The sequence below is a fragment of the Papaver somniferum genome, chromosome 5 (assembly GCF_003573695.1).
Source record: "Papaver somniferum cultivar HN1 chromosome 5, ASM357369v1, whole genome shotgun sequence".
Classification (NCBI taxonomy): domain Eukaryota; kingdom Viridiplantae; phylum Streptophyta; class Magnoliopsida; order Ranunculales; family Papaveraceae; genus Papaver; species Papaver somniferum.
The window spans coordinates 71,715,943-71,788,031 of record NC_039362.1 but is presented as its reverse complement, the minus strand read 5'-3'; the positions used below and the strand labels follow the sequence as shown (position 1 = coordinate 71,788,031).

At 37.3% G+C, this 72,089-nt stretch overlaps 3 protein-coding genes, 1 long non-coding RNA gene and 1 other non-coding gene across 20 annotated transcripts; 2 read left to right on the top strand and 3 right to left on the bottom strand.

The window, feature by feature from the left end:
• Positions 1–37,123: 37,123 nt before the first annotated feature.
• Positions 37,124–39,015, top strand: LOC113281876 (DNA-3-methyladenine glycosylase-like). Its single transcript, XM_026530779.1, has 5 exons — positions 37,124–37,613; positions 37,767–37,824; positions 37,935–38,018; positions 38,161–38,302; positions 38,395–39,015. Exons 1-5 carry the CDS (start codon positions 37,226–37,228, stop codon positions 38,683–38,685), a joined length of 963 nt encoding a protein of 320 aa, XP_026386564.1. The 5' UTR covers positions 37,124–37,225; the 3' UTR covers positions 38,686–39,015.
• Positions 39,016–39,517: 502 nt separating this feature from the next.
• Positions 39,518–43,724, top strand: LOC113281875 (calcium/calmodulin-regulated receptor-like kinase 2). Of its 4 annotated transcripts, XM_026530776.1 has the most exons (10): positions 39,519–39,696; positions 39,819–39,884; positions 40,670–40,821; positions 41,149–41,535; positions 41,749–41,902; positions 42,072–42,198; positions 42,372–42,457; positions 42,556–42,627; positions 42,816–43,019; positions 43,135–43,724. In XM_026530776.1, exons 4-10 carry the CDS (start codon positions 41,207–41,209, stop codon positions 43,435–43,437), a joined length of 1,275 nt encoding a protein of 424 aa, XP_026386561.1. In that variant the 5' UTR covers positions 39,519–39,696; positions 39,819–39,884; positions 40,670–40,821; positions 41,149–41,206; the 3' UTR covers positions 43,438–43,724. The 4 variants fall into 4 exon arrangements, with proteins under 4 accessions (XP_026386563.1, XP_026386561.1, XP_026386560.1 ...); XM_026530778.1 differs by lacking the exon at positions 40,670–40,821 and having other exon boundaries at positions 39,518–39,696; XM_026530775.1 differs by lacking the exon at positions 39,519–39,696 and having other exon boundaries at positions 39,728–39,884.
• TRNAT-CGU lies at positions 39,565–39,636 on the bottom strand. The gene has a single exon. It is a non-coding gene; the product is annotated as a tRNA-Thr (tRNA).
• Positions 43,725–44,203: 479 nt separating the features above from the next.
• Positions 44,204–47,572, bottom strand: LOC113281874 (phosphatidylinositol 4-kinase gamma 7-like). The gene is made up of 2 exons (XM_026530773.1): positions 47,332–47,572; positions 44,204–46,832 (listed from the first exon to the last, which is right to left on the bottom strand). The coding sequence occupies exon 2, from the start codon at positions 46,542–46,544 to the stop codon at positions 44,607–44,609; it is 1,938 nt and encodes a 645-aa protein (XP_026386558.1). The 5' UTR covers positions 46,545–46,832; positions 47,332–47,572; the 3' UTR covers positions 44,204–44,606.
• A 16,261-nt stretch (positions 47,573–63,833) lies between these two features.
• Positions 63,834–67,967, bottom strand: LOC113281873. 13 transcript variants are annotated; one of them, XR_003326386.1, is made up of 9 exons: positions 67,830–67,967; positions 67,300–67,600; positions 66,934–67,020; positions 66,096–66,571; positions 65,936–66,018; positions 65,549–65,645; positions 65,313–65,406; positions 64,292–64,430; positions 63,834–64,176 (listed from the first exon to the last, which is right to left on the bottom strand). It is a non-coding gene; the product is annotated as an uncharacterized LOC113281873 (long non-coding RNA). The 13 variants fall into 13 exon arrangements; XR_003326388.1 differs by having other exon boundaries at positions 65,549–66,018; positions 66,096–66,164; positions 66,511–66,571; XR_003326381.1 differs by having other exon boundaries at positions 66,511–66,571.
• Positions 67,968–72,089: the final 4,122 nt, after the last annotated feature.

The following is a 72,089-nucleotide window of genomic DNA, read 5'->3' as shown; positions in this document are numbered from 1 at the left end:
ACAACACCACCCAATATTTCGCTTAGCAATCTGTATGAACTAACTCTGAAAAAACTTTGCTAGCGAATCAACTAGACAGTCAGACTCAATCTAGATAAAAGTATCTCAAGGAGTTAATATCTCTCTCTTGATTTGATTTTTACTCAAGCTAAAAACAATAGCGAGTCTTTATCAAATACAAGGGATACTTGGACGGTACCAAAGACCAATGTCCAAGGATCAATCAATATCAATCAACAACCAAAGGTTGGATTTCCAATTGATGATCACGAACGCATAACCTGTATTATTTCAATTATATAAAATATAATGCGGAAAAGAAATAACACAGACACCAGAAATTTTGTTAACGAGGAAACCGCAAATGCAGAAAAACCCCGGGACCTAGTCCAGATTGAATACACACTAATTAAGCCGCTACAGACACTAGCCTACTGCAAACTAACTTCGGACTGGACTATAGTTGAACCCCAATCAGTCTCCCACTGATACAAGGTACAATTGTACTCCTACGCCTCTGATCCCAGCAGGATACTGCGCACTTGATTCTCTTAGCTGATCTCACCCACAACCAAGAGTTGTTGTAACCCGAAATCACAGACTTGATAATAAACAGATCTGTCTCACACAGAAAAGTCTATCAAAGGATAAATCTGTCTCCCACAGATAAACCCTAGGTTTTGTTCTGTCTTTTGATATAAGATGAAGGTGAACAGGAACCAATTGATAACCCGGTTTTATATTCCCGAAGAACAACCTAGATTAATCAATCACCTCTCTACAATCCTTCCTGACTACACAGGCGGTTTGTCGAGGAATCACAAACAGTGAGACGAAGATGTTTGTGACTTCTTTATCTTGCCTATCGGAGAACTCTCACGATCTCAAGACAATCAATCGATTGTACTCGTACGATAGAAGATGCAAGATCAGATCACACAACTACGATAAAGTAATATCGGTCTGGCTTCACAATCCCAATGAAGTCTTTAAGTCGTTAACCTGATTTTAGAGAAGAAAATCAAAGGCTAATTGAGATCGACTCTAGCGGGCGCACTAGTAGCACACAGACGTGTGGGTATTAGTTTTTCACAATGCTAGATGTCTCCTTTATATAGCCTTCAAATCAGGGTTTTACTTAGTTACAAAGAAATCCTTATTCACCGTTAGATGAAAACCTGATTTAGATTCAAGCTAATATTTCTCAACCGTTAGATCGAAAACTGAGCTTGTCACACACACTTGGGTAGACGTTTACTGGGTTTGTGAAAACCATGCCCAAACGTGTACGTGTATGTTGGTTCAACATAGTAACCCAAAAAGGTTAACCATATGAGCATTTCATATTAACCTTGTTCTTCTTCACCATAACTAGTCAATTGACTCAAATGAACTAGTTAAAGAGTTGTTCAATTGCTATGAGATCTTTTGTAACTACACAAGACACAATTGAAACAAAGATGATTCGATTCAATTGAATCGGCTCATGAACATTATAGCCACGGTTTTCATAAAGCATTCCTTAGTAATTTAATGTTTCATTTTTAGAGCACATCTTTAGATCATAACCTCTTAAGTTCACAAAAAAGTTCGCGGACTTAAGTTAATCGGTTGAGTTTCCCAAACTCAGCAGAAATTATCGGAAAGAGAACTTCCGCCAGTTCGCGGACTTAGCACACAAACGAGTTTTGGAAAATCCAGCAAAAATTCTCGGTCGAGAACTTCCGACAGTTCGCGGACTTGGCAAGCCAATTCCAAAATCCTCCCGATTTCTCTTGATCAACAAAGTTCGAAAATTTCGATTCAAGGAATACATGGTTATGTAATCTAAACTCTCATTTCAATCATTGAGACATTCTCAGAGGACGCTACGTAGCCGTTATTCACAGACCGATTCACGTCAGAGCAATTCTCAAAGTGATTGAAACTTTTCATGACTTTCGTCACTAGGTGAAGATAAACTTGATCAAAGAGAAACGCTTTTCCAACACAGGATTTCGAGATAAAAGATAAGCAATGAATGCTCAACTCGAAATGTCAAATGTGTATGATCTAGTCTATATAGCATACGACTTTTGTCTCATAAGAAGTAGGAGATAGAAGAGATATACTTTTGAGTGATAGATAATTCAAGTCTCCACATACCTTTTTTTTTTGATGAAGTTCCACGGTTCCTTGTATAGATCTTCTTAGTTGTATGATGAATCGCCATGAAGTCCATGAGCTCAACTACACTTTTCTATCCTAGTCCGAGACTTAGCTATGTAGGCTAGAAATCAAGACTTATAGTTTTGATCACTAACATTGACAAACATGCTTGAGATAGCAACGCATGCGAGGTTGACCGAGCTATTCTCTAACAATCTCCCCCTTTGTCAATTTTAGTGACAAAACTATTAATACATATGGAATACAAAAAAGATAAACTTTAGTGGCTCCTATTCCATAGTCTAATCTTCAACGTTCCTTGAAATCTTCGTCCTTCCAAGTACTCCAATGATCCCAAAGGTTGTAAGTTTAGCACCATCGTTGTTGAAGATCCGTATCTATAACAATGAGAGAAATCGAGATTCTCGATCATTATTATACAATGTCATAGTATTATTATATAACATCAATGTCCAATTGTATCACGACTTTATCAATAATACTACGGTGATATGTATCACTCCCCCTTAGTCAATACTCCATCTCGATCATGGAAACCACTCCCCCTTACACAATGATCCGAAAACCATATGTATTTTTAGTGTGAACTACATTATTTCTCCCCCTTTTTGTCAATAAAATTGGCAAAGGTACAAGAATGAGACCATAATGAAATTTCTACAAGAGACATTTTATGACCAAAAGAAAAATACATACCAACTTAATTTAGATCCAATCTAATAGCCTAAGCTAACAACATTCATCAAGGAGTTTTAAGATACAAGATAACCCCTATAAAATTCTACAGTCGCACTCCCCGCAAGATATTACCATTAAGCACAAGTTCAAAAGAACTCTCCCCCATTTGATGTCATTCCCGAGAGAACAACAAGAGTGACCTTAATTTCGAAAGAAAAGAAGGATTTTTTATTGGACACCAAAAACCATAGGAATGATTTTCTATATCCAAAGCTCAACCAAATTAACCACAAGTAAGCCCATGATTAATTCAATTGGAATATGCAGCTAAATCAAACCACAAAAGTGATCAATTTAATTGAAAGTGCTCAACATAAGTAAACTCACGGAGCTACGACTAAGTCAATCACACGGAGATGACTAACTTAACCGTTCAAATAATCAACATTAGGAAAACCTTACGGAATATATGACTACATTAACCAAAGAACATGATAGTGTAGCCCTTCATATACTCAACACAAGAACTTATGGAATATATGAAAACTCAACTAGATTAATTACAAGAGAACCTATAATTAATCTAATTGGAATACAAACAACCAAACTAATCACCGAAGTAATCAATTTAATTATTTTGGGCTCAACATAAAAGAGCTTATGGAACCCCGACTAAGTTCATCATAGAATATGACAACCTTAACCGTACATGTACTCAACATAAGAAAGAAGACTTATGGAGTACTAACTAAATAACCAAACTAGTTGATTAATTTAGTTCTTAATGCTCGACATATAGCATCTTATGGAACAACCAACAAAGCCAAGGTAAATTGACTTAGTTGTAAGGTGCTCAACATAAGACACATAATGGAGCCTTCACGGTAAAACATAATAAAATGGATCAATGAAGATCAATACCGTGGATAACATACAAGGATATATTCTATTTTCCATCATTACGACATAATAGACTTTATCCTTGTTGAACAGAAGATTTTATCCTATTTTCCATCAAATACATGACTGCATAGGCATAACTTTTGTATATGTCATAAGTTCATTCGTCCTTTCATCAATACGAATACCGATTCATTAACGACTTTACTTTTGACTGCAATATGGGACCTTCAAGTTCACGGACGTACACAATACATATCCCATAAAAATAGTGCAATATCACAAACCAATAAAATACTGCAATAAACATCATCCTCCAAATATTTTTAGAATTTAATACCAATAAACCTAAAAAATAACATAAGAAGATGAAAACAAAAATAGCTATGTGTAGTCACAATCATCGCTATTCAAAGCACTAGTTATTCTTCCAACTAATCCAAAAAGAAGACATACTAGGTATCTATACCTCTTATCAATCATTTCACTTACCTTGAATATTCTTCTCGTATTCCCTATATTCTTCAAGCTCATCTTCGATTAGGTCAATCCTTGATTCAAGACTATCCATTTTCTCCTCAAGTTTTTTGGAAGACACTTCAAGTTCATTTTTCAGAGCACGAACTTGTTCCAAAACGAGATTCATGGTTAGAGAGATCTTATCAAACTGAAAGACAGAAGGGTTCTCATCATAAGAAGAGAAATGTTTGTCATAGCACATCTCATTGTTAGAAGAATCGAAACGAATCTTCTTTGAGGGAAATAGAACTGTCCATACATCACTTTCTTTACTTGAAAGACTAGAGGAGGACATGATAGAGAGGATGAAATGAGAGTGCTGAAGAGCTAGAGCCTTTTAAAAGGAATACAGGTGTAGAATTCCCAGAAACACCCTTTTTACCAAATCCTAACAGAAGTTGGTTATCAAAAAAGCTGAAGCCGTTCACGAACAAGACCTGAAAAAGCACAAAAAAGAATGTTACAGTCCCCTTGTATATTATGATTCTTGTATAATAGGAAGAGAACACAAGAATCATTTTTCAACAAGATTACTGAGCATAAGGCCTCCAATCCAATATTGGACTGGGATAATCTTTGCAAAGAGAGAAACCACCCATTTCACTAGGCTTCTGCTTATCCATTATGATCAGAGTTTTAGAAAACTTGACTGCAGATCTTTGCAAATTCTGCACCGTTTTTGAAAACACCTTTTGATGAAAGGTAAACTTCCTTTTTGTTTTCAGCATACTACGGTTAGCCAGGAAGGACTGTTTTTGATTTGACGTACTAAGATGATCCTGAGGTGAACTCAACTGAACAGAGCGATTTGGTAGACTCTTTTACGATAAACTCCTAGAGTTCAACACAAAATTAGGAGAGGTTTACTGATCCAACACATGCGGACATGTCATGAAGGAATCATGAGAATGATTTTCAGCAAAAAGACTGAGAGAGCAATCATAGATTTCCTCAGGACAGTAATCAAGAGTATTCATCCATGCTTTAGTTATCTCTCTTATCTTCGTTTCAGGATTTTTTGAAGAGGCTTGAACACACATAAGACCAGTTTCATTAGTACGGCTCTTCTTGGTATTCTTATCCTTTATATTGACTAACGAAGTTTCCTTTTGAGACTTTCTTTTACTACGTCTGAGGATCTTCTTAAGTTTTTGTATAAACAAAGACAACGTAGAAATAAAGCAATTCTCACTTTTCTCTTTCGTCAATTTTGGATGACAAGATTTATGATCAGGAGAGGTGACATGGTTTCCAAGCAAATGATGATCGTCTCTTGTCATATATTCGTGATCGAAAATTCTAATTTTTCCGACCAGTGTATTTTGTGAAAGAGTATTAAGGTTATTTCCTTCAACGATGGCATGTCTTTTAGATTCTTACCTGGATGGCAGCCATCGAAGGATTTTCATCACAATTTCCTTTTCAGGAATTGTCCTACCCAATGCACATGATGTATTAAAAATTTCAGACAGTTTGTGATAAAAATCGTCGAACAAATCTTCTTCTGCCATAGAAAGGTCTTCCCATTCGGAATTAAGGTTTTGAAGCCTAGCTTCCTTTTCACAGGGGTTACCTTCAAATACGATTTCTAAAGTATCCCAAGCTTCTTTAGACGTAGTGCATGAGATCACATGATGTCTAAGGTTTGGGGAAACAGCATGTAGGATGGCGTTCAACCCGTCGGAGTTTTGCTTTGCAGCAACTAACTCGGCAGTATTGTACATACATAAATATTTTGGTACAACAACATCTCTTTCCATAACAACGGGAGTCTCATAGCCATTTACAACACATATCAATGATTGGAAGTCACGCTACTGAAGAAAAGTGCGCATAACAACTTTCCACTATAGATAGTTTGAGCCATCGAGGACTGGTGGTACGTTAATAGAGATAACACTTCTGTGCATAGAGTCAGATCGCTACAAACACATACTTGTTAGGTCTTGAACGTGTTTGCCTGCTCTGATACCAATTGAAAAAGTGGGGGTTTAACAACACCACCCAATATTTCGCTTAGCAATCTGTATGGACTAATTCCGAAATACTTTGCTAGAGAATCAACTAGACAGTCAGACTCAATCTAGATAAAAGTATCTCAAGGAGTTAATATCTCTCTCTTGATTTGATTTTTACTCAAGCTAAAAACAATAGCGAGTCTTTATCAAATACAAGGGATACTTGGACGGTACCAAAGACCAATGTCCAAGGATCAATCAATATCAATCAACAACCAAAGGTTGGATTTCCAATTGATGATCACGAACGCACAACCTGTATTATTTCAATTATATAAAATATAATGCGGAAAAGAAATAACACAGACACCAGAAATTTTGTTAACGAGGAAACCGCAAATGCAGAAAAACCCCGGGACCTAGTCCAGACTGAATACATACTGTATTAAGCCGCTACAGACACTAGTCTACTGCAAACTAACTTCGGACTGGACTATAGTTGAACCCCAATCAGTCTCCCACTGATACAAGGTACAGTTGTACTCCTACACCTCTGATCCCAGCAGGATACTGCGCAGTTGATTCTCTTAGCTGATCTCACCCACAACCAAGAGTTGTTGTAACCCAAAATCACAGACTTGATAATAAACAGATCAGTCTCACACAGAATAGTCTATCAAAGGATAAATCTGTCTCCCACAGATAAGCCCTAGGTTTTGTTCCGTCTTTTGATATAAAATCAAGGTGAACATGAACCAATTGATAATCCAGTCTTATATTCCCGAAGAACAGCCTAGATTAATCTATCACCTCTCTACAATCCTTCCTGACTATACAGGCGGTTTGTTGAGGAATCACAAACAGTGAGACGATGATGTTTGTGACTTATTTATCTTTCCTATCGGAGAACTCTCACGATCTCAATCCAATCAATCGATTGTACTCGTACGATAGAAGATGCAAGACCAGATCACACAACTACGATAAAGTAGTATCGGTCTGGCTTCACAATCCCAATGAAGTCTTTAAGTCGTTAACCTGATTTTAGAGAAGAAAATCAAAAGTTAATAGATATTGATTCTAGCGGGCGCACTAGTAGCACACAGACGTGTGGGTATTAGTTTTGCACAATGCTAGATGTCTCCTTTATATAGCCTTCAAATCAGGGTTTTGCCTTAGTTACAAAGCAATCCTTATTCACCATTAGATGAAAACCTGATTTAGATTAAAGCTAATATTTCTCAACCGTTAGATCGAAAACTTAGCTTGTCACACACATTTGGGTAGACGTTTACTGGGTTCGTGAAAACCATGCCCAAACGTGTACGTGTATGTTGGTTCAACATAATAACCCAAAAAGGTTAACCATATGAGCATTTTATATCAACCTTGTTCTTCTTCACCATAACTAGTTCAATTGACTCAAATGAACTAGTTAAAGAGTTGTTCAATTGCTATGAGATCTTATTTAACTACACAAGACACAATTGAAACAAAGATGATTCGATTCGATTGAATCGGCTCATGAACATTATAGCCACGGTTTGCATAAAGCATTCCTTAGTAATTTAATATTTCATGTTCAGAGCATATCTTTAGATCATAACCTCTTAAGTTCACAAACAAGTTCGCGGACTTAAGTTAATCGGTTGAGTTTTCCAAACTCAGCAGAAAAATCGGAAAGAGAACTTCCGCCAGTTCGCGGACTGGGTTCGCGGATTGAGTTTGCGTACTTAGCACACAAATGAGTTTTGGAAAATCCATCAAAAATTCTCGGTCGAGAACTTCCGACAGTTCGCGGACTGAGTTCCCAGACTTGGCAAACCAATTCCACAATCCTCCCGATTTCTTTTGATCAACAAAGTTCTAAAACTTCGGTTCAAGGAATACATGGTTATGTAATCTAAACTCTCATTTCAATCTTTGAGACATTCTCAGAGGACGCTATGTAGCTGTTATTCACGGACCGATTCAGGTCAGAGCGATTCTCAAAGTGATTGAAACTTTTCATGACTTTCGTCACTAGGTAAAGATAAGCTTGATCAAAGCGAAACACTTTACCAACACACGATTTCGAGATAAAATATAAGCAATGAATGCTCAGCTCGAAATGTCAAATGTGTATGATCTAGTCTATATAACATACAAATCTTGTCTCATAAGAAGTAGGAGATAGAAGAGATATACTTTTGAGTGATAGATAAGTTCAAGTCTCCACATACCTTTTTGTTAGTGAAGTTCCACGGTTCCTTGTATAGATCTTCGTCGTTGTATGATGAATCTCCATGAAGTCCTTGAGCTCAACTACACTTTTTTATCCTAGTCCGAGACTTAGCTATGTAGGCTAGAAATCAAGACTTATAGTTTTGATCACTAACATTGACAAACATGATTGAGATAGCAACGCATGCGAGGTTAACAGAGCTATGCTCTAACAAGTATATCAAAGAGTTTATATCTCAACCTCTCGATTTGATATGTACTCAAGCAAATAGAAATCTGTGAGTCTTTATCAAATACTAGAGAGATAACTTGGATGGTACCAAAGACCAATATCCAAGTGTCAATCAATTTAAATCAACAACCAAAAGGTCGGATATTCTAATTGATTGAACAACGCACAACCTGTGATATTTCAATTATATAACAAAATATAATGCGGAAAAGAAATAACACAGACACTAGAATTTTGTTAACGAGGAAACCGCAAATGCAGAAAAACCCTGGGACCTAGTCCAGATTGAACACACACTATATTAAGCCGCTACAGACACTAGACTACTCCAAATTAACTTCGATCTGGACTGTAGTTGAACCTCAATCAATCTCACACTGATCCAAGTTACAGTTATGCTCCTACGCCTCTGATCCCAGCAGGATGCTACGTACTTGATTCCCTTAGCTGATCTCACCCACAACTAAGAGTTGCTACGACCCAAAGTCGAAGACTTTAATAAACAAATCTGTATCACACAGAAAAGTCTACGGTAATAGATAAATCCGTCTCCCACGAATATACCTACGAGTTTTGTTCCGTCTTTTGATAAATCAAGGTGAACAGGAAACAATCAATAAACCGGTCTTATATTCCCGAAGAACATCCTAATATTATTGATCACCTCACAATAATCTTAATCGACGCAGCGAAAAAAGATATTGTGGAATCACAAACGATGAGACGAAGTTTTTGTGATTACTTTTCTATCTTGCCTATCAGAGATATAAAATCTCGAGTCAATTATTACAATCGTACTCGTAACGATAGAAGATGCAAGATCAGATCACACAACTACAAGAAATAGTATCGCTCTGGCTTCACAATCCCAATGAAGTCTTTAAGTCGTTAACCTGGTTTTAGAAGAAAAAACCAAAGGTTAAAGGATAATCGACTCTAGCTATGCAACTAGTATCACACGTAAGGTGTGGGGATTAGGATTCCAGTTGCTAGAGTTCTCCCTTATATAGTTTTCAAATCAGGGTTTGCAATAAATGTTAGCTTGGTAACAAAGCATTCAATATTCACCGTTAGATGAAAACCTGATTAGATTCAAGCTAATATTTCTCAACCGTTGGATCGAAAACTTATCTTGTTACACACATATGAAATGTCCAATTTTGGGTTTAAGAACCGTTCCCAAACATTAACATTTGTTGGTTCAACAATAGTTAACCAAATGGTTAGCCATATGATTACTTTCATATCAACCATATTCTTCTTCACCGTAACTAGTTCAAATGACTCAAATGAACTAGTTAGAGAGTTGTTCAATTGCTTAGATCTTATGTAACTATACAAGACACAATCGAAGCAAAAACGGTTTGATTCACTCGAATCGGTTCATGAACTTTATAGCCACGGTTTGCAAAAGCATTCCTTAGTTTAAATAAACATGAGTTCAAGAACAACCGGTTTTAGATATAACCTGCTCAAGTTCGCGAACTGAAGCTCATGGAAGGAGTTCACAAACTCCAGCAGAAATTCTCGGGTCGAGAACTTCCGCCAGTTCGCGGACTTGGATCACGCCACTTCCATTTCTCTTGATCAAAAAAGTTCGCAAACTTTGGTTCAAGGAATAAAGACTTATACATATATGTGTTCCCACAAAAATGCTTATATCCTACCAATGGTTATGTAATATAAACTCTCATTTCAATCATTGAAACATTCTCAGTGGAGGATATAGCCGTTATTCACATACCATTTTTCGTCAGAGCAATTTTTAAAGTGATTGAAACATAACATGACTTTCGTCACTAGGTAAAGATGAATTCGGCTAAAGTGAAAGCTTACCAACACATATTTCGAGAAATAGATAGGTGAGATAAACTCGGCTCGAAATAGTAAATGTGCATAATGAAAGTCTATATATCAAAACGACTTTTGTCTCAAGAGTATGGGATATAATAGATAGACTTTTGAGTGACAGATAAGTTCAAGTCTCCACATACCTTTAAGTCGATGAGATCCACTATTTCCTTGAGTAGTCCTTCGTCTTGTATGATGATTTCCATGGAGTTCTTGTGCTCAACTACGAGACCTTTAGCTATGTAGGCTAGAAATCAAGACTTATAGTTTTGATCACTAACATTGACATACATGCTTGAGATATCAACGCATGCGAGTTCGACCGACCAATGCTCTAACAATCTCCCCCTTTGTCAATTTTAGTGGAAAAACTATTAATACATATGGAATACAAAAAAATAAATTAATTAACTTTTGTAGCTCCTATTCCACATGCCTAATCTTCATCATTACTTGAAATCTTCGTCACTTCCAAGTACTCCAATGATCCCAAAGGTTGTAAGTTTAGCATCATCGTTGTTGAAAATCCGTAGCTATAACAATAAGAAAACAATAGTTCTCAATCATTGTTATACAGTGTCATAGTATCATTACACAACGTCAAAGTTCAATTGTATCACAACTTCAACAACAATACTATAGTGATATGTATCACTCCCCCTTAGTCAATACTTCATCTCACATGGAAACCACTCCCCCTTACATAATAATCCGAAAACCATATGTATTTGTAGTGTGAACTACATATTAATTCTCCCCCTTTTTGTCAATAAAATTGGCAAATGTACAAGAACGGGATCCTAATGAAATTTCGAAAGAGACATTTCTTGACCAAAAGAAAGCAAAAATATCAACTTGTTCTTTAGATGCAATCATAAAGCCGAAGCTAAATGCATTCATCAAGGAGTTTATAAAGATACAAGATAACCCCTATAATATTCCACAACCATACTCCCCACAAAGATATGGCAATTATGCACAAGTTCAAAAGAACTCTCCCCCATTAAATATCATTCCCGAAAGAACAACAAAAGCGACCTTAATTTCGAAAGAAAAGAAGGATTTCTTTGGACATAACAAATTACATACAAGTATGAATTTGAATCCAAAAAGTTCAATTAAATTAACCACAAGAGAACCCATGATTAATTTAATCGACAAATGCTCAAACATAAGTGAACTTATGGAGACTTAAAAAATACAATTAGATTAATCACAAGAGAACCCATAATTAATCTAATTGAAATACACACCCAAATTAATCACAAAAGTAATCAATTTAATTGGTCATGCTTGACATAAGAAAACTTACGGAGCAACAACTAAATAACCAAACAAGATGATTAACTTAGTTGAAAAATGCTCGACATAAAGTATCTTACGGAACAACAACATAGCTAATCAAAAATAATCAACTTGGTTGTTTAATGATCAACATAAGACACTTTACGGAGCCTTACAGTAGTACAGTAATACATAAAATATGGATCAGGGAAGATCAATTACTGCGGAATACATAAGGATTCATTCTATTTTCCATCACTATTTGCACAATGATATACAATAGACATAATCCTCGCAAACAAAAGATTTTAACCTATCTTCCATCAATAATTGACAATATAGGATTAACTTTTGTATTTGTCAAAAGTCCATTCATTCTTTTATCAATACATGCATATCGACATACGAAAGACTTTACTTTTGACAAGATATGGGACAGTCAAGTTCACGGACGTAAACACACACATCCCATAACAATATTGCAATATATAAAACCATAAAGATTAATACTGCAAAAATCATCTTCCAAACAAGTTTAGAATTTAAACCAATAAATCTAAAACCATGAAGATGAAAACGTTGGACATAGCTATGTGAAATCACAATAATGGCTATTCCAAACTCTAGTTATTCTTCTAAACAAAAACAAGAAGAAATAGAAGATTTAATAGGCAAACAGAACACAAATTACTCATCTTCATCCTCATCGGAGATACTCCAAGATGCTTTAATTGTGTTCAATTCTTCCTTGAGCTCTGGAAACTTCGTTGCAACCAAAGACAATTGTTCTTGGACACACTTTACCCTTGAATCGACCTTACGCACACCCTTATGAATTTTTTGAAGAAGACTCAAAGTGGTAGGGTCACAATCGTTAAGTGAAGCATCTCTTTGTCTTTTGCACACATTTTCCCTTATGCGTCTAAAGGTACACGGACGAACCAGTTTGGGAACCCCGAGAGAGTTGCCAATCGAAACAAGACCACGATCATGGAAATTTTTTCCAATCAATCAAGGATAGCCTAACATCTTGATGGGTGAAGTCATCGAAATCATTTGATAAATGATAAAACCACAAATATCGAGACTTTGAATACCCGATTCAAGGAAATAAACTAATTCCGCAAACTCATGATTCCACCAAGAATTTTCAATTGTGGAGGGACAAAGATTGGGGATACCAAGTTTTCCAAATGCCAACAACGGGATACTAAGATCATTAGTAGGAAACTTCCCTTGATTCCAAATTACCTTCTTGCCACAAAGCCCAAAGAGAGATTTCATCACATGATGTACGTTCTTCACTTGGTCTAGGAGGACGCACGTTTCCCAACGGAATGTTGGTAATCTTTGAAATTAATTCTCTATCAACAAGAAATCTTTCTTTATTTATCATGGATTTGAATTCCATCTTATTAATATCAACATCATGAATATTGGCATAGAAAATTCTTGTGAGAGAATCAAAACCTTGACCATTACCATCAAAGATATTTCCAAGCTTGAATTTTTTGAAGCAAGCTAAATCCTCTTCATGCCCACTAGAGAAATCCAATTTCTTTTCTACGACAAAACCTTTAGATGAAATCTTTTCAAATATTCTAGCACAAGAATCATTCACAAACCTAATCCTAAGAGAGTTTTGGTCACAAGGAACATCTATGCTAGAGGTATTTGAGTTTTTGGAGCTCCTTTTTGAGCCCTTAGAATTCATCATGAGATCTAAGAAATTGAAAGAGACAAGAGGAATTTACTTACTTGGAGTGAAACTTGAATACCCTTTCTTTCAATTTCTCCAAGATGGATTCAATGGAGAAAAACACACAAAACCCTAGAGGTTCACGTACGCGGACGGGTGATGAAGAAGAGGGTGCGCGAACTTCTTCTTTATAATACCAAAGATGGGATTGGACCCGTTTGTGAACCGTGACCCACACAAGGAAAATGGAATTTTCTTAGCCATTTGCACATTAAAGGTTATGCATCCCGTGACAACACACTTTTGAGAGAGACGATTGATGCAATAGAGAGCTTTATTTGGTATTCTAAAAGAGAATAGCAAAACTGTACACAACTCAAACATTTTTTGCCCCATTTCAAGATATATACAAATGGGGTGGTGCCAGGCTTGTTACCAAGAGGCATAATGTGCAGAGGAATTCTTATGCAACATTTCTGGTTGATATGTGTGAACAGTCCCCGTGACATAATCAACGTAATGATGATAATCCGGGCAGTCAGGGCTTTCTATCCTTCGTTTAATCTAGCTAGAAGGAAAAAATTTCTGAATTCTAGGTTGTATAATATTATTCGATGGTTTATCATGTACAGAACCTTTTTCGGAAGGATTCTTAGACTTAAGAGAATATAATTTTTCTAAGAGATTAAAAACGCCTTCGAACGCTCTAAATAGATATTTATCAATTGATTCATTATGATAGTATTCCTCAAAGAGATCAAGAGTTAATCGAGTGAGAGTCCATATCCTTGAGCGTAACGAACGTTTCCTCAATCTTTCCTTCTTTCTATTTTTTCCTTTAGATTGGATCCCATCATCTAAATTTTCCTTTTTAGATGAAATGAGATTATCATGTAAACCTGGAGGTTTTAACAACAATAATCCTTGAGCAATCTTTAAGGACTTCTGGCGTGCGTTACAGATGCCAAAAGAAAGTTTTCCAAAGAAATTTCCCATGGGACAATTTATAAGGAACGAACAAACACAAACTTATTAGGTTTAGAGTGTTTGCATGCTTTGATACCAATTAAAAAAGCGGAGGTCTAACAACCACACCCAATATTTCGCTTAGCAATCTGTATGGACAAACTCCAATATACTTTCTAGAGAATCAACTAGACAGTCAGACTCAACTAGATAAAAAGTATATCAAAGAGTTTATATCTCACTCTCTCGATTGGATATATACTCAAGCAAATAGAAATCTATGAATCTTTATCATATACTAGAAAGATAACTTGGATGGTACCAAAGACCAATATCCAAGTGTCAATAAATTTAAATCAACAACCAAAAGGTCGGATATTCTAACTGATTGAACAACGCACAACTTGTGATATTTCAATTATATAATAAAATATAATGCGGAAAAGAAATAACACAGACACCAGAATTTTGTTGACGAGGAAACCGCAAATGCAGAAAAACCCCGGGACCTAGTCCAGATTGAACACACACTGTATTAAGCCGCTACATACACTAGCCTACTCCAAATTAACTTCGGTATGGACTGTAGTTGAAACCCAATCAATCTCACACTGATCCAAGGTATAGTTATGCTCCTACGCCTCTGATCCCAGCAGGATGCTACGTACTTGATTCCCTTAGCTGATCTCACCCACAACTAAGAGTTGCTACGACCCAAAGTCGAAGACTTTAGTAAACAAATCTGTATCACACAGAAAAGTCTACGGTAATAGATAAATCCGTCTCCCACGAATATACCTACGAGTTTTGTTCCGTCTTTTGATGAATCAAGGTGAACAGGAACCAATCAATAAACCGGTCTTATATTCCCGAAGAACATCCTAGTATTATTGATCACCTCATAATAATCTTAATCAACGCAGCGAAAAAAGATATTGTGGAATCACAAATGATGAGACGAAGTGTTTGTGATTACTTTTCTATCTTGCCTATCAGAGATGTAAAATCTCGAGCAAGATCAGATCACACAGCTACAATCGTACTCGTAACGATAGAAGATGCAAGATCATATCAAAAAACTACAAGAAAAGTATTATCGGTCTGGCTTCACAATCCTAATGAAGTCTTTAATTCGTTAACCTGGTTTTAGAAGAAGAAACCAAAGGTTAAAGGAGAATCGACTCTAGCTATGCAACTAGTATCACACGTAAGGTGTGGGGATTAGGTTTCCCAGTTGCTAGAGTTCTCCCTTATATAGTTTTCAAATCAGGGTTTGCAATCAATGTTAGCTTGGTAACAAAGCATTCAATATTCACCGTTAGATGAAAACCTCATTAGATTCAAGCTAGTATTTCTCAATCGTTGGATCGAAAACTTAGCTTGTTACACACAAATGAAATGTCCAATTTTGGGTTTACGAACCGTTCCCAGACATTAACATTTGTTGGTTCAACAATAGTTAACCAAATGGTTCGCCATATGATTACTTTCATATCAACCATATTCTTCTTCACCATAACTAGTTCAAATGACTCAAATGAACTAGTTAGAGAGTTGTTCAATTTCTAGATCTTATGTAACTACATAAGACACAATCGAAGCAAAAACGGTTTGATTCACTAGAATCAGTTCATGAACTTTATAGCCACGGTTTGCAAAAGCATTCCTTAGTTTAAATAAACATGAGTTCAAGAATAACCGGTTTTAGATAAAACCTGCTCAAGTTCGCGGACTGGGTTCGCGGACTTAAGCTCATGGAAGGAGTTCACAAACTCCAGCAGAAATTCTCGGGTCGAGAACTTCCGCAAGTTCGCGGACTTGGCTCATGCCACTTCCATTTCTCTTGATCAAAAAAGTTCGCAAACTTTGGTTCAAGGAATAAGGACTTATACATATATGTGTTCCCACAAAAATGCTTATATCCTACCAATGGTTATGTAATATAAACTCTCATTTCAATCATTGAAACATTCTCAGTGGACGGATATAGCTGTTATTCACATACCATTTTTCGTCAGAGCAATTTTCAAAGTGATTGAAACATAACATGACTTTCGTCACTAGGTAAAGATGAATTCGGCTAAAGTGAAAGCTTACCAACACATATTTCGAGAAATAGACAGGCGAGATAAACTCGGCTCGAAATAGCAAATGTACATAATGAAAGTTTATATATCAAAACGACTTTTGTCTCAAGAGTATGGGATAGAATATATAGACTTTTGAGTGACATATAAGTTCAAGTCTCCACATAACTTTTAGTCGATGAAGATCCACCAGTTCCTTTAGTAGTCCTTCGTCTTGTATGATGATTTCCATGGAGTTCTTGAGCTCAACTACACTTTATATCATAGTCCGAGACCTTTAGCTATGTAGGCTAGAAATCAAGACTTATAGTTTTGATCACTAACATTGACAAACATGCTTGAGATAGCAACGCATGCGAGTTCGACCGATCAATGCTCTAATAGTATCGGTCGCAGAGGCATGGCCGGCCGGTCGGCCGGTGGGTTCGGTCCCGTGCGCGCCTCTTTATTTTTTTTAAATTATTCTCCTTCTCTGATTTTCACAGGTTTCCTCGTTCGTCCATATTTTTGAATTCTCGTTTATGCATTTGGGTGCTCGTTCGTGCATTATTGTTAAGTACACTCGCACCATTTTCTCGGGGCTTACTCGGTGGTGGCTTAGATTTCCGAACAGTGAATATTTATTACTAATTCATGGAGTTCAGCTGAGAATAATCCACGAAATAGAGTAATAAAATATATTGATTATTATCTATTACTAATTCATCGAATTCAGCCGGGAATAAGCCACGAAACGTAGTAATGAGATAGACTAATTATCTATTACTAATTCATCGAATTCAGTCGGGAATAAGCCATGAAACAGAGTAATGAGATAAATATATTATTTTTCTTGGAATTCAGTTGATGAATGTCACGCTAGAGCTAATCTATGAATTTCTCTATACTAGCATGTAATATGTCCAGAAGCAGGTTTATTCGAGAATCGAGGTATGAGATGATGGAAGCATCATACTCGTTCTGAATATTTGTCATGTATAGTCAGGGAACAATTTGACATCCTGAAGACGTTAGCGCTCTATACTAGCATGGAATATGTCTAGGAGTCGTCCAATCATTAAGAGATGTTATACACATTCTCTCTACATAGTCAGGGAACAAACAATGTGACGTCTTGAAGACGTTAACGCTCTATACTAGCATGCAATATGTCTAGGAGCCGTCCAATCATTTCGATTCTACGTAGAGGTGCTGCTGAAATATGCCAAGTGTCGAAAAGCTCAGCTGAGAGGCTTTACAAATAACATATTCATCATAGATCTGAGAGGATGTTCGCTCAGTCAGAGATCATGAAATGGTTCATGAATCATAAAATATGAGTTTCACATACATTTTTGAAGACGTATCAGAAACATGAAGTATCATGATTTTATGATTTTAGCCTTTGTTGAAAATCCACCATCAACATTAAGTTCCCTGGTTAGTGAGAGACAGTCATGTTCCGCAGTAAGCACTGGATGGTGATTTTCCCGTAGACGAGATAAGTAGTTGAACTTAGTCGTAAAAGGCATTTCTAGAATCCCTAATTTGCTCCAATGATATCATGTACAAGTAAATGTCTGGATAAGGACTTTGGCGGTATGATAAAGTGTCATCCCATGAGTACGGAGAGATGAGGCACCACTGATTCGGGCGGTCGGACGCCCAATTTTGGTCGGTTTAGCGTTTATGGGCCCGGTCTCAAAAAGGAAATCCTTGTGTAGGAACAAATGTCCAAGGATCAATCAATATCAATCAACAACCAAAGGTTGGATTTCCAATTGATGATCACGAACGCATAACCTGTATTATTTCAATTATATAAAATATAATGCGGAAAAGAAATAACACAGACACCAGAAATTTTGTTAACGAGGAAACCGCAAATGCAGAAAAACCCCGGGACCTAGTCCAGATTGAATACACACTATATTAAGCCGCTACAGACACTATCCTACTGCAAACTAACTTCGGACTGGACTATAGTTGAACCCCAATCAGTCTCCCACTGATACAAGGTACAGTTGTACTCCTACGCCTCTGATCCCAGCAGGATACTGCGCACTTGATTCTCTTAGCTGATCTCACCCACAACCAAGAGTTGTTGTAACCCGAAATCACAGACTTGATAATAAACAGATCTGTCTCACACAGAAAAGTCTATCAAAGGATAAATCTGTCTCCCACAGATAAACCCTAGGTTTTGTTCCGTCTTTTGATATAAAATCAAGGTGAACAGGAACCAATTGATAATCCGGTTTTATATTCCCGAAGAACAACCTAGATTAATCAATCACCTCTCTACAATCCTTCCTGACTACACAGGCGGTTTGTCGAGGAATCACAAACAGTGAGACGAAGATGTTTGTGACTTCTTTATCCTTCCTGACTACACAGGCGGTTTGTCGAGGAATCACAAACATTGAAGTTGAGATTTTTTGAAACAACAATGAAGTGATTGAATATTTGATAGAGGGGAACTAGGGCTTGAGAATTCACCACTCAACCCACACTAACATGTTAGCTATTGCACTACTCTAGCTTCTTAGATGGACAGTTTAACTTCAATCACTATATCAAGGAAAAGTATTAGTTGTCTGCTCAAAGAACAACTAATCAAAGCTAACTAACATGAAATTGAATGCAAGTGAAACATACATAGGATGCATCTAACTACCTAGGATGCTTGACATTCTAGGTGAAAGTAATATGTCATCCACATGCTTAAACTATCCTGAACAGTGAGCATGGCATGAGTAAGAGCAATTTGCTTAACATCATAGCATTAAGGCTAAGGGTTTCATCTAAACCCTAGCTAGGATGTTTAGAACATGAAGAACATCTCTAGCATATTACTAACAGTGATGTTAAACATGGAAATTTTCAAGTGACAGGGCATACAAAAAATTGAAAGTAAGCTTCTGATTTTTACTCCAAAATGAGCTTGGGTATCCCAGACTAGCTCAACATCGTACACAGTGTCTCAATTTATACCTATTACAAACCCTAATTGAAAATCCCCAAAACAGAGAAAAATAGGGTTTTGAAAATTAATAAAATTACTCACCAAAAAAAACTGAAATAACAACAACCCATGCTTAACCCATGCCTTCTCTGCTCTCCCCATGCTCCAATTGACGCCTATGATGCTCTAATTGTTCCCTAGCTCGAGTTTTTTTATTCACCCCAAACCTAGGGTTCAGTGGTTGTGAGATGAGTAAAAGAACTAGGCTAGGGAGATGATGGAGATGTTTGGAATGATTTGATGGATATGGTGGCAGTGAACATCGGGGTCTGGTGGTGGCAGGATATGGTGGTGAAGGAGTTGCAGGTGATGGAAGAGAGGAATTTGGGGAGAAGAGGAGAAGAACCCGATGGAGAATGGGTTAGGGAGTGTTTGGGTGAAGTCGATAGGTATTTGGCGATTGGGTGTTGAGCGGGTGTATCAAAATTTGATGTCTCGATGATGAAGGGCGTACGATGAGAAGGTGATGGAATGATCCAACGGAGCGATGGAGATGGGTGTGGAGCGACCGTTGGATGTGAGATACATCAAAACTGACGGTCCAAGATGGAGTTAGGTTCTATAGTGTTAGACAGGAACATCAAAGCTCGATGCACTCTGATGAAGCGACCGTTGGATGATGGAATGGATCCAATCTGACGGCTAAGAAGAGAAACGGGTTTGGGTTTGGATTTTGGGTTTAGGATATGGGTTTGGGTTTAGGAAATGGATTTGGGCTTAGGTAATCTTGAGCCCACTTCTTCTTTAAGAACAATTTCTTCCTTGTTAAGCCCATTTTCATCCTTGAGTCTTTCATACCGCATTCTTCACTTCTTTTCCGCTAGAGTTTCCTTCGGCTTTTTCCCGTGTCTTTGTTCTTTTCGCTCCGCAACTCATCTAGACTTTATTTATCACCTAAAAATGCAAAATTAAGTAAAATAAAATATTTATCCTTGAGGAGAGTAAAATACAGAATTCATTACAAAAGGGGAAATTATGGTATGCAAAAAGGGATAAGTGCCAATAAAATGATGATAAATAATGCAATATTTGGCACCTATCAAATACCCCTAAACCTGAATTTTACTTGTCCTCAAGTAAAAAAAAACTAAGGAAATCCTACCTATACCACTGTCGCTGGTCTCTCGATTGCATTTAGCGAATGCAATAAGCCTTTTAAACCACTAAGTGTCCCTAGTGGACGAGTTGAAGTCTCGTGAAGGTTTGCTTAGAACGTACCTACAAAGTTCTAGGACAAAATATAAGCTCAGATTCCATGAAATGTGACATGTGCAAGACAGTAGAAGCTCACAGCAAAATGGAGATGTCAATCTAGCTATCAAAGGCACAATCCTAGCACTGATAACAAATAAAGACATGTGATAAGAGTGTAAAGTGTATCTACACATGTGTAAAGAAAGATCGGATGTTATGACTACTAATCACCAAGAGATAGTTTCTCAGGCTAAGAACCGAGGTCGAAATCTAGCTAGCTGTCCGGACTTTACGAGAATTGTGAATGAGTTGGAGGTATTTCACAATTACTCGCGTTGTACATCAATGGCATACACCCTTCCTTGCTTATAACACAAAAACACAAAACATGACTCTTTACATGACTCTTATTTACATTGACTACTCTCTTTTATTTTTGGAACAAGAGAGGATGGAATTGATAAATACTTGATTTTTTTTTTGAAAAAAAATATGTACAACATGGTAACTTTTTTGATACATAAGCAAAAAGAAACAAAAAATTACATGACACTTTGCAAGAGGTAGCCCTTTTTGATGCACCCAGTTAAATTCGATGGTTGTCTTTCTTAATGTAACCTCCACCTTCTATCCCAACCAACCAAAGAACAAGCTAGTCAAGTTTCGTTCAGTATTCTAAAGTGATTGGCAATCGTGACTTCCGATAGAACACCTCAAGGATGAGGCTATACATGTATTGGTAGATCGTGCGCGTGCAAGTTTCTTATCACTATGTGAATTGTGCTAGAATCAGGGTGCCTAAATATCTATACTAAGAATCCTTATGTTTACATACATGCACAAGAGTCAACATTTCAAGGTAAATGAGCTCCATTTTTATGTTTTTTTTATTTTAATTTTGATTTTTTCATTTTTTTTTCTTTAAGAAAGAGTTCTGTTTTCAATTATAGCATGTTATAAGGGTATGTAGTGATCATCACCCCTAAAACTAAATTAAACAGTGTCCTCAATGTCTAAAAAGTGCAGAAGAAAGAACTGTACAGAAAATGAAAAATAAAATGGAATGTTCAACCTGGTTTATGTACAAGGGTGGACCAATCAGGCCACATAGACGGGATCCTCCAGATCGGTCGTCTCAATGTCAGGGGGAAGTGGTTCAAGGAACGGTTTCAATCGCTGCCCGTTCACTTTGAAAATGTTCTTGTTGGGGACATCTTCAAGTTCCACAACTCCATGAGGGAATACCGTGCGTACTAGGAACGGGCCGGTCCATCTGGACCGCAATTTTCCTGGAAAAAGATGCAACCGAAAGTCGTATAACAAAACTTTCTGACCCGGCGTGAATGACTTGCGCAGAATACGCTTATCATGAAACAACTTCATCTTTTGCTTATACAGCTTGGCACTGTCATAAGCCTCATTCCTCAATTCTTCTAACTCAATGAGTTGAAGTTTCCGTTGAGCGCCCGCCTTGTCGAGAGAAAAGTTAAGTTTCTTGATAGCCCAGTAAGCTCGATGTTCTAATTCCACAAGAAGATGACATGGCTTTCCATACACCAGATGATAAGGGGACATGCCAATTGGTGTCTTATAAGCTGTTCTATAGGCCCACAAAGCATCATTCAATCTCAATGACCAATCTTTACTTGACGGGTTGACCGTCTTCTCCAGAATGTGCTTAATCTCCCTATTAAAAACTTCTACTTGTCCACTTGTCTGAGGGTGGTACGGAGTTGCAACCTTGTGGGTTATACCATACTTGCGTACTAAAGACTCAAAGTACTTGTTACAGAAATGCGAACCACCGTCACTAATTATAGCTCTAGGGGTACCAAAACGTGAAAATATGTTCTCCTTCAGAAATGAGAGTACCACCTTGTGGTCATTTGTCTTGGTTGCAACAGCTTCAACCCACTTCGAAACGTAATCAACAGCAACTAGGATGTATAATTTGCCTTCCGAAGTAGGAAATGGACCCATGAAGTCAATCCCCCATACATCAAATAGCTCAACGATCAAAATCGGATTCAACGACATCATGTTTCTCCTCGAGATACTTCCTAGCTTCTGACAGCGCTCACAAGCAATACAATACTCATGGCAGTCTCTAAACAGCGATGGCCAGTAAACCCACACTGCAAGATCTTTGCAGCGGTTTTCTTGGCACTGAAATGCCCTCCACATGCTTGGTCATGACAGAATGATATCACATCTTTCTGTTCCATGTCGGGTACACATCTCCTAATGATTTGGTCTCGGCAGTACTTAAACAAATATGGGTCGTCCCAAAGGAAATGTTTAACTTAAGCCAAGAACTTGGAGCGGTCTTGTCTCGACCAATGTGAGGGCATTCTACCTGTAGCAAGGTAGTTAACAATGTAGGCAAACCAAGTAAGGTTTGACACAGACATCAATTGTTCATCAGGGAACGATTCTCTAATCAGCGCAGATTCATCACTAGACTCACTAGTTAATCGGGACAAGTGATCAGCAACCATATTCTCACAACCTTTCTTATCACGGATTTCGATGTCGAATTCCTGTAATAAGAGTATCCATCGAATAAGGCGAGCTTTAGCATCCTTCTTAGAAAGAAGGAACCTCAAAGCCGCATGGTCAGTGTATATGATGATCTTAGATCCTATCAAATAAGATCTAAACTTGTCTAATGCAAATACCACGGCAAGTAACTCCTTCTCGGTAGTCGTATAATTGAGTTGGGCATCATTAAGAGTTTTACTAGCATAGTATATCACATATGGTAGTCTATCAACACGCTGTCCTAAAACAACGTCAACGGAATAATCAGAGGCATCACACATGAGTTCGAACGGTAGTTTCCAGTCGGGTGGTTGGACAATAGGAGCTGAGGTAAGGAGAGTCTTGATTTCTTCCCAAGCCTTCACACAAGCAGCATCGAAGTTAAATACAACATCTTTGGCAAGTAGATTACACAAAGGTCTTGAGATTTGGCTAAAGTTTTTGATGAATCGCCGGTAGAAACCAACGTGACCTAAAAATGATCGAATCCCCTTCACAGAGTGGGGTTGTGGTAAATGTTGAATGAGGTCTACTTTAGCTTTATCTACTTCAATTCCTTTTTATGAGACGATGTGTCCTAGAACTATGCCGGAGTTCACCATAAAGTGGCATTTTTCCCAGTTTAAAATCAGATTTTTTTTCTTACATCTAGATAGCACAAGGACCAGATGGTCCAAACATTCGTCAAAAGAGGAACCAAACACAGAGAAATCATCCATAAAGATCTCGAGAAAACTATCTATCATGTCTGAAAAAATGTTCATCATGCAACACTGAAAAGTAGCAGGTGCATTACACAACCCGAAGGGCATACGTCTAAAAGCAAATGTCCCAAATGGACACGTGAATGTAGTTTTTTCCTGATCTTCCGGTGCAATGTGAATTTGGTTATAACCGGAAAAGCCATCTAGAAAATAGTAGTGACTGTGTCCAGACACACGTTCTAGCATTTGGTCTATGAAGGGAATGGGGAAGTGATCTTTTCTTGTTACTGTGTTCAACTTCCTGTAGTCGATACATACTCGCCATCCTGTGGTTGTACGTGAATGGACTAACTCATTCTTTTCGTTCCGAACTACAGTAATGCCTGACTTCTTAGGCACAACTTGAATGGGACTAACCCATTTACTATCTGAAATTGGATATATGATACCCGCATCAAGTAGCTTCAATATCTCACTCTTAACAACGTCTCTCATGTTAGGATTAAGTCTCCTTTGCATTTTCCTAGATGGTTTGGAATTCTCTTCAAGATTAATGTGGTGCATGCAAATGGTGGGACTTATTCCTTTGAGATCTGAGATGGTCCATCCTAAGGCTTCTTTCTGCTCCTCAAGTACTTCTAAAAGCTTGTTTTCCTGTTCTATGTTTAATCGTGAAGAAATGATAACAGGTAAAGTATCAGAAGGACCTAGAAATGCATACTTCAAAGTATCAGGTAATGGTTTCAATTCCTGCTTGGCCTTAGGAGACTCATCCTAAGATATAACAGACTTCTCAGAAAGTGGGAGTTGTTCCACTTTAGTCTGCCATTCAGTGATGTCCATATGAGGTACAGATTCGAGCAAAGATTGGACTTCACCAATGTATTCATCATCATACAACTCCAAGTCAACTTCTTCCAGACATGCTTGCAAGGGATCTACTGATAAAATGCTAGTCAGTGAATCTTGGATCAAACTCTCCATCATATTAATCTCATGTACATCTTCATCATCAAGACTCACATGCTGTTGACTAACATTAAACGCATTCAATTCTACAGTCATGTTTCCAAAAGATAGTTTCAACACTCCATTCCGACAGTTAATGATCGCATTGGACGTCGCCAAGAAAGGACGTCCTAAAATGACAGGAATGTGACAGTCTGGGTTTTGTACAGGTTGAGTGTCTAAGACAATGAAGTCTACAGGGAAATAGAATTTTTCAACCTTAATCAAAACATCTTCTACCACTCCACGAGGAACTTTGACGGATCGGTCCGCCAATTGGAGAGTTATGGGTGTTGGTTTCAACTCTCCAAGACCTAACTGCACATAAACAGAATATGGCAGGAGGTTCACACTTGCACCTAGATCTAATAAAGCTCTATTGATCGTGTGTTCTCCGATAGTGCAAGAGATTGTTGGACAGCCTGAGTCCTTAAACTTGGGTGGAGTTTTGTTCAGAATGATGGAACTCACCTGTTCAGCTAAGAAATCATGTTTGTGCACATTAAGCTTGCGCTTTTGAGTACACAAGTCTTTGAGGAATTTGGCATATGCAGGGATTTGCTTGATTGCCTCAAGAAAAGGAATGTTGATGTTGACTCTTTTGAACATTTCTAACATCTCATTGTAGTGGGTGCTTATCTGTTGGCGAACTAACCTCTGAGGATATGGAGCAACATGAGAATTAGGAGGTAGAGGGACATTCACAACAGTGGGATTGTCGGCTTCACTAATGTGCTCGGACTCTTTTTCTAAACTGGAGGTTTCTTTGGTGGTGTAGGCAGTGTTAGGTTTGGCTCAGATTCACTTGTTTGTGGTATGCCCACATTGTTCTCAACAATCTTACCACTTCGGAGAGTGGTGATGGAATGTACTTGATCGGGTGAGGTTTCTTCGCAAGATGATGTGCCTGCTTGAAATATCCTCTTTGGATTTTGTTGGGGTTGGCTAGGAAGTTTACCCTTTTCTCTTGTATTCAGTGCATCAAAAATTTGACCCATCTGTAGTTCTAGAGCGGAGACTCGCTGATCAGTCGCTTTCTCATTTTTCATCAGATGTTGGGTCAACTGATTGATACTCTCTTCAATGCTAGACAATTTCTTTTCAGCAGTGTATTGAGGGTGCGAATGCTGCTGAGGATTTCTAGGGTATTGATAGCCTTGATTGTTTTAATAGCTTTGATTGGGTTGAGATGGTCCTCCTTGAACAAGGCCTTTGGACCATGAAAAGTTTGGGTGGTTTCTCCATCCTGGATTGTAGGTCTGAGAATAGGGGTTGTGCTCTTGTTTTTGAAACATAGTGTGTGCCTGTTCTAGCCTAGATTCTTGGAATGCATGCATTTCTGGACAATCACTGACTTGATGGTCAGAACCGTTACATATAACACAGATAGCCATTTCGACATGTTCACAGAAAGCAGCGGTGGAAGGTTTTACGTTTTTCTGTAGTTCTAACGCTTCTATTCTTCTTGCTAGCGCTGCCATTTTTGCATTTCCCTCAAAATCTGACTCAATCCTATGAACCTTAGCTACAGGTGTAGTCTTTATTGGTTCACGAATGGATTCCCACTGTTGAGTCTTTTCAGCTACTTCAATTAAGAAGTCCCAATACGCATCAACAGTTTTGTTTACAAATAGATCATTGCACATTGACTCTACAGTTGTTCGGGTGGACACATCTAGACCCTCATACAAAATTTGCACAAGTCTCCATTTTTCAAAACCGTGGTGGGGACATTGGAGCAATAACTCATTGAATCTCTCCAGGTATCTAGCTAAGGTTTCACCCTCCAATTGCACAAAGCTATTCAGACTTTGACGAATTGTCGCAGTCTTGTGGTTTGGGAAGAATTTTTTGAAAAACTCCTTTGTGAGGTCATCCCATGTCATGATGGATTGTGGCTGTAAAGCATACAGCCATGCCTTAGCTTTTTCCTTCAAAGATAAAGGAAATAGCCTTAACTTTAGGGTCTCGTCGGACATTTGAGTGAAACGTGTAGTTCCACATATCTCCTCAAATTCTCTCACATGATGGTAAGGGTTTTCATTGTCGATTCCTCTAAACACAAGAAGCATCTGTATTATGCTCGATTTTAGCTCATAATGACCATTAGCTTCTGGAAAAACAATACAGGAAGGCTGGCTTGCCCTTGTGGGGTACATGTAATCCTTGAGAGTACGGGGTTCTCCCATTGTCTCATGTTGGTCTGGTGTGTTTTCCTCAGAAGTTGCGGGTATGTCAATTGGGTCTATCGGATTGACTCTAATTAGTCTATTTGATTGGTCTCTAAAGGTTACAATCATATCCCAATTTAATCATGAAATAACAAGCCCACAGATAATGGAGAAAACAAGGCCCACAATTTGGTTTTAAAAGGGTTTTTTGAAAATTTGGTTTGTTTAATGGGTTATAAAATTTTTGGTTATAATGGGTAATTTGTGAAAATCAATTTGGTTTTGTTTGGTTTAATTGGGTTTGGGAACTTTTGGTTTGAATGGGTTTAGAACTTTTGGTTTCAAAAATAAAAGGGAAGCCCACTACTTGGGTTAAATGAGGCCCAGTTGGGTTATTTGACCTAAGCCTAGTTTGGGTTGAAGTTGGTTTGGGCTCACAAATTTGATGCCCAACAGAAGTTATCACAAATCCACAAAAGAAAGAAAAAAAATACCAATACAAATAATTACAAGCCCACAAAAGAAAGAAAAAAAAATAAAAAGAAAAAAAAAATAAAAATTATTACAATCCCAAAATAGAAACACTTAATTATTACAAACCCAAATGAATTATAATGAGGCCCAATTGGGTTAGCTCATGGGTTAGGCTTACCTATTTTTGGAGGGAAGCCCAGTTGGGCTTTGGTCCCTTTGTGTTTGTTGAAAAAGCCCAGTTGGGCTTGGATCTTCCTTAGCTTTTCTTTGCAGCCCAGTTGGGCTTGTCTTGGCAGCCTTACTCAACAGCCTAGCAACAGCTTCAGCAGGCTTGGCAAGAAGCAGCAGCAGCACCAGCTAACAAGTCTCACCAGCTCCTTCAGCAGCACCAGATTTGCAAGCAAGCAGTGAACAACAATAGCAAGTATGGAGATGGAGCAACAAAGAAGATAGCAAGAACAGCAAGCAATGACAAGATGCAAGAAATGTTAACATCAAATGATGCAAGTGCAGCTGCAAGCTAAGAGCAATAGCAAGCAAATGAGCAAGTGACATGAATTGATGAATAAAGCAAGAAAAACAAAGAAACTACACAGCACCGCTACCGAGTCCCCGGCAGCGGCGCCAAAAACTTGATAGCAAGGGAATGATACCCTAAAACTATGTTCTAAATACTTGCAAGTGCACAAGGCCAAGAATAGCTAGTGAGCAAGCAAGGGAAAGTCCACGGGGACTTGGAGGATGCAAATGTAACTTTTTTGTTCTTTTCTACTAAAACCTAAATCTAAACAGTGACAACAAAACTAAACAGGACACTAACTAACAGGAAGCTAACTAATCAGGACAACAACTAACAGGACATTCACTTGAAGAAATAATTCACACTAACATTAAAGTCAACTAATCATTAAGCTGAAACTAATCATCAAACATTAAATAGAACAGAATTTTTGACAGAAAACTACACTAATTCAACACTGACAGTTGAAGCAAGATTAACAATGAAATTAAACATGAACAACAAACATTGAAGTTGAGATTTTTTGAAACAGCAATGAAGTGATTGAATATTTGATAGAGGGGAACTAGGGCTTGAGAATTCACCACTCAACCCACACTAGCATGTTAGCTATTGCACTACTCTAGCTTCTTAGATGGACAGTTTAACTTCAATCACTATATCAAGGAAAAGTATTAGTTGTCTGCTCAAAGAACAACTAATCAAAGCTAACTAACATGAAATTGAATGCAAGTGAAACATACATAGGATGCATCTAACTACCTAGGATGCTTGACATTCTAGGTGAAAGTAATATGTCATCCACATGCTTAAACTATCCTGAACAGTGAGCATGGCATGAGTAAGAGCAATTTGCTTAACATCATAGCATTATGGCTAAGGGTTTCATCTAAACCCTAGCTAGGATGTTTAGAACATGAAGAACATCTCTAGCATATTACTAACAGTGATGTTAAACATGGAAATTTGCAAGTGACAGGGCATACAAAAAATTGAAAGTAAGCTTCTGATTTTTACTCCAAAATGAGCTTGGGTATCCCAGACTAGCTCAACATCGTACACAGTGTCTCAATTTATACCTATTACAAACCCTAATTGAAAATCCCCAAAACAGAGAAAAATAGGGTTTTGAAAATTAATAAAATTACTCACCAAAAAAAACTGAAATAACAACAACCCATGCTTAACCCATGCCTTCTCTGCTCTCCCCCTGCTCCAATTGACGCCTATGATGCTCTAATTGTTCCCTAGCTCGAGTTTTTTTATTCACCCCAAACCTAGGGTTCAGTGGTTGTGAGATGAGTAAAAGAACTAGGCTAGGGAGATGATGGAGATGTTTGGAATGATTTGATGGATATGGTGGCAGTGAACATCGGGGTCTGGTGGTGGCAGGATATGGTGGTGAAGGAGTTGCAGGTGATGGAAGAGAGGAATTTGGGGAGAAGAGGAGAAGAACCCGATGGAGAATGGGTTAGGGAGTGTTTGGGTGAAGTCGATAGGTATTTGGCGATTGGGTGTTGAGCGGGTGTATCAAAATTTGATGTCTCGATGATGAAGGGCGTACGATGAGAAGGTGATGGAATGATCCAACGGAGCGATGGAGATGGGTGTGGAGCGATCGTTGGATGTGAGATACATCAAAACTGACGGTCCAAGATGGAGTTAGGTTCTATAGTGTTAGACAGGAACATCAAAGCTCGATGCACTCTGATGAAGCGACCGTTGGATGATGGAATGGATCCAATCTGACGGCTAAGAAGAGAAGCGGGTTTGGGTTTGGATTTTGGGTTTAGGATATGGGTTTGGGTTTAGGAAATGGATTTGGGCTTAGGTAATCTTGAGCCCACTTCTTCTTTAAGAACAATTTCTTCCTTGTTAAGTCCATTTTCATCCTTGAGTCTTCCATACCGCATTCTTCACTTCTTTTCCGCTAGAGTTTCCTTCGGATTTTTCCCGTGTCTTTGTTCTTTTCGCTCCGCAACTCATCTAGACTTTATTTATCACCTAAAAATGCAAAATTAAGTAAAATAAAATATTTATCCTTGAGGAGAGTAAAATACAAAATCATTACAAAAGGGGAAATTATGGTATGCAAAAAGGGATAAGTGCCAATAAAATGATGATAAATAATGCAATATTTGGCACCTATCAAGTGCTCTGATGATGGAACGTACGCCAAATCTTCTGGATCATAAGTTTCTTCATTGGAGAGATGTGCAACCAAAGGCGCTTTGTTTCTAGCCATTTTTTCAGCATGGATCCACGCTCTTCTGAGGATCATGTCATATCTTGGATCTTTCTGATTATGTAAAACTTGGTTTCTGTCCAGGTTGAACCCATTTTCACTTTGAGAGTGATGTATCCATAAACATCTTTGAGCGCTCCTTCATGGTCTCTGATTGAGATGGGATCATGAGTAGCTTCTTGTCGAGTGATGCGTGCGACTCTGAGGGATTTTAGTGGAATAATGTTGATAGAGGTGCCAGCATCGACCAACGTTCTCCCAAATTCGTTTCCTTTGAGATTGACTGTGGTAAGCAGTCCATAGTCGTACATCTCTTTGTATGTGGCCGGAGGCTCAGGAAGTATTTCTGGAATGGACTTCCTGACACGATGTGATTCAGTGCTGCGAAAATATCTCTCCTTTTCGTTTTCGACAGATAGAGCAAGGTTCATATATGTTCGACCAGGGATTGAAATGCTTCATCGAAAGGTTGTTCGGAGATATTGATGTCCATATTGGGAGAGAGTCCATGTGCACTCCTTCAGTCCCCAGTTGAAGTTATTGTGGATCAACCTTCTCTTTGAAGATGTACTTCAAAATATTGTAGTTACTTGTTGGATGATTGATGGACCTATGAAGGCGACCGTACCTGGGATTCTCCATTTCTTCTTCAGTTGGCTCTCTCCTAATGAAAGGCAATTTGATTGCACCATCTTGAACCCATACTTTCAGTAAATCGATCACTTCTTCAATGATAAGATGAAAGTTTGAGTCTGTGATCATTTCCCCGTTTGTTGATGCCGGGTCGAGGTTTGTGAATTTCAGGATTGGTTATCCTTTCTTAATACTTTTGCAGGCTGGGATGTTGGAGAATCGTTCCTAGGATGTTGTGCCTCGGCTTTCCTGTTTCTCCCTTCAGTAACAAAATTTGTGGAAGGTTGGAGATTGTATTTCTTATTAATCAGGCGCCTGTTGATTCCTCGAGTTTCTTGAGGTTCCTGGACCTTTGTAGCTTTTTCTCTTTCCAGAAGGCAGAAGCAGTGGTTGTTGACCGTTTGACTGCTTCATGAAGCTCTGAGAAAGTCTAGAATCGAAGATTCTCTAGTAAAGATCTGTATACCGGGATCATTATGTTCATGCACAAGTCTACAAGTTGCTATTCAGTGATATTTGGATCGTGACAATCCAAAGCTTGGACTCTGAATATTTTCACGTAATCATAGGGATGTTCATTGTTCCTCTGAAACTTCCTTCACAAATCAGAGAGAGTGATTTGTTTTGAGACAAAGAAGTACTTTCTGTAGAAAGCGTTAATAATTTCTCCCCAATTGGCGATGCTTCCTGGTGCGACGTTGTTGTACCAGGTGTATGCTCTGCCTGTCAGAGACTTCGAAAATTCCTTCAAATGTTGTACTCATGCTCACCTAATGATTCCAATAACCTAGAAATGTGTTCTCGAGCATTGCATGTTCCATCATAAAGTGTAAATGTTGGAGAAGTATAATATTTCGGGAGAAGAACCTTCTGTACAACAGAAGGATATGGAGGTTGATGACGGTGGACAGATGATGTATTGTCTTTTCCTCGATCCCCCAAGAAATGTTCTAGATCTTTACAAGTGATGAAACTTGTTGGTTCCTTTGCTGGTGTGTTATCTTCAGCATTGTGGACTTCATTATCTTCTACAACGTGAATTTGGGAGATTTCCGGATCAGCAGCTGAGGATGTTTCCTTAACTTTTCCTTTCTCCTGAGTTTTCTCTGACATCTTGTCCGTGAGAGTTTTGAGATAATTACACAATTCTTTCTGTGTTGCAGCCATGTCAATCTGATTTTTGGTGAGAGTCTCTTGCACCTTCATGATATTAACTATGGTAGGCGGATTTCTCTGATTTCTTCAGGAAACCGGACGAAAAGAGGATTGTTTCCGATGTTTGTTTGAGGAGGAGTGGTGTCACCAGCACCGTTGTTAGAAGCAGGAGTAGTTTTTGGAGAACCACCATTATAGCACCATTTGAGTTAAGATTTTTAACTGAACCTGACCTAAGATCAACCATTTCTGGCTTTTTAGGAAAGTGAATAGACGACCTTGCGGACGGGACTCCTCGAACGAGAAAATTGCTTAACCTCAAATATAGGCAGTGCACGGGAGTGCTCTGAGTTCGGGAGATCAATCTGTAGGACTCCGGCTAAACTAAGACAATAACCATTCCAGAGCAATTCGGTTACAAAGAGGGAAGAAGTTCGATCTGTAAGAGGGAAGCTGAGAAGTGTGTGAGATCAATGGTGATCAAGGATTGTGAATGTGTTGTAGGTTTCTGCAAATGAATTGCTGGATTCGAATAAGTTTGAATTCTGCTCAGTTGAGAGTGATTGTTCAGATGAGAATTCTTGCGATAATTCCCGTATGTCTTTGCTTGTTTACACGATGATTCTTGGTTGTTCAATCGCGGATTCAAAAACTTATTTATATTGCCAGAATGTAGACACATTATTCTCTAGTAAGTGTGACGGTTGCTCGAGTGAAAGAGTGGGAAAGTGGAAATCGTGGTTAAACCAGTTCCAGGTCATGCGAAGACTTGGTTGATTGTCCACCCACTACTTTGCTAACTCCCTCAACTGCTTGCACGACTTACTCACATTTCTCATCGTGGATGAACATACGTGTCGTAGGCCGCCAGACTAAAACCCTAATTAATATCCCCCATGTGACATGATTGATGCCTCATGATTGTGGAGTCTGCAAGACAGACGTGTATTTAATTAGTCAGATATTGACTTGACTAGACAATGAGTCTTAGCCTTGATGAGTCGAGCATAATGAACGAATGTGGTATGCTCTGAGACTCATGAATTGAAGACAAGATGTCTGCTGGGACAGTAATGATGTTCAGACGTTGAGTCTTGATATCATTTTACCAGTCGAGATAATAATGATATATTGATAATTTGGATCGATCGTCTGATGAAGTTTCTCGATCGAGGACTTATTTTGATATGTCGAATATTCGACATGAAATCAAAGATATTGTTGAATTATACAGAATGCTCTAATATATCATGAATGATCGAACGATAAAGTAGGAATCCAGAATACTGGATGGTCGTATGTTCGAACCATGTTGCTCAGTCGAGCAAAATGTTGGTAGCAGGACCAGACATTAAATAAATTAGAATATTGATTGCTGGATCAATATAATTCTCGAATATTGATAGTTGAATCAAACATGAAGAATATTGCTCAGTTGAGCAATTGATAGTTGAATCAATGAGTTTTGAACCCAGTTGAATGAGCAAAATAAATATTGCGAGTTTATGCAAATATTGCTCGTTTGAGCAAATATTGCTCGATTCATGAATTATTGGTAGTAGGACCAAATAATATAATTAAAATACTTGCGGCTGAATGAATATTATTAATTAGGATGTTGATTGCTAGATCAACAGAAAATTATTAGGGTTTGAACGTGTTCATAATTATACTTTGCAGAGCATTTGATTTGAAACCCTAATTTTGGTCGATTGTTGATCAATTGATGATCAATTGATGATTTACTGAAAATCAACCAATGAGAGAGAGAGGGACCAGATACATGGGATGATGGACAACCATGTAGCGCCCATGTGCTCGCGTGAGCGTGCACCAATGTCCTTTGTAGGCCCATTGGTGGAAGGATGATGAAATACTCGTTTAATCATTATTGAAATAGTGCTCGTCTGAGCATTAGGTGATAATACCTAATTATGGAGAGAGGAGGACAGGCCAAGGGGTATGATACCTCCCCTTGGTGATCGTGGGACCGGCTGATGGTCGATTGATCAAGTTCCAAGTTGGTTGGAAAGAGTTTGAACCCAATATGAACTGTAGAAGATTAATTAGGTCAAAATCATTAATAGGATGTGGGACTGGCTCCTGTAAGCCTAGGGGCCGACCTTGGTCGGTCAAGGTGGCATTCCCGTGTCACCATATTGTTCGTGACTCAATTCTGAGAATTTGGGTATTTTCTGGTGCGCGTTTGAGCAATATTTTGGATTTTCAGAAGAGTTTGATCTTAACTGAAACTCTCGATTTTGCTTGAGTGAGCAAGTAGAATTTTGCTCGTGCAACCAATATTTTAAGAATATTAAAATGAATGATATTTTAATATTTGTCGTGGAAAGCCTGGATTGTCGTGTGACCATTTGACTTTTTGGTTTTTGATAGTTTGAGCAATATTTGAGAAAATATGAAAAAAATAGGGTTTTTGCTCAAACGACGGAGTTTCATGAGATGAAGGAAGGAATAATAACAATAAAATAAGGAATTGTGAGGTATGGGACCGGCCACGGATAGGGCATGGCCGGCCAGCCCACGTGCTCGGTCCCGTGCTCTTCCCTATTTTATATTATTATTTTTCATCACTTGAGGAAATATGGAGAAACTAGGAGTTTTGCTTGAACGAGGAAGTTTGCTCAAACAAGAAGTTTTCAAGAGACAAGGAAAATAATAAAATAAATTAAAAATAAAAGAAAGAGGCGTGGTACCGGCCACGGCGGCATGGCCGGCCGGCCAGTGGGTCCAGTCCCGTGCGCGCCTCTTTATTATTTTTTTAATTATTTTCCTTCTCTGATTTTACACAGGTTTCCTCGTTCGTCCATATTTTTGAATGCTCGTTTATGCATTTCGGTGCTCGCTCGTGCATTAAATTTAAGTGCACTCGCACCATTTTCTTGGGGCTTACTCGGTGGTGGCTCAGATGCCCGAACAGTGAATATTAATTATTAATTCATGGAATTCAGCTGAGAATAAGCCACGAAACAGAGTAATAAAATAGATTGATTATCTATTACTAATTCATGGAATTCAGTCGGGAATAAGCCACGAAACGTAGTAATGAGATAGATTGATTATCTATTACTAATTTATGGAATTCAGTCGGGAATAAGCCATGAAATGGAGTAATGAAATAAAATATATTATTTTTCTAGGAATTCAGTTGATGAATGTCACACAAGAGTTAATCTATGAATTGCTCTATACTAGCATGTAGTATGTCTAGGAGCTAGTTTATTCGAGAATCAAGGTATGAGATGATGGAAGCATCATACTCGTTCTGAATATTGGTCGTGTATAGTCAGGGAACAGTATGACATCCTGAAGACGTTAGCGCTCTATACTAGCATGCAATATGTCTAGGAGCCGTTCAATCATTAAGAGATTCTATACACATTCTCTCTACATAGTCGGGGAACAACTAGTGTGACGTCCTGAAGACGTTAACGCTCTACACTAGCATGCAATATGTCTAGGAGTCGTCCAATCATTTTGATTCTATGTAGAGGTGCTGCTGAAATATGTCAAGTGTCGAAAAGCTTAGCTGAGAGGCTTTACGTATAACATATTCATCATAGCTCTGAGATGATGTTTGCGCAGTCAGAAATCGTGAAATGGTTCACGAATCATAAAATATGAGTTTCACATACATTTCTGAAGCAGTGTCAGAAACATGCAGTATCATGATTTTACGATTTTAGCCTTTGTCAAAAATCCACCATCAATATCAGCAATTTTAGTTTAAGAAGAAAATTTAAAATCAAACGAGAGGATGAATTAATTTGATAGGTGTAGTTAATTTTAGGTTTGATTGTTGAGAGACATATGATTTTAGTGAAATGTTAATTGAATAGATTTAATTGTTAGAAAGTTTATAATTAGGTAAGAATAATAGTGGTATTCACTACTTTCGTTATTTTTAGACATCCCTTATCCTTCTCTATTGGGTAAATGAAGAAATCTATGTGCCTCAAATAAAAGCCATATAGGCCTCAAACTAGGGAGGTTTATTATTGCTCCACTCTTCTTCCTTCATTCATCCTAAACCTCCATCTCAGAAATGTATTAAATGAATGCAAACAAGATATCAAAAACATTCTCGATCAAGCTTTGCAGAAATGGTAGCGAAGAAAAGATGGAAATCTATTTTTTGTGGGATGGGATTTCTTTATCTAATGTGGCAACAAGTATGCCTCAGGACTGGTTGAAGTACAATCTAAGATTATACAAAGACCCTGCAACCAAAACTAGGCTTCTTTTTCTTCATTTCATTATCTACTTTATAAATAAATTATCCATATCCCAACTCTAAATTGACATTTTCATTCCAAAGATACCCCAATTTAAATTTTAATTAAGAGGAAATATACATTTCATTGATAAAGATACCATGTTGCTAATACGCTACAGGGTTGTCATAATGCATGGATTGCAAGTTCATATCACCAAATGTGGGATAAGAAAAGAGTGATTGATGTATTAAACCTTATTACAAAGCAAAGCGTACCATTTTTCAAAGAACAAATTTCCTTAAAGACTAATTAAGGGATCAACTAGTTTATTTTTAGTATTAATAGGTCTACAAACAAGTGACATTTCACCAAACATTTCCACTTATATATATATATATATGCGCATCTAAATGGGATATATATATGCGCATCTAAATGGGTCCAGATCGTCTGTGCCACTGCTTGGGTGTGCCCTATGTGCCACACCAATAGAAACACGGTATTTTCTCTTGGATTTGTAATATCTTCTTTAACTAATTAATTATCTTTCCTAATCGATTAGTGTTGTATAAATAGAAAATCTATTTAGTTAGTCATGGTTAATGAGAGGAATGATGTGGCGTGTTTCTATTGGTATGTCACATAGGGCACACACAAACAGTGGCACAGACGATCTCGATTCCTTCTCATAATCCATATTTATATATCTAAATATATTTATTTATTTCAATACCACCAACTTTCTAAGTTTTGCGAAAAGAAAATTTGATCAAGTATGTACAAAGAAAAGGTGAGAAAATATGTTTTCGATCACCGGAACAATAATAATAGTTCAAGTTTCAGAGAGAAAGAGAAACAAAACCAGCCAGGAGGAGGTTATTTATTATCACCCAAACATCTTAGGAGAGTGTACCCGCTAGGGATTGAGAGAAGTAACTCATCGTTCTCACTTTCTTCATCACTAAACTCAAATGATTCTTCTCTTAAAGGTTCTATCATCCTTGGAGATTGGAAAATACCGGTACGTCGTCATGAGTTAAGTCGCCCGCCACCTCCACGAAAACTCGTGAAGTCGGTACATAATGTTGTGCCTCGACCGCTTAGCCATAATGTATCTGATGATGGAAGTTTAACTAGGTGCCATTGGATCACTAAAACAACTGGTAAGCTATATTTTCGCAGTGTGCACTGTGTAGTGTACTGGTCCAAATCGGCAAACCAACAACTATATGTATATATTTTATTTTACTGTCCCGTTTGAAATGCTAAAAGGCGGCCTATTATCTTGTACTGACGATCGCGGTTTGTTTTTGCAGATGAAGTTTACGTTGTTTACCACGACCAGAGTTGGGGAGTTCCAGTATATGATGACTTGTTAAGTGATTTCGTTCATTTTAATTTCCATATGTATATACTTCAAGATTTATTTCAAACATTTTTATTGTAGTAATATTGACAATGCATGGAATATATCTGTGCAACAGCCAATTATTCGAACTGCTCTCGCTATCGGGGATGCTGATGTATCATTTCTGGATTGAAATTATCAAAAGAAAAGATTTGTACAGGTTCAGATCCTTCCCAATACAGTCTCATAAACTTGGGTTACAAAAAACAAGAAATATATTGGTCATATCATGCAGCTATTTTTTCACCAACATTTTTAGAACGAGCATATAATAATTTGTGTGTTTTGAACGTATAATGCAGGGAAGCTTTTTCGAACTTTGATCCTTACATAGTAGCAAAAATGGGAGAGAAAGAAATCAAAGAAATCAGTTCTAACAAGGCATTGATGCTAGATGAAAGTCTCGTCCGTTGCATCATAGACAATGCCAACTCCATACTAAAGGCAAGTCTTCGAGCTATTGATAGATGCATACATACCTCATTTTGGTAACTGGTCATAACTCAAGGTTTTATTTTTTGTTTTGTACGTTGCAGATTATAATGGAATACGGGTCATTCAGTGATTATTTATGGGGATACATGAATTACAAACCGATGATTAGCCGGTACAGACATGCAAAAAGCGTCCCTTTGAGAAGCCCCAAAGCTGAAGTTATCAGTAGGAATTTAGTGAGAAGAGGTTTTCGGTTCGTAGGACCTGTGATCATACATTCATTCATGCAAGCTGCTGGGATGACAAACGATCACCTCACTGATTGTTTTCGGTTTAATGAATGTGTGAGACTTGAAGGAGTTGATCATGATTATGAGGAGGAATCGTTCTAAAACATCATACATCACTCACCTAACTCGAGTCTCATCTGTCATTTTTTTTAACGTAAGTGGGTCAAGTATGGCTGCAAAAGTATACAAAAATATTGCCTGTGGTGCAGTTGAGGTCACTGAACACGAATCATCGGTCCCGTTTGGTGCACTAGTTCCCCAAAACCAAGAGTTTTATTTATTTTTTGTAACTAATTTTGTTTTGAGATATTTGTATTAATTTACTACCAGTTGTGTTGGTTGGGAATTGAATATGTTAATCTATTATCAGAGACGTTGTTTTGATTGTAAGTTTACTAAGTATGAGACAGGAAATTTTGTGATCTTTTCAAACTTGCTTGGTCTTTTTTGTTCAGCGAAATTATAATATGATGTTGGTGTTATGCATACATCAAAAAGGGTTTTGGTGTTATTTAACCCTTGGGGTAATCCCTGCAGATATTAGAAATTGGCTTACATCCTAATTGTCACTATACTTCAGAGGCTGACACATTATCTTTAGAAGAGTGCCTTTCACAGAGAATGAGAGTTTCTAGTTCAGTCGCAAAATGTGAAGACGAGTAGGTATATCCTACAGCTCATACCCCACAAACAGCAGGAGAGTAGTATATTTGTAAGTTGGGCTGTAAGGTTACGTGCAGATTGCAGTGGTGTTGGTTTACCAACTACGCACCCCTTTAACTCTATAGCCATCCAATACTCATCTGAAACCGCGTATTTTTAAAAGAAACCCTGTTATCATTGAGTACTGTGTGGGTAGGTATGGTCCAACACTCCAACAACCTGATTTATTTTATCCATGGAGACAAATCAATACACTAGTGATGAGTCCCTGGAAAGGAAAAAAAAGAAGAAAAAAAAAATTGTGCACCTAAAAAAGAAAGCTCCCGGTGAGGATCGAACTCACGACCTTTCCCTTACGAAGGGAACACACTACCACTATGCTACGGAAGCGTTGGTGTCCATTACCAATTTTAATCATCTAATAACACTTCGTTTGGCGTATTACACGGGGTATAACCTCTGCATCTAGTAACACTAGATTTCGGTTAATTAAGTAGTCTCTTTATTCACTTGACGGCTTCATTCTGCATTACTTTTCATTTCTTCCCTCTTTCTTTCTCTGCTGCTTTCAGTCCACCACTTCTTTACCTGGTCTTGTAGGGATCGGCGGTTTCAATTTTATCTGATTGCTTCATCAGGTATGTTTTCTTTATGGGTTTGAGAAGTTTTTGTGAAATGGGTTCAATCTGTTTGATATTTGGTGTTTATGAATTTGATGATTTTAGATTGTTTGGGAAACATATGGGTGTTGAATTATGATATTCTAGGAGAACCCAAGATGTTTTTATTGGATTTTATGATTCATAATGTGATCTTTGTTCTAGGTGTAGATGTGGAATTCAGATTTCATTGTTATTATGAATTGAACATCAATGGGCACGATTTTAGGTGTTTGATGTACGTGTAGTAGATTACCAGGGAAATAGGATTCGTTTTAGTGGGATGGTCTTGTTGGTTTATAACAACTGAATTCTGTGTGTCTTGGTTTTGTGAAACTTATCACACAATTCTGATTTGATTGGGCTATGTAGCCTGATATGTGACAGCAACTCAATGGGACCATTCACACCAGGATGAATGGGTGTTGATTCGGTAGAATTTGTTGGCGTAATAAGAAACTTGTCCCGTTTAAAATAAAATCGTAAAGAGTTACATAATAGATGAGGATCATTGAAAACCAGTCCATTTTCTTATAAGCAGACTCTGGTTTCTAAGGTTTATATAGACTCGTTTTAGCTAGATATTATGTCTCGTCTTTCTTGACTATTTCCAACATCCATATGTTTGATTAGTCGAGTCATGTTCCATCGTTTTAGAAAGTCATATTATCTAGTTCATATGAGCATAGTGCTGGCAATTGGAGTTAACTTTGACAAAATTTTAAGATGATCTTTAATGCTGATACACCCTTCTGTTCAACTAGAGACTGCAGGCATAACATTCAAAATCAGAGCAAATTTTGGTAGGCAAGTGGGTAACAAACCCGAGTCTACAGTATCATGAACGTTGGCAAGCTGGGTGGAACCTACAGCCAAAATTTCTTAACCATCAAGCGCGTATTTCATATCAGATAAGGTAGTTGTCTGATTCACCTAGCACTTGCTTAGTTGCTTACCATTCACAAAACATTTCATATCAAAGTAGTCTTTATAAGTCATACTCATCATTCTAGTATTGAAAAGTCTGTATTTAGTGGTACTATTTTCAATTTCTTTAACATAAATTGGCTGCTCCTATTTCTAGTTAAACATCTTGTTAGGTCAAAATGTAAGAATTAGCTTTTCTGGAAAGTAGCATCCTGTTTAGTTTTGATGCTAAGTGGGACTTATTTTTGGTTACTGCATCTCTGGTTGTGTGTAAGCTTTGGGGGGTTCATAATTGTGCTTGTCAATTTCATGGCAGAGAGAATGAAGGTATTAGAAACAGAAGATGCTCTCACCTTGTGAGTATCATACAACAAATGGCAGCTCCAGCTGGTTTGGTTGTTATTGGTATCTCAGTTGGAGTTGCAATTGGCTTGTTATTAGCAGTATGCTCATTCTTCGGTTTAAGGTGGTATAGAAAGCGTTCTCATCTTCGACAAAATTCAACTGCGCGTAGTAGTGTAAGTTCCCTCCCCATACGTACTAATGGCTTGGGCGCAAGCATAGATAGCAGTGCATCAATCTCAAGTTCCATATCAGTTAACATCTCAGACATGCCTGCTGCAATTACTCCTCGATCTTGGTGGAACCACCAGAACAAAGATGCATTTGCTTCAAACTCGGGCATTCCAAGATACTCATACAAGTGGGTTGTCTATTTATAGTTTCCCTCCAGGCTAATTTCGACGGTTAAACATTTTATGAGTTTATCCATCTTCTTTTTTTTTTACAGTGGTGACTGTTTTTATGCCCTTTTACTAATCTGAGAACTTGAAGTTGATCTTTGCTGGCATGCATGTTAATGTGCTTTGCTATTGTTGTTTTTTGTTCCTTTTTTTAATTAATTTTTTTTTTGTAGGGATATCCAAAAAGCTACACAGAACTTTACAACCATTTTAGGACAAGGATCTTTTGGTCCAGTATATAAAGCTACAATGGCTACAAATGAAGTCGTAGCCGTAAAAGTGCTAGCATCTAATTCAAAACAGGGGGAGAAGGAATTCCAAACAGAGGTAAATACTATCTCCTGGAAGGATAATACTCATTAATCTTTTCCCCTCCTCCTATTTTGGAAAAAGGTGAAGTGAGCATGCTCCATTGTCCAAAAAGTGGTTTCTGTCTTTCATATATCAGTCTGTTAAGATCATGTTGCATTAGCCTTTTACTTTCTTTTTCTACCAGGTACTTCTCCTGGGTAGACTCCATCATCGGAATCTTGTGAATTTAGTTGGATATTGTGTAGATAAAGGTCAACACATGTTGATATATCAATATATGAGTAACGGGAGTTTGGAAAGTCACTTATATAGTAAGTCCGTATTACCATTTTTTTTTTCTTTTCCATGAAAAACGTTCTCCCAATGGGAAGCTAAATGTTTGACCTACTTACAAGTTAAACAGATGCTTTAAAATACCCAATCAGAAGAATTGTGTGCTGTAATCTTGAGGTTTTCTGATAAAGAGTGGTGTTTATACACTCAGGTGAAGGTGAAAAGGTCTTGAGCTGGGAACAAAGGCTCCAAGTTGCTTTGGATATTTCACATGGAATTGAATATCTTCATGAAGGGGTATGTCACATATGTTACTTCCCTGAAAAGCTTAAGTGATATTCTTTTTCCATAAAATGTTCAAATTCCAGGACTAAAACATGCAAATCTTGGAACAGGCTGTCCCTCCCGTCATACATCGGGACCTAAAGTCTGGTAATATATTATTGGACCGATCAATGGGAGCAAAGGTACGTCGACTTGTTGCATGTACTTTGGTTTATTTTCCTACTTCAATGTGATTTTTGAGAGTGCCTTGGGTCCTGAGCAAGAGACCAAGCGGTCCACACTGCAATTGAGATTTTCAAAGTAGAAGCTGAAGAAATTGAGCAAGTGACATCAGTATCAGACTGATATTAACAATGATTCATCAAATTAGGTTGCAGATTTTGGGTTGTCCAAGGAAGAGGTATTTGATGGCCGGAAATCAGGTCTGAAGGGTACATATGGTTACATGGACCCTGATTACATATCCAGTAGCAGGTTAACAAAGAAGAGTGATGTCTATAGTTTTGGGATAATCATCTTCGAACTGATCACAGGCATCCATCCTCAGCAAAACCTGTTGGAATACGTCAATCTTGTATGTCTCCCCTCTTTTGCGTTTCAACTGATAATCTGTATATGAAATCTCTCCCCAAGCTACCTTGAATGACTTATTTTCTTCATTTTTTCCCTTATTTTTATTCTTTTTGAAGGCGGGTATGAGCTCAGATGGTGTAGATGAAATACTAGATAAGCATATTGTCGGGAAATGCAACATTGAGGAAGTAAGACTCCTTGCTAGCATTGGTCACAAGTGCATACACAAAACACCAAGAAGGCGTCCATCAATTGCAGATGTTTCACAAGCCATCTCAAGAATAAAGCGGCGGCGTCTTACCAAGGAGGACACAATGTCTTTTGCAGGAGGAGATGTTCACGATGTCTTGAGGCGGATAGAAAATCAGCAGGTGGAATTGAGTTCATTAACAAGCATCAAAGAGAGAGTACAAGCATAATCTTTAACAACTATGCTCCAGTTTTCCCTGATCCTCTGATTGTGGTTTGTATGGGCTTTTGCAATTCATCGTATTTAAAACTTCAGAACATCTTTACGATCCCTTTGAGACCTCGACCAAATCCCATTTGTCTAACCTAGTGATAGAACCAAGTCAAAAGAAAAGACTTATTTAGCTAGGGTTAGGTTCTGAAGTTGGGGCTATCTAGAACCAGAGAGACAGAGAGGCCTATAAACATGTACAGTTACTCTTCATTTCATATATCAAAAGTAATCCGATTTTATCACTTTGTACAAAAGATTTGGAGAACTTCACTGCAAGAATTGATAGTACCTTACAAAGTATTGGTATTACCTCTATTTTTGGGTTTTCACCGTCTTCAACTAGATTTTGCTTCGGTCACACCCTCATTTCTGAAAATAAAAGAATGCGTGGAAGGGAGATGGCAAAACTAAAGCTTACTACGGAAGAAAGTACTCTGGAAATGCCATATTCTTTAAAGCTTTGTGTTGCTGTCCGGAATCGGAGATAGATTACATAGGCCTCCTTGTCCCTTGTGTTAATATAGAAGGCATGCCTGTACTGTCTGGAGAGACACCTTCCAGACTAACTCATGGGGAAGCCTTCAAGACGGAAGTAGCAGTGCCATTCCAATGGTGTCCGCAGCAAAGACCAAGAGAATCAGAATACTTTTCATTTCGGGCACAGCACCAGTTTTCATCAGACTAGTAAAAATGCAAGTATAGTTCAAGAAAAAGTAATATTAGGCTGTACATAAACTTTTCTTTCCCTTGGTTTTATTATTCAAGATAATGTTCTAACTGAACGCCAGATAAGCAGTGGAAAAAGAAAATAAAGAAAGAAAAATCAAGCAAACATTCAAACTCAAGCTCAACGAGTTTCTTACTCTTACTCTCCCTCCCTCTCAATCTGAATCTCTCCAACACTACAATTCCTAAAAGAATATTTACAGCAAAGTCTTGCTACTATAAATGCTACACTACCACTACTCCCACCTTAAAATTCCCTCATGCTGCAAGGAAATCTGAGGCGAAACCTACACACTAACATTCCTTCTCACTTGCTCCCAACACCATATCAGTTCTTTATTCTTTTTCTTCTTCTTCTTCCATCTAACCTCTTTATCCTAAAAGGACTGATTGTAGTTCTCAAAACTGGCACGATGTTCCAAGCCTTTGCTTCTGTCCAATACCCACAGATCTACGGCTTTCAAATGCAGGATGGAGAAGCTCTTGGAATATATCAAGAAACAAAACCCACTCACTCTCCTTCATGTCTGAAACTTTTACGAAGCACGAGCTCCCAGGCACCTGCTCATTGGCACTCCTCCAATCACCTGAAGAAGTACCTGCCAGATGATTTCCTTCTGGTTTTGCAACCTGAAACAAGGGTTTTCTCTCACCTAGGCTGATATTCTTTAACGACATTGAGAGTTTCGGAATTTTCGGGGTAATGTTCTTAACAGAAAAACCGCCATCAAAATGCAGCTTTCCAGCATCTTCTTCGCCTTCACTATCTTCCTCCTCAATGCTCTCCTCTAATTTAGTGAGTGGGTTTCGCCCAAACCCACCTCGGAACCCCATATTAAATGGAGCCTTGGTGTAGAAATCCTCGCCTAACTTTCGCACGACTTCGTTTTCGGCTTCCACACAATCTAAATCAAACTGAAATTCTTCGTGATCTTCTCGTTCTTCACCATTTTCAGCTTCAGGAGATGAGATTTCCCGATCTGCTATCACCCTCCTCCTGGCCTCAATGCAAACAACCTCAAATTCACTTGGTTCTTCTTCGCGGCTCCTAAATTCCCTAGTCATCATTTCCCCAATCTCAGCAAGACAAAGACCAAATGCTGCTGCTTCCTTTAGAAAAATTGTGCTGAGAACCAATACACGAAGGCATGCCTCCCGGATCATTGGCAGATCAATCCGAAGCATCTCGGCATCCTTAACAGCATCGAGTTTTGATATATACTCGAGCTCATCCTCAGAAAAGGGAATCGAGGCCTGCGGCCAATGTATCCACTCAAAATAAGGGTCCTCGGGGTCTTCGGGCAAGCAAAGGCCATGGTCGATGGGGATGAGCTCCATCTGCCCAAATCCTCCAATTCCGTCACCTTTCCTCACCAGAAGGTTTCCACCATGTCTGTCAGTGTTAAAGATCCTGATATCCAATATCCCTATCCTATGCACAGAAGTAACAGGGAAGCTGGAGCAACCGTAGTCACTGGCATCAAAATCGTGACGAACAAACTGCTGGAAAGATGCAATCTTGCTAACCTGATTCTTCTGATGACATTTGCTATTGACCCCTTCATTAACATTGAAGACGGAATGAGTTACCTTTATCAGCATAGTAGGAGGCACATTGGCAAATTGATCATGGTCGAGTAGGTAAGCGGCGACTTCTCTATACCCTGTCTCACCAATCCTAACTGACCGCTTCAGGCCTGGCTGTCCAAGGGCTTTCCCAACAAAACCTTTTGGGTTATTTGGTGCAAAGGGCTCTTCATCAGTTGGTTTCACAATAGCAACACTCTCACCTTTGCTGTTTCTGAAATAGTAAGCACCACCCATCCCACTATGAACAGGCAATGGATCAACACCCATCTTAATAGCCTTCACTATATCCTTCACCAGTTGCTTCGTAATCACAAAACGAGCCGAACGCCCTAATATTTCAATAGGGCCACTTCGATCTTTTTGCTGAAGATCGGTAGCTGCAGGAGAGAGACAAGGAGTTGATGAACTTCTATGCATGATGTTCCTTTTGAGCAGAAGAGGGGAGTCATTTCGAACTGCATCCAAATCGTTATTCAGCACACGATCCCCAAATACAAGTGAGCTTTCATCAGTCGGGACATTAAAAGCCACTTGCAGTTTCCTTTTCACGGTATGGGCATTATCGGTGCGATCCAAATCTAACCCCAAAACAAAACCCATGTCAGTTTGCACAAAAACACGTCTCCTCCCAGTTGTATGCTTTGCCTCCGTCTTGTTGCTGTTCCCATGATATTCTCCATTAATTGGGCCATTTGGAACTGCAACTGCCATCTGAGTCTGAACAGCGCTGTCCAAGTTAGGAGACATGGAAGAACAAGGGCACCTGCAGACGTTCTACGACAAAGGGCACAGCAGCAAACAGCTTCCTTTTTCTCACTCTAGCAGACACCAGATATTCAAAACACCAATGCTTTTCGAAATCCAAATAAACAATCAATAATTAACCGACTCCTTTTGAAGCCAATTTGTCACCACAACAACACAGCCTAAGAAGAACGAAACCAAGTGGTGAACAGCAAAAGAGTAGATTGCAAAAATTGCTATTGTGGAGGAGAAGCCATCTTCTAATAAAGGATTAACCCAAGGGACCAAAATCTGCAATTATTCACCGAAATATAATCCATCAAATGCTATTAAATGTTAACCAAAACTTTGGCTGCAAGAAATAATATCAGAAATCATGTATTTTTTTTTGCCTTCAGTATCAAGAAAAAAATCAACAAAATATACTAATCCAATCAACAACAATGTTGAAATATTCTTTATTCAATATAAATGCTTTTGACATCTTCAAACATCTAACAAAAAAAACCTACCAAACATTCCACCCCCTAATAACCTTTTTTCCCAATTTGACGGCTGCTGTTCAAATTTTACAGATCAAATTTCTAATACATCTAATTACTTATTCAACACATTCCTAATTTCATATTCAACATTCAAATTACAATTAAATCGATTTTCCATAACAAATTTATGGATTGATAATCATAATCAAATTCATTGATGAAAACAACAAATTTAATCAGAATTTGAAGAAACAATGCTGCAAAAAACAAAAACAAAATTGAATAAAATGTAGATATGAGCTTACCAGAAACTGAGGAATCAACAGAAGCTTGATTCAAACAAATCGGGACCGTCAGAGATTGAAGAAGATAATAAATCAACGGAACGGATACGAGATACAGAAGATTCAACGGTATAGATTGTATCACCCTCACCTCACCCACTAGTATATAGTAACTACCTCTGAAACCTCTTCTCCGAACCAAAAACCCTTTCCTTTTCTGTGTATTATCTCTCTCTCTGCAAAATCTTCAACTCTGGAAAAAGACTTAACTTAACCCCTCTTCCTTTTAACTGTGATTAAATTCTGAACCTGAGTTAAATAAAATAAACTAACCGTGGTTTAGATAACCGCGTAATCTTCACCTTCTTCTGTTCAGATTACCCAATGAGAAGAAGATTTGATCAGAACTGTTTATTGGTGGGTCCGCTGCGAATGCGATGTTGACATATTTTGTAGAGGTGGGACCTAGTTACATTACTAAATTTAGAGTCATGTCGATATCAGGTTTTTAACGTCGGTGAGAAACTGGCAACACTGAATCATTTTAATAACAAACTTTGTTTTTCTATTTTCTGCCCCCTGTTTTGGTGCCGATGAATTTGTTTTTTCTCTGAAGACCAGATAAAATTAATAACATTTTTAATTAATGAAGGAAGTCTTAATTAAGAGTTTATGTAGGATTAATACAGAAAAGAAACATACGTGCGAACCTTAATTGAGTTTACGTTTTTAAAGGTGAGTCAAAAGATTGAAGTGTACGTGTATAATCGTGCTGTTTTCTTTATGAAAGTGATTTAGATAAGAGTTCCACGTAAAGCTCACGTGCCATGTTCATAAAAGGCTAAAATCTGCCGATTCACACAGTACGGATGAGATTTTGTATTCAGGCGATCGTCGTGGGATATTTTTCCTGTCATTCTGGATATATGTTCCGGGTTCATTGCGAGTCATGTGACCGTGTATATTTAAGGGCCGGATATAGTAAATGATTGCAACTATGAAACATAATATGAAAGTATGGGTCATTTGGAAAAAAAATGTTTAGCCCATACAGTGGTAATATAAAATCCAAAGATAGTGTCATAGTGATGAGACACAGCCATATAAGGAACATCGGCAATGATCCAAAATGCATGAATCCGACAATATCTGTCTCAGAGTGTGTGTAATGATATCGTTCGCGTTAGGTGATAATTGACAATGGTACCAACAACAACAACAAAAACAAATGGTTATCACAATTGCTAATTAAGATGATACGCGTAGTTGATTTTGATGGATTTCATACCATTATGTCACTTGTTTAACAAATTGTGCTTAATATAAAATTGTTCACTTGCACCTTCAGGGGAGTGATACTCTAATGATAGAACTGTTTATATTAGATTTTGAATGACACACTCAAAATCTAACATGTATGTATATATATGCTACAAGTAGGCAGCAAAGTATCTGGAGAGAAATGAGAAGAAGAGCTCGGTGGGTTCAGCCTTCAGGGTTCATATGAAAATGGGTTCACATGCAAATGCTTGCTCAAATTTGTGTCATTTCTCAACACCATGTAAAACGTAATTTTAACTCCATGTTCTCCGACATGTATTTATCATCACACTGTCCGTGTCATTAATGGTTTCCCTAGTAGCGTGCACATGGTCATAAAAAAACAATGTACATGGATAGAATTACAGCCAGGTGTAAGTAACATGTACATGGATGGAATCACAGTCAGGTGAGGTCATGTACTAGCAGCACAACGATAACCTGAGCCCACCGGGATATAAATCATTCACATCAGTGTCGAATTTTTTTTCCTCCGTCGGCATCTTTTGAGCATGGGGTGACCCGGTGACATATCAATTAATTCCCTATTTATGCAAATATGGCGACAGAGCAAGTGACTTAACCAATCGTATAATAGATTTTGCACATCGACAAGATAACGAATAGACAAGAAGAAATGACAGTTTAACTACTACATGTGAAACTGGAATTCAAATCACATCACCTAATATCAACTGTTATGAATGATTAATGACGTTCACTTTCTTCAGGTAGCTGGGGTGGCTGTGATGAAAGTGAAACTACCGCCGAGTTCGCTACGGGCATGTACATAATCATCCTGGAAACAATGTACATAATCATCTTGGAAACTATGTCAAGTGTAAAGCTTGTTCAAAAACTTTCTTGAAGTTAAAAATTCCAACTTCAATCTAAGAAAAACAAAAGTAACCTGTTACAGGGGATGAAGGAATCGTTAGAGGGGATGAACCATGATAATAATGTCCCTCTAGTTGGTTAGAGGGTGTCCTATTGGTACTGTAAATTGACTAGATTACCCTTTTAGCTTTAAATGGACTAATTTGCCCTTCCTTTTTTAGTTAAAAGACTGAATTGTCCTCCCCTATTTTTAAACCTAATAAATAGGAAGAAACCTAAATCAATTTTCTTCATCTTCTCTTCTCCTCCTCCCATCAACTGTAACCTCCACTAAAACTGAAAATTTCATCGTCTTCGATTAATCGGCGATTCTAAAAATTAATAATTGTTAATTGAAATCTACATTAGAGATGCCGAAGAAGATGAAAGTTGATGAAGATTGTAGCCATTCTAATCAACCACATCCTCCAATAACTCAAGAACAAAAATTTCAAACCCCTCAACCGTCAAAATCAACTGGAGTGACTTATATGAGGTATGTTTAGAAAAACCCAGTTAGGGTTTAGTTTATATTGTTCGATTTAAGTTACTTTTGTATCAAAAATTAGGGTTTTAGATGAAAAATGAAATTCAAAATTCTGGGTGCATGTGAGTTACAGTTGGTTTTAACTCAAATACGAGTCGTAACTGTAGATTTTGATGTTGTTACGGTTGCTTTTAACTCAAATACCAACTGTATGTTCTTAGTTGTGAGAATTTTGTTCAGTTACGTTTTTTTTTTTTTTTTGCAACCGTAAATTAACTTATGGTTTATGTCGATACCAGAATTACGAACCGTAATTCTTCCTGCATGTCTCCAATTTGTTTTACGGTTTGTATTTGTATCACTCTTATCAACCGTAATTGAGTTACGGTTTGTATTTTTAACAATCTTATCAACCTTAAATCATCTTGTGTCTCAAGACTTTAGTTTCAAATAAAGATTTACGGTTCAACAATTTAGTTGATATACCAACCGTAGTTTAGTTACGGTTGGTCTTGATCCTTTACTTACAAACCGTAAGTAGTTACTGTTGCAATGTTTTGTCACCTTTCAAATCGTAAATCAATATGTTCACCAATTTGTTTTGTTTGTTGTTTTCTATTTTGTTTGTTCAACCCTTAGTAAATCAATCAATCGTAATGCTTGTGTAGGAATCCTAATAGGGTGAAGAATAAGAGAGGGAATAACTTAACTTTGATTGATCATACGCCCACCCCTCGCGGTGACAAGCATTTAGGGGTAGTAATAGAGGTAGCCACAAGAATGAGAAGAAGAAGAATCAATTTGAAATTAGGTTTAGAGAACCACATGTAGCTGAATTTGGAGTTGATTTAGAATGAGTGGAACCTAATGATCAAGAAATTGAAGAAGTAGGAGTCGAAATTAACTGCGAAGTGATAGATAAAATTGGAGAAAATTCTAAAGAATCCGATGATGAAGAAGAGGAGGAAGAGGAAGCAAATGATGAAGAGGAGGAAGAGAAAGAAAATGATGAAAAGGAGAAAGATGAAGAAAATGATGAAGAGAGAGAAAATAACAAGGGAAAAGAGATTGTTGTAGTTGCACTTCCAGTGGAAAAAAAGAAGCCGAGAAAGGATCTTGCACCGAAAGGGATGCATATTCCTAAAGGCAAAGAGTTGTTGTTGCCACAAAAGAAGAATGGAAGACCTTGGGGCGAGGCCCTAGATAAATCTTCAATATTATTTAGTTATACTGGTTCATGGGCCGCAAAAGTCTGTGAGATTAGGGTCTGATTTTTCTTAAAACATTGAACTTATAACTTATTTTGATTCATTTTGTTTGTTTATTTCAGTTTACCAAAATATGTTTGTATTTTTATATATATATTTTTTTAGGACCATGCAAGGGCGAACAAATTGCTCAAGCGTCAAAGGGATAAACATTGGCCATTAAGCGAAGAATGTTATTTTGTTCGCAATCTAGTGGTTAGTACAGGATTAGGGCCTGAAATACTGAATACCCAAGTGGAGTATGATAGTGTTGTGGTCTCTGCCTTCAGGGAACGAAATTGGCTTGAAATCGATACGTTTCATCTCCCATTTGGAGAGATGACAATAATACCGGACGATGTGAAGCAAATTTTTGACCTTGAAGTTGAAGGAAAATCTGTGGCAGAAGGTTTCGACAACAACATGTCTTGGACTGACCTTTACAGTCTTGTTCGAGAAACACTTGGGTGGGATAAAGACGAAACCGAGATGGAGTTTCGGTTGGCTGTTGGTTATGACCCAAGTGAACCACATAAGCAACCTATCATCATAAAGCTATTGTTGAAGAATTTGAAGACAAAGTTTGGAGGAACGCTCTTAAAGGAAAGGGAAGGTGAGGTGATAGATGAAACAAGAGTTAGGCGTACAGCCACAACGTATTTGTTGTATTCTCTTGGGACTGTATTCATGCCCGATAACTCGGAAAATAGGGTGAATGTTCATTACCTACAATTGTTGAAGGATTTGGACAAGATCAAAGATTATTCGTGGGGCACTGCCACCCTTGCATGTTTACTTGACTGCCTAAGAAAGGCTTCGGGGGTTGGATCTACTGAAGTTGCCGGGAATATCGCGTTTCTAATGGTAAGTTTGGTTACATATTTATTATATGATAGTTTGGTCATGTGCCAATAGTTTAAATTAATATTTTTTTAGGCATGGGTGTATGACCACTTTCCGACCCTGAGACCTATTACTGAATGGGAAGAAGATGATTATGGCCCTACAGGAAAGAAGTTCAAGTTCACTGGTAGGCAACAAAGGAACAAAGAGGATAAGCTCATTCGAGTGAGGCAGGAAATAAATGCTTTCACTGTTGAAGATTTTATCTTTGACCCTTATTTGAGGATCCAAAATGGAGTTGATCTTCGTCAGTGTACACAGACCGCAAGCTACAACTGACCATTGTATCATCCCACATGTTACGTTATGACCAATCCTCATCGAACTCTACGCCAAATTAGTCATATTCAAGAAACGGTTATCAAGGAAAACTTCAAATTATCCAAAGAAGGATCCGAGACAAAAGGCCCCACCATTGTACTGAACTACCGCCCAACTTCGACGATTGATGCTTGGAACAACCGCCATGAAGAAACATACCAACTCGCAGCGGAAGAGGCAAGGGCTTGTAACAACATGAAAGAAACCGCTGATGATTACATGGATTCGTATTATCATTTTGGTCATCCACATGTGATCAATAATGATCCGGAGGCCCATCCATATATTCAAAAGTCTCTAGCACAAAGGAGGGTTATCGACGAGACCAAAGAGAAAAAGGGTCCATTTGGTTTGACTTGGAAGAAGTTATATTTCATGTCGGTACGTAACTTTGTTATTCTCATGACTTTGGATTTTAAGATTAATTTATATTATGAAATAATATCTTAACACTCTTTTTGATATGTGAATAGAAAGAGCGAGGAAAAGTTTTGGCAAATAGTATGACTTCATGCATCCGTAGTAATGGTATGATTAGAGCTCCTTAATGAAGGACCTTACAAGAGCAAATAAGGAACATGCATGATCCAAACATGACAAAATTGTATGAGGGGTTGGTCACGGAAGAAAGAGGCTTAAAGAGAAGCAGAAACTCTCTCGGAGGTGCGAGTACTAGCCATAGTCGACCTTCACCTAGAAACGAGGAGACAAATTTTGAAGATGAGGTGCACGGTGTGGGTATTATCCAAAGAGGTGGTCGTGGTCGTGATGGTCCTCGCACTCGTGGTGGTGGTAGCACCAACAAAAGAGGTCGTGGTGGTCGTCGTGGTGTGTGTCATTCTATAGTAGAACACCCCTTTTATTTCTTTTCTTTACTTTATTTGTGTGGTTAGTTATGAATTTGAACTTATGGATATTATGACGAACTAATAGTTGTGTGTTAGTTATGGATTTTAGCTTATGGATATTATCTACGAATTTGAACTTATGGATATTATGACGAACTAATACTTGTGTGTTGGTTATGGATATGAGCAAATTACGGTTCATAACTAAAATTCGAGATGAACCGTAAATATAGTTACGGTCGGTAACCATTTTATTTTACGAACCGTAAATAATCCTGGAACCCAGAGTTTACATAGGTCACAAATTACGGTTCATAACTAAAATTCGAGATGAATCATAAATATAGTTACCTTTGTAACCATTTTAATTTACGAACCGTAAATAACCCTAGAACCCAGAGTTTAAAGAGGTCACCAATTACGGTTCATAACTAAAATTCGAGACGAACCATATATATAGTTACGGTTGGTAACCATTTTATTTTACGAATCGTAAATAACCCTGGAACCCAGAGTTTAAAGAGGTCACCAATTACGGTTCATAACTGAAATTCGAGATGAACCGTAAATATAGTTACGGTTGGTAACCATTTTATTTTACGAACCGTAAATAACCTTTGAACCCAGAGTTTAAAGAGGTCACCAATTACGCTTGGTCTGGATTTTTTAACTAACCGGTAACTCTATAGTTTACTTTTTAACTAACCGGTAACACAAGGGAATCAAATTATAGAGTTACGGTTGGCAACCTTAGCCAAGCAAGTAACTGTAACTCTGGAATTGAAATTTCTGCAGAGTTACGGTTCGTTTGTTGTAACTTCATACAAACCGTAACTCTGCAGAAATTTCAATTCCAGAGTTACGGTTGATCCCGAGATTCTAGTTACCAACCGTAACTCTGCTTTTTAAACAAAAAAAATGTTTTTCACTGACATGTCCTTGTTTGATTTGAAAATATAGCCGTTGAAACCTTTAACAACTTCATTTTCAAAAAAAAAATCTGTTACATAGTACAATTTTTTTATTATATATATATATATATATATGCTTGTCCACCTTACTTAGAAGTTACACCTCCACATAAATCATCTCCTACTAAACTACCTTAAACTAGATTATGGCTCAAGTTCCTGATTTTACTTTGGAGGAAGATTTATGTTTTTGCCGCAACTATGTTCTATGCTATCCAAAAAGAGGAGAAGAGCGACGTCGAGGTGGTTTTGTGAGTACAAGTTATTTGAGAACCATTTATGAAAAATTTGTTCTAAAACAGGTAACCCTTATAACCGCGATGGAATTATGTTTTATGTTCGATATGGAGGTATTCGGGATAACGTTAAAGAATTTATGGCATTAGTTCGTATTATGGGTCAAATACAATTAAGAGGTGAAACTGACGCCGAACTTTTAGAGAGCTCTATTCAAGAATGGAGACGATGGAAAAGGTCGAATTTTCAATACTTACCTTATTTCAACATCCTTAAAGAATTCTATCGCACTCGTAAATCTGAATATTAGTATCCTTTTAAGTAGCATGAATGAATGAGTTGTAATGTCATTTATATTTGTAATAGTTCAATGGCTGTAATATTGGTTTAGTATTGAAGATGGTGTAGTAATGAATATGATTTAATGGTTTTAAATGACTTATATCTGCTTGATCTTAGTTTTTAGTTCAAGTTACGGTCAGTAACTAGATAATAATTACCAACCGTAAATGACCCTGGAAGATGAAATAAGTTTTTAATGTTAATTACGGTTCGTTACTAGATTATCGATACCAACCGTAAATGACCCTGGAAGATGAAATATGTTTTTAATGTTAGTTACAGGTCGTAATAACATTACCAACTGTAAATAACCCTGAGAGATGAAATTTTTATCAAGTTAGCTCAACCTACTTGGATTTTTTTTGTTAAGAACAATATAGCAATATAAATTGAACAAAATACTTCATTCATAACGTGAATCAAATGGATATGATATTGTCACTTTTAATCACATCACATTTAGTCAAAATACCAAAATACAAAATATAAAATGTATTTCACCATCCTTCACAACATCTACGCATCTTCATCATCATTCATAACTATGAATTGGGTTTGCCTCGACAATATTATGACCTTCCATAATTCAATCCTTTCCTCAAATCGATTGCATCAAGACTTGGGGAGTTCACCATCACAATCAAATTTTATTCTCAATGGAGGTAATGGGCTTCTTTCTTTCAATTGGAGTGTTAGAGCATTGCTCAGTCGAACTCGCATGCGTTGCTATCTCAAGCATGTTTGTCAATGTTAGTGATCAAAACTATAAGTGTTGATTTCTAGCCTACATAGCTAAAGGTCTCGGACTAGGATAGAAAGTGTAGTTGAGCTCAAGACTTCATGGCAATCATCATATAAGACGAAGGACTACTCAAGGAACTGGTGGATCTTCATCGACTAAAAGGTATGTGGAGACTTGAACTTATCTGTCACTCAAAAGTATATCTATTCTATCTCCTACTCTTGAGACAAAAGTCGTGCTGATGTATAGAGTTTCATCATACACATTTGCTATTTCGAGTCGAGTTTAACTCGCCTATCTATTTCTCGAAATATGTGTTGGTAAGCTTACTCTTTAGCTAAATTCATCTTTACCTAGTGACGAGTGTCATGTTATGTTTCAATCACTTTGGAAATTGCTATGACGAAAAATGGTCTGTGAATAAAGGCTATATAACATCCTCTGAGAACGTTTCAATGATTGAAATGAGAGTTTAGATTACATAACCATTCGTAGGATATAAGCATTGTTGTGGAAACACATATATGTATAAGTCCTTATTCCTTGAACCAAAGTTTGTGAACTTTGTTGATCAAGAGAAACGGAATATGGCGTGAGCCGGGCAGAAGTTCTCGACCCGAGAATTTCCGATGGAGTTTGTGAACTCCTTCCGTGAGCTTAAGTCCGCGAACCCAGTCCGCGAAATTGAGCAGGTTATATCTAAAATCGGTTGTTCTTGAACTCATGTTTATATAAACTAAGGAATGCATTTGCAAACCGTGGCTATAAAGTTCATGAATCGATTCGAGTGAATCAAACCGTTTTTGCTTTGATTGTGTCTTGTGTAGTTACATAAGATCTAAGCAATTGAACAACTCTGTAACTAGTTCATTTGAGTCATTTGAACTAGATATGGTGAAGAAGAATATGGTGGATATGAAAGTGATCATATGGCTAACCATTTGGTTAACTAGTGTTGAACCAACAAATGTTAATGTTTGGGAACGGTTCGTAAATCCAAAATTGGACATTTCATTTGTGTGTAACAAGCTAAGTTTTCGATCCAACGGTTGAGAAATATTAGCTTGAATCTAATTAGGTTTTCATCTAATGGTGAATATTGAATGCTTTGTTACCAAGCTAACATTGATTGCAAACCCTGATTTGAAAGACTATATAAAGGAGAACTCTAGAAACTGGGAAACCTAATCCCCACACCTTATGCGTGATACTAGTTGCATAGCTAGAGTCGATTCTCCTTTAACCTTTGTTTTGTTCTTCTAAAACCAGGTTAACGACTGAAAGACTTCATTGGGATTGTGAAGCCAGACCGATACTACTTTTCTTGTAGTTGTGTGATCTGATCTTGCATCTTCTATCGTTACGAGTACGATTGTAATAATTGGCTCGAGATTTATATCTCCAATAGGTAATATAGAAAAGTAATCACAAAAACTTCGTCTCATCGTTTGTGATTCCACAATATCTTTTTTCGCTGCGTCGATTAGGATTATTGTGAGGTGATTGATAATACTAGGCTGTTCTTCGGGAATGTAAGTCTGGTTTATCAATTGGTTCCTGTTCACCTTGATTCATCAAAAGACGGAACAAAACTCATAGTTATATTCGTGGGAGATGGATTTATCTATCACCGTAGACTTTTCTGTGTGATACATATTTGTTTATTAAAGTCTTCGACTTTGGGTCGTAGCAACTCTTAGTTGTGGGTGAGATCAGCTAAGGGAATAAAGTACGTAGCATCCCAGATTGGGGTTCAACTACAGTCCAAACCGAAGTTAGTTTGGAGTAGGCTAGTGTCTGTAGCGGCTTAATACAGTGTATGTTCAATATGGACTAGGTCTCGGGGGTTTTCTGCATTTGCGGTTTCCTCGTTAACAAAATTCTGGTGTATGTGTTATTTCTTTTCTGCATTATATTTTGTTATATAATTGAAATATCACAGGTTGTGCATTGTTCAATCAATTAGAATATCCGAGCTTTTGGTTGTTGATTTAAATTGATTGACACTTGAATATTGGTCTTTGGTACCATCCAAGTTATCTCTCTAGTATTTGATAAATACTCGCAGATTTCTATTTGCTTGAGTATATATCAAATCGAGAGATTGAGATATAAACTCTTTGATATACTTTTTTATCTAGATTGAGTCTGACTGTCTAGTTGATACTCTAGAAAGTATATTGGAGTTTGTCCATACAGATTGCTAAACGAAATGTTGGGTGTGGTTGTTGTACCCCCACTTTTTCAATTGGTATCAGAGCAGGCAAACACGTTTAAGACCTTACAAGTCTGTGTTTGTAGCGATCTGACTCTATGGACAGAGGTGTTATCTCTATTAACGTACCACCAGTCTTCGATGGCTCTAATTACTTATGGTGAAAAATTGCTATGCGAGCTTTTCTTCAAGCGCGTGATTTTCAATCATGGGTATATATTGTTAATAGCTATGACCCTCCCGTTGTGGCAATTGGAGATGTAAACGTTCCCAAACCAATTGGTGAATACAGCCCTGCTGAGATACTTGCTGCAAAGCAAAAGTCCGACGGTTTAAATGCGATCATACATGCCATTACCCCAAATATTCAGCACCATGTGACTAATTGCACTAAGTCGCAAGAAGCTTGGGATATCTTGGAAACCGTATTCGAAGGTAACTCCAGTGAAAAGGAAGCTAGGCTTCAAAACCTTAATTCCGATTGGGAAAACCTTCGTATGGCAGATCAAGAAACATTTGATGAGTTTAATCACAAAGTGTCTGAAATTGTTACTGCATCTTTTGCATTGGGTAAGACTATTCTTGAAAAGGACATTGTGATGAAAATTCTCAGATCACTGTCATCCAGATACGATTCTAAGAAGCATGCCATCGTTGAGGGAAATAACCTTCATAATCTCTCCAGAAATACGCTGGTTGGGAACCTTAAGATCTTTGATTACGAACATTCATCCAAAACTAAGGATGTTGCGTTCAAAGCACAAAAGGACACTAAATTACTTGATAAGAAGTGTATATCTCTGAAGATGATCATTCTGAGACAGATTCATCAGATGAAGATCTTGACAAGTCAGTCTCGATGATCACAAGACAGTTTAGGGATCTTCTATTGAAGAGAAGTAAACGGTTCTCCAGAGATAATCCTAAAGCATCAGTTAAACCTCATAATCGTATTCCTCCTAAAACAGGGAAACAGATGAAACTGATGATGAGGATAAGCCTCAGTGCTTTAAGTGTAAAGGATTTGGTCATTTTGCAAATGAGTGCCCAAATCGTAGAAAATAAACTGGGAACAAAGGCCTTGCTGCAACTCTTGATGAAATGTCTGACAGCTATGATTCTAATGAAGACGAGAAATCAAGTGTTGCACTTATTGGTGAAAATATTGATTTTGATAACTGTAGCAATACATACATCAATCTCAATATTCTTTCAGAAGATAATCCAACTAATCTGGAAGAAAAAATAGACTCATTTCTTGGAAACTCTGTTTGTAATATTTCAGGTTCCACCATGTGTCTAGCTGCGTGCACTTCTCAGAAGCCTGATTTTTATCCTAGTTTGACGTGTTCGTATTATTTTCTAAAGGGTCATAAACTTTCAAGGTGTTATAAGTACAAACACCAATTGAGGCACGTCAACAAACTTCAACGAAGAGCAAATCATTTAGCAAGGAAGATTAAACTTGCTCAGAAGACCGCTGAGGTATGTAGGATCTTATCTTCTTCTAAGAAGTTAGTTTCCAAGGATAAACCAAGACCATTATATAAGAAAGTATGGTCGAGTCGGTTTTATAGATAGAAGTCTGAGGATTCCTCTCAAGAGGAAAATGGTGGACAAATTGTTGTTCACCGCAACGCAACTTGATTGTGTTGATTTGGAAATCTTGTCTCATGTGCCTGATCAAAAGAGACAATGATTTTGTACCTCTCAGGGCTTTAGGAAAAGTTTTCTTTCTTTTTCTTAGTTTTTGTTCTTCCTGTCTATCAAAGGAGGGTTATTATCGACAATTCCACTCTTTATAGGGTTGTGAGTTGGACGTGTGCGAACCTGTTTAAAGGTTTCGAAACTCTACATTCTTTTTTCCTTCCTCAAAACCTCTTTTTATCTCAAGACTACTTGTTGAGTTCAATCTGTGATTTCCTCTCACAAACCCATTCGTTATGGATACTCCAAGCATGATGTCTTCCGATGGAAAAGATGTTAATATGATTGTTAAGCCATCAATCATGAAGGAAAAATAAAAATCTTCGTTATCTCCTACCTTGAAAAGAAAAAGAAGGAATGTGAGGAAGCTATGGCCGTTCCTTCAAATTCTCAGAAGTTTTCTGGTGTTCTTGAAGAGTTGAAGGAGATGCGAAAGGAGATTTAACAAATAAAGGCTTTTGTGTTTAAGACTGATGAGATTCAGAAGGCCCTGGTTCGGCAACATCGGCCGAGAAGGTTTATTGATATAAACTCCTACCATAATGAACCTTCTATCCCAATGGTTGTTGACGACAAGGAGTTCGGGGATGATAAAGAATTCTTCAAAGGTCTTATTGCCTAGTAAATCTTCTATTTTCTTGTTTTTATTAGAAGAATAACTAGAGTTTGGAATAGCCATTATTGTGATTACACATAGCTATGTCCAACGTTTTCATCTTCTTGTTTTTAGATTTATTGGTTTCAATTCTAAATTTGTTTGGAAGATGATATTTGCAGTATTAATCTTTATGATTTTATATATTGCAATATTGTTATGGGATGTGTGTGTTTACGTCCGTGAACTTGACCGTTCCCTATCTTGTCAAAAGTAAAGTCTTTCGTATGTCGATATTCATATGTTGATAAAAGAATGAATGGACTTTTGACAAATACAAAAGTTAAGCCTATATTGTCAATTTTTGATGGAAGATAGGTTAAAATCTTTTGTTTACAAGGATTATGTCTATTAAATGTCGTTATGCAAATAATGATGGAAAATAGAATGAATCCTTGTGTATTCCGCAGTAATTGATCTTCCCTGAACCATATTTTATGTATTACTGTGAGGCTCCGTGAAGTGTCTTATGTTGAGCATTGAACGACCAAGTTGATTATTTTCATGATTAGCTATGTTGTTGTTCCGTAAGGTACTTTATGTCGAGCATGTTCAACTAAATTAATCATCTTGTTTGGTTATTTAGTTGTTGCTCCGTAAGTTTTCTTATGTCGAGCACGACCAATTAAATTGATTACTTTTGTGATTAGTTTGATTGTGTATGTCGATAAAATTAATCATGGGTTCTCTAGTGGTTAGTTTAATTGAATATTTTGGATTCAAATTCATACTTGTATGTGATTTGTTATGTCCAAAGAAATCCTTCTTTTCCTTCGAAATTAAGGTCGCTCTTGTTGTTCTTTCGGGAATGAAATTTTATGGGGGAGAGTTCTTTTGAACTTGCACTTAATTGCCAAATCTTTGTGGGAAGTGCGGCTATGGAATATTTTAGGGGTTATCTTGTATCTTTACAAACTCCTTGATGAATGCATTTAGCTTCGGCTTTATGATTGCATCTAAATTAGATGATATACCTTTGCTTTCTTTTGGTCAAGAAATGTCTCTTTCGGAGATTCCATTAGGATCCCGTTCTTGTACCTTTGCCAATTTTATTGACAAAAATAAGGAGAATTAATATATAGTTCACACTACAAATACATATGGTTTTAAGATCATTATGTAAGGGGGAGTGGTTTCCATGTGAGATGGAGTATTGACTAAGGGGGAGTGATACATATCACCATAGTATTGTTGTTGAAGTTGTGATATAATTGTACTTTGACGTTGTGTAATGATACTATGACATTGTATAACAATGATTGAGAACTATTGTTTTCTTATTGTTATAGCTACGGATTTTCAACAACGATGATGCTAAACTTACAACCTTTGGGATCATTGGAATACTTGGAAGTGACGAAGATTTTGAGTAATGTTGAAGATTAGGCATGTGGAATAGGAGCTACAGAAGTTAATTTATTTATTTTTTGTATTTCATAGTAAGCACGGCACGGGCCTTGACGTTGGTTAATTTTTAATATCGTACCAATTGTGTCCCGAAAACTTACCAACTCCTATTGTAGCGGTTTTTATCTTTTAAATATGATATATCGCTTAACCGGATGATTTTTTTCTGGATATTAAATTTAAAATTTATTAATTATTGAGTTTACCATCCTTATTATTACAAAAGTAAAGGAAAAATCAACAAATATATCTACTCGGCAGGCCACAAATCTTTTCTCTGTTATCTATATTATAAAAAGAAGTGGTGTGTGTGTAGCCTGATAAATCCGACCATCGATTTCATCATCCCACGACGTGGATCGATTCGTTATATGTTCTATATAGACGTCCGTCGGATTGTTAGGTTTTCTGATTTGACTATGCTTCCATAATAAGATATCTTGACCATTATATATCGGGAAAAAAATACCACGTTAACTACGTTTCCTAATAAAAATATGGGAGAGGAATATATTCAAATTTCCTTATCTGACTACGTTTTGAGAGATACTTACGTTTCATCTACAAGGGAAAACAAAAAAGGAAACCAATGCAAAAAAATTCGCAAATTTTTTTTCAAAAAAAATGTAGACAGTCGTAGGACATTAGCACAATATCACAGTATCTATATATGTACTAGGTATCAAGTAAAACTAACTAAGTTACGGTAAGGTAAAGTAGGAATTGGAGAAAGTTGTTGGGCAGGAAGCTTCACCCGGGTGCAACCTGGTGCTTCATTCTCTTCCTTTCGCAGCAAATTAAGACAAAGCAAAAAGAAAATGTTACCAAATAGACACGAACTCAAAAACACGAATAGCACCCCATGAAATCATCTCTTGCAAATTAAATACCCAATGACATAATTTAATTTGCAATTTAAAGAAAGCACGAGGAGCAAGCATAAAACCTTGCCCAAAAATATAAAAAATGAACAGCCTAAAAGTTTGACTCGGTCAATCAGACCTTTGAGGATGCAAATGTACAAATTGCTGAATGGAGACAAAGTTGTACAACAAAATGGACAAACAAACTCGGTGTAGTTTACTAATATTCTATGTACAATTTTAGAACCATGTATAGAGATATTAGATTCACGCATATTACAAATTAGCCTTGGGACAAATCCAAACATTGACTTTGGCCATTCTGCCGCTTGGACCGTTAGTTCGCGAAATGTACATCCGTCCGTTGTATATATGACGGGGATTTTATTATTTTGGACGTTCGGGATTAATGCCACGATATAAGAATATATGACTTTGAAGTAATAATAAGGTTGTTATAAAAAGAAGTGATGTCTGTCTTGGGTAATAGACGGCCCTTGATTTCGGCAATCTGACGGCTGAGAAAGATAGTTGGCGAGATTTCTATCCATCCGTCCGTTTTAGACATATAATTTTGAGAGATATTTACGTCCATCGGTTCGTGAGATGATCTTCTTTTAATATTTTGTTTTAGACGGCAGGGATTATGCCCCGGCCCGGTGCAAAACGAGACTCAACATTTCCTTATGTGACTCGAATCAACATTTCCTAATGCGTGTCGGTTTCCTTGAAAGTTTTCATGCACTAACTATAAATATCCTTTCTGATTTTACCAAAAAAAAAAAATTTAATTTGAAGACTATAGATTTTACCTAATCACGGCTAATTTTAATGCGGATATCATATTTGCCTTTAAATTTTCTAATCCACGTCCGGGGCCGTAGGCCTCGGCCCTATCCGACTATTATGATCCGCCTAATTGAACACGCTATTGTGACCCGACTAACAAACACGGTATAATATGACACGACCAACTAAATGTCAGGACCGTTGTGGTATTGACCGGACTAACTAAATATACTCCCGACTATTATAGATGGACTAAAATATGGGAAGACACTGGCCGACCGACCAAACAATAAACAGAACTCTAAAAGGTTGAGCCCCGGCCGTAGGCCGGAGTGATACCTAGTACTCATATATGATTCAGTATATAACCCGAATAGTATATGCTTGTAACGGCACGGGAATCATAAATTATCGGTAATGCCTTTCCTAAAATGACATCACCGATATAAATCCTTTCGTCGCCATGATATAATTTTCGGCACGGGCATCCTAAATTTTCGATAATGCCTTTTCTTAAATAACACTACCGATATAAATCCTTTCGTCATCATAGCATAATTGTGACGTTCAGTTTCCCTTACTTTAAACAAAGATTGATGATGTAAACGATGAATGATGCTGAACTTAGTACACATATCACGATAAACATTAGAATATACGTACTGTGTTGCCGCATGTAGGTACACATAACGTAGGACAAATATATATACCCAAAGAGACTTAAGAACTGTTATGAGGGTCACACTTCACATTTGATTCATGCACTACTTACAAATGATCAGCCTAATTGATCCGGGTGTTGTGCAGCTGATTTTACTAACATCTTAGATAAATGCAACCAAAGAAATCCCATTCACCCCATGAGTCAACTATTGGTATTAAAAGAGCCCAATATGGAATGCTTATGTCATGTTTGTTGAGAATTTTCGTGAACATCTGCAAAACGACCAAAAGTAAGTTAAAAATTTGTGTTGCTGTAAAACTAACCAAACAGAGCCATTAAAACTTCACCAAATCTAAGAATTCCAGCGAACCACAATAAACCAATTACCTGGAACGGTTTTGAAAACTACAGGGTCGGATCCGTCTTTCGGTAGGACCTCGGCCTATTTCATTTAATATGCATTGCCGTCGCCGAGTTGGTAGATAGCTTAAGTGTTTTCATCATTCTTTGTTTGTTCACCATAATCCTGTTACAAAGATGGAAACATTCTCATTAGTTCCAGAGAAATGGAGCAGCAGATATACTTGCGGATCTTCCTTAACATATTTGCATCTCTTCATGACTCATTTTTGGATCGAATTTCATCTACATGCCCTCCTTGATTATTCACAGATACTCAATGTGAGCAAGCTAAGATGACGTCCAACCATATACTCGACGTCATTATGTCGCCATGTGATTTATAGATAAATTTGAACACAACTATTCTTCAAAGTAGTATTGTACCCCTAATGCAGTATGACAGTGGAATATATATAGATATCTATTGCAGTGAAAGAAAGACACTAAGACAAATAAGGTATCAAAGCCTGCTGGTGTTGCCATTTTAACAGGTCTAAACCTAATAGAACAAAGAAGTATATCCTGTAAAATGAAAAAAAGAAAACGGAGATTCCTGCGCTGACTATAAGTTGTGGATATATGTGCAACAAACAAATGGTGCAGTTAATAAATAAAACTAATACACGGTTTTAAAAAGGTGTAAAAGATCATAAACTTATAGAGAGGAGATTGTATGACCGTCGGGGTGAAGTGATCCCCGAACCTTAAGAAACTGTGATTCTGGAAGAAGAACAAAGAGTTAACAATGATTTGTGCGGAAAGGTAAGCAAGAGTGTCAAAAACTAAATAGAGAGGCAAATATTATGATGTTCCATATGCAAGGGGTGAATATAGAAATGATTTTGCATTCCATGTACCATGTGCATAGACGAATGTTAGAATGAGCCTCCAAAGAACACATGAATATTTGAAGCCAAAAAAAAAGATGGATGTAAGGTTTAGATGTACTAACTAAAATTATGATTTAATGCTTCACAAAATGGAATAAATGGACAAAAGGAGTTACCGATTACTTTGTTAAGGATTATGAGACATGAACCCGGTTAAGGGACAACATGACGTCTCTTCCTAAAGTGGTAAAACGGTCGCCTTTGCTGACCCTGCATGGACAAAATCAATTACATGGAGAAGATGGAAAAAATTTGGCAGAGGATAGAACCCATAATATTTCAGGGTAGATAAGAACATAACATAAATAAACCAACAATTTTGATGTTAAATTAATGTGAATGAAAAACTTACATAAGGCGCAAATTATGACTGAACAGTGCGACATAATCTCCGAAGAAGCAGAGAAAGAGAAAGGATAAAACTGATGGCTACTTAATTCTAAGATGAGCTGCACATCATGGAAAAAAATGGACTGGATCACAAATGACCACCGCAGTTTGGTAAAGACTGCAATTAAGTGCGATGAGTAATGTTTTTCTCCGAAATACCAATAAACATGGTAAGAAGAGTTTCAAACCTTACGCGAAGTATCGATTTCAGAAAAAACACCCAACAAACAAAATGTTGAACCATGAAGGTCAATTTTTAGCATGGAAGTTGGCCAGAACCAATGGGTTTTTTTTAAAAAAAAAGAAGTGGTTAATATTATGGGATGTAAAAGGATAAAAAGTGACTTACTGTATATGTTTGTTTCCATTCTTTGCTCTGAATCAACTGCATCAGGTCCAACTACTTATATGAAAACCAATGCTGCTTAGACACTGGAAAAGAAATGAAGTGTCTAAATTCGATGGAAATCATGAGTTAAAAAGATGTAAATTAAGTGTTCAAAACTTACAGAGGGGACATGGAATCACTGGTGCTAAATTTTAATGCAGATATAAAACTTTGTACTGCTTCATACATTCTGAAATGGTTTGGATTGTGAAGCAGTATAATAAGAGACATGATTTTGAAGACCAAACTACTGAAACTTGATATTAAAAGACATGCATGCATGATTGAATTCTAGGTACGAAAGAAAGAACCTTGTTGCTGCTTCGATCCCGAAATCATGAACTACAAATTGAACACTAGATAGTTCTATGTGTCTCCCAAAAAAAACACATTGATGGTAAATATGCAACTGAAGACAAACCAATCAACACTAAGCTGGCTCTAATTTTTAAAATGAAATGCTCAGATTCTCAATGAAAACAAACCAAATCCCAAACAAAAAGCCAACAAATCAAAATAAATTTGGAGATTCAAACCTGTTTGGCTTTCACGAATGCTTCCAATGAATTTGAGACATCGGTGAAATTCATCACCAAACTGTGAATAAAAAACCAAAGTCCATAAGAATGAGATTTGAATGATAAGCAAAAGAGGTTTTAGTGATTCCACTAAAATCAACACAGATTGAAATGGCTCATGCCATCGATTTTCTGCAATGATACCGACTCATAAGTTCAGTAATAATCCCCAACTGATGTTCTTATTCAAATAGTTAGTGTAGGACAATGTAACACCTTGGTGCCAATTAAAATTCAAGTGGTAACAATAATAATCAAAGATTCAACTGCCGCAATCTAAGTTTCATGTAGAAAAAAATGAGAAAAAACCCTTAATATCAAAATTGAGAAGGAAATATATAGAGTTCCAATTCATTTTCAAGGGTTTAGGCTTATATTTACTTCTTCTTAGGAGATCCAATAATAATGATTGTTGAGGTGCACTTGAGAGACATCTCTGATCTTTGTTAGTCTGGACATTCTGGTATCCTGAAATCACAATGTAGAAGCTATAAGAGAAACAACACTGTGGTACATAATAAAGAACAAAACATATGTATCTGGTTAAGGAGGAAAGCAATAACAACAATTAGCACCAGCATAAGAAATTCAACCATGATGATAACGAAGTTGGGCGACAACCTAAGATTTAAACATAGATTCAGGGCGTCCATTTGAATCCCTCGTCAAAAGCAAAGTAACAATCTTCTGGTATGAATCGTTTATTTTTTTTTTGCCCAAAAGATGAAGTTACAGAAGCAACCTTACCAATCAACCCCCAAGAATCCATCCAGAGCAGTGATCAACCCATATCTCTTAATATGCACATCTTGAAATCCAGAATCATCATCATGAAACCATCTAGATATAGTGATCAACCCAAATTTTAGTAATGTACACATCTTGAAATCCAGAATCATCATCATGAAACCATCCAATTCCTCTAATTTATGATTCTATTAAGACTTTGGAGAATTCTCTAGGCAACTCAAATGAGAAACTCAAGAGTTTTTGTTCCCGTTTCTCTCTCTAATCTCGTTCGCAATTCGGTTTCTCAGTTTTCCCTACTCTAGAACACGAAAGAGCAAAACATAAAACTGTTAACCTAAGGAAGAACAATAATCTGAAACATAAACTTAGGTTAAAATTTGACGGACCCTTTTTAAACCTGGACATAAAAAACTTGATCAAACTTTCATACAAATAACGAATCAAACTTAATCAAAATTTAAATACAAATAATGAACCTAAATTCGAATTTTTGGAGAATCAGAGAACCAAGATTGGAAAAATCATACCCGTAATTTGAGTTTTGCAATCGCGGTTGATGTGAGAACTAATTTGAGTTTTTCCATTCTGATTGATCTGATGACTAAAACAAAACTCAAAATCATGGAGAACATCCCCGTGACTAACAAAATGGAACCTGCGTGTTCATGGACAGTATAACCCCTATAAAAATAATAATGTCGGGACCCGCAAAATATATCAATTTATCACGATAATAAATAATCGCATAAATTAATAATTATTAAATTACATTTTTTTTACTAATTACATATTAATTAGTAATTTATCAAAATCTTGTTTAATTCTAAAAAAAAAATCAACAAAATGAACTAATACACCTTATTCCATTGCAAGTTGTTTCGTCATTGTAATATTCGTTTAATGGGTGACACCGCATCAAAGAATCCAAGTGAAGCGTTAAATAATGAAGGAACTAGATCACAGTGGAATGGATGTTGAATTTCTTTTAAACTGCTTCAAAAGGATATTATTTCAGATTTGTTGACTAAAAAAGAATAAATTAGAGTGTCATGGGAAAAGAAGAAACTGACGATGTGGAAATCGAAGATGAAAGTGTAGTTACATAGCCACCTTCCCGTAAAGAAGCTATCATAGATGCAACGATATTGAATAGGTTTTTATTGCATCAGGAAACAACAACACTAAAAACTCTTCTAACGTTAAGAAAAATCCAAGATGAAATTCAATGTGACATCAATTTAAAAAAAAAATCAAATCACAATTAAATCATTCTTTGCCAGATTAGCATAAATGTAAAACTAAATTTATATAAATCAGAGATTTATTAATTTATACATTCGAAGGGACCTATAGAAAGCTAAAAAAAAATTATTATTTTATAAATTTAGCGAATTATTAATTTAGCACGTTGGTCCCGCCTCGGGACCGGCAAAATTTATTAATTTATCGTGATTATTAATTTATCGCGGATTAATTTATAGGGGTTCTACTGTATAATGATGAATTTGAGGGTGAAGGATTGTGGGACTGAGAAATCTATAGAAAACAATGAGTGCACACGGTTACTCATTCCTCTCCTTAAAAGCTAAGGCACACGTGTGGGAGAAGAATTTGGTCTGAGGAACCACAACCCTTGATTTATCTTTGTCTGGACAAATCCTGACCACCACTAACATAGGCAAACTTAGCCTAGCTTTGTTTTGTATTAATCATGTATTAATAGTTTTGTCACTAAAATTGACAAAGGGGGAGATTGATAGAGCATTGCTTGGTCGAACTCGCATGCGTTGCTATCTCAAGCATGTTTGTCAATGTTAGTGATCAAAACTATAAGTCTTGATTTCTAGCCTACATAGGACTAGGATAAAAAGTGTAGTTGAGGTCAAAACTCCATGGGAATCATCATACAAGACGAAGGACTACTCAAGGAACTGGTGGATCTTCATCGACTAAAAGGTATGTGGAGACTTGAACTTATCTGTCACTCAAAAGTCTATCTATTCTATCTCCTACTCTTGAGACAAAAGTCGTGCTGATGTATAGACTTTCATTATACACATTTGCTATTTCGAGCAGAGTTTAACTCGCCTATCTATTTCTCGAAATATGTATTGGTAAGATTTCGCTTTAGCCAAATTCATCTTTACCTAGTGACGAATGTCATGTTATGTTTCAATCACTTTGGAAATCGCTCTGACGAAAAATGGTCTGTGAATAACGGCTATATAACGTCCTCTGAGAATGTTTTAATGATTGAAATTAGAGTTTAGATTACATAACCATTGGTAGGATATAAGCATTGTTGTGGAAACACATATATGTATAAGTCCTTATTCCTTGAACCAAAGTTTGAGAACTTTGTTGATCAAGAGAAACGGAATGTGGCATGAGCCAAGTCCACGAACTGGCAGAAGTTCTCGACCCGAGAATTTCTGCTGGAGTTTGTGAACTCCTTCGTGAGCTGAAGTCCGCGAACCCAGTCCGCGAACTTGAGCAGGTTATATCTAAAATCGGTTGTTCTTGAACTCATGTATATATAAACTAAAAAATGCTTTTGCAAACCATGGATATAAAGTTCATGAACCGATTCGAGTGAATCAAACCTTTTTTGCTTCGATTGTGTCTTGTGTAGTTACATAAGATCTAATCAATTGAACAACTATCTAACTAGTTCATTTGAGTCATTTGAACTAGTTATGGTGAAGAAGAATATGGTGGATATGAAAGTGATCATATGGTTAACCATTTGGTTAACATTGTTGAACCAACAAATGTTAATGTTTGGGAACAGTTCGTAAACCCAAAATTAGACATTTCATTTGTGTGTAACAAGCTAAGTTTTCGATCCAACGGTTGAGAAATATTAGCTTGAATCTAATCAGGTTTTCATCTAACGGTGAATATTGAATGCTTTGTTACCAAGCTAACATTGATTGCAAACCCTGATTTGAAAGACTATATAAAGGAGAACTCTAGCAACTGGGAAACCTAATCCCCACACCTTACGTGTGATACTAGTTGCATAGCTAGAGTCGATTCTCCTTTAACCTTTGGTTTCTTCTTCTAAAACCAGGTTAACGACTTAAAGACTTCATTGGGATTGTGAAGCCAAACCGATACTACTTTTCTTGTAGTTGTGTGATCCGATTTTGCATCTTCTATCGTTACGAGTACGATTGTAATAATTGGCTCGAGATTTATATCTCCCATAGGAAAGATAGGAAAGTAATCACAAACACTTCGTCTCATCGTTTGTGATTCCACAATATCTTTTTTCGCTGCGTCGATTAGGATTATTGTGAGGTGATTGATATAGGTTGTTCTTCGGGAATATAAGTCTGGTTTATCAATTGGTTCCTGTTCACCTTGATATATCAAAAGACGGAACAAAACTCATAGGTATATTCGTGGGAGACGGATTTATCTATCACCGTAGAATTTTCTGTGTGATACTGATTTGTTTATTAAAGTCTTCGATTTTGGGTCGTAGCAACTCTTAGTTGTGGGTGAGATCATCTAAGGGAATCAAGTACGTAGCATCCTGCTGGGATCAGAGGCTAGGAGCATAACTGTACCTAAGATCAGTGTGAGATTGATTGAGGTTCAACTACAATCCAGACCGAAGTTAGTTTGGAGTAGGCTAGTGTCTGTAGCGGCTTAATATAGTGCATATTCAATCTGGACTAGGTCCCGGGGTTTTTCTGCATTTGCGGTTTCCTCGCTGACAAAATTATGGTGTCTGTGTTATTTCTTTTCCGCATTGTATTTTGTTATATAATTGAAATATCACAGGTTGTGCGTTGTTCAATCAATTAGAATATCCGACCTTTTGGTTGTTGATTTAAATTGATTGACACTTGGATACTGGTCTTTGGTACCATCCAAGTTATCTCTCTAGTATTTGATAAAGACTCGCATATTTCTATTTTCTTGAGTATATATCAAATCGAGAGATTGAGATATAAACTCTTTGATATACTTTTTTATCTAGATTGAGTCTGACTGTCTTGTTGATTCTCTAGAAAGTATATTGGAGTTTGTCCATACAGATTGCTAAGCGAAATATTAGGTGTGGTTGTTGTACCCCACTTTTTCACGGAGGCCGATATAATGATTTCCTTGCACGTGCCCAATGACAACTGTTTTTGTTGTTGAAAAATCTTCGTCAAACGGTATTCTTGTTGATGCAAATGTATGGCTCACCTCTTTGGAGATTAAATGCATGACGCAATTGAATGCGTTGGTGAGTAGTTGGCCACATATAGGCACGCGCATCCAATATTCGTTTGTCAAACATTTATTGTCATTTAACCGCCTTTCCCATTCTGCGAAGCTCTCATTAACACTGCATCAGTTTCGTCTCTTTCAACTCTCTTCATTGTCTTATAGAAGTCGCGGTAGCCACGTAGTTCCATTAAACATTTTCGCCTTACATAAGCAATTTGGTCACAATTCCACTCTTTCGCGTCTTCAAAGGGTCCAAGTTGATCCACGAAGATGTGGTAACCACAATTCCCATCACCATGAACATCATCCGTGGCCTTGATATAATCACGAATAAAGTCGGGGAAAAAAACAAGATAACTTTCATAGAGAATGTAATAGTTACGAATATATCGACCATTCTCATCTCTAGTTGGTGGTTTAGGCACTCCTTTTATACGAATCGTCTCTTCTCCTTCTCACCACTTGACGGAATTTTTTCAACTATCAGACTCTTTCCATTGTTCCTTGCTAATTTTTTAACACCAACTTTACCAACAAGTCTATTCATTGAACTTTCTTGG

Excerpts from the sequence above, each read along its gene's own strand:
- LOC113281874 (XM_026530773.1), bottom strand. The coding sequence starts at position 46,544 with ATGTCTCCTAACTTGGACAGCGCTGTTCAGACTCAGATGGCAGTTGCA.
- LOC113281876 (XM_026530779.1), top strand. The coding sequence starts at position 37,226 with ATGTACAAAGAAAAGGTGAGAAAATATGTTTTCGATCACCGGAACAAT. Across the intron at positions 37,614-37,766 it reads TTGGATCACTAAAACAACTG|ATGAAGTTTACGTTGTTTAC; the intron begins GTAAGCTATATT and ends TTGTTTTTGCAG. Across the intron at positions 38,019-38,160 it reads AAAAGAAAAGATTTGTACAG|GGAAGCTTTTTCGAACTTTG; the intron begins GTTCAGATCCTT and ends CGTATAATGCAG.
- LOC113281875 (XM_026530778.1), top strand. The coding sequence starts at position 41,207 with ATGGCAGCTCCAGCTGGTTTGGTTGTTATTGGTATCTCAGTTGGAGTT. Across the intron at positions 42,628-42,815 it reads ACCGATCAATGGGAGCAAAG|GTTGCAGATTTTGGGTTGTC; the intron begins GTACGTCGACTT and ends TCATCAAATTAG. Across the intron at positions 43,020-43,134 it reads TGTTGGAATACGTCAATCTT|GCGGGTATGAGCTCAGATGG; the intron begins GTATGTCTCCCC and ends TTCTTTTTGAAG.